Source organism: Zosterops lateralis (genome assembly GCF_965231275.1).
Source record: "Zosterops lateralis genome assembly, chromosome: 3".
NCBI classification, from domain to species: Eukaryota; Metazoa; Chordata; class Aves; order Passeriformes; family Zosteropidae; genus Zosterops; species Zosterops lateralis.
The window spans coordinates 59784193-59856281 of record NC_139764.1 but is presented as its reverse complement, the minus strand read 5'-3'; the positions used below and the strand labels follow the sequence as shown (position 1 = coordinate 59856281).

Below are 72089 nucleotides of genomic sequence, written 5' to 3'. Positions count from 1 at the left end.
CTAGGGAGTAAGAGACTGACATATTTGCAAGAGTCTCCCAGAGGATATAAATAGATGGGAAACCATAAAAAAAGAAAAAAAAGCTTACCAGGTTTTCCAGAGTGTTGGTAAAAATGCAATTCCAGCCAAGAGCAGAAGTTGGAAAAAGTGCAGGAAGATGAGCAGGAAGGCTGCAGAGCAACAGACTCTTGCTTTTTTCTACACTGGAGCTGGATGTCCAGTAAGGGCTGTGGGTCTCAGAGGAAAGAAGAAAGTAATGAGGTACTTTGAGAGGCAAAGTCTGAAGAAGTTCACCTGGTATAATCAGAAAGACAAATGACTGAAAAGACATCTTATGACAGAATACTTTAGGAGTGGAGCAGGACATGTGGAAAGTGTAAATGCCCTATAGCTGAGGTCAATACTGTAGAGATGGAGGAGTACTGGATCTTTCCTTTCCCTTCCCTTCCAAAGCACTACATAAAGTTTGTTAAAATAGCGGTTTGTTTATGGTTGATCAAGGGAATCATGAGCCAAGTTCTGACTGATTAGTCCTGTCAGATACCTGGCTCTGTATGTCAAGTGTTTGCACTGCCTCAACCCGCAGAAACATCCCAGCTGCATAGACTTTTGTGACAGAGCTATCCCAGCTGGAGATATCCTTGGTCCTGATGGAATAAAAGCATATAGGTGAGAAGGGTTAAAATGAATCTAATTACACTGAATTTACACTTACAGTTAGTCTGATAAGACTTGTACGGTTAAAAGAATCCAACTGACAAAGAGAAAATATTCTCACAGTTTTTTGGTTTTATTTTCCTTAAGTGATCACTAGCATGGACCTCTGTCAGGACATAGCTAACTGGAGCTGAAAGATATTACCACTTCTCAGTATCTGCTACCAAACAGGAACAGATGAGTGAGTGTTCTCTACTTCACTGCAGTACATGCAGGTAAGTCTTATCTGATAGTTAGCTGCAGAAGACCAAGTTTGCAGGGAAGCAGGTGAGTTGGGAAGCTGCAATCCATGCCACTAGATTTGTAGAACACTGGGGGTATCTTAAAATACTTCATCCATTTTAAAGAGAGTGTATCCCTGTGTCCTACACAGCAATTGCTGCGGAATACTTTCTAGCTTGTTCCTCTTTCAGCCTTGCCAGCAATAAATAACTTCAGACAGTAGCAGCAAAGATAGAAAAATAAAATTGTACCTAGTATGCCATATGTTGATTTGCATTTAGGATGCAAATCCTGCTTTCAATAACATCTGTGTGAAACAGCCCTGCTATCCAGCTGTCATCACAGTTTTCTCTTTGGAAAAGGGAAAATGTTTCTACATCTGAGTTCATTTGAGGTACACACCCCAGGGGGGGCCAGTCTAGCATTATGTTTCCTGAAAACTTGTGCCAATCATCAGTAAAACTTCAGATATATCAGTACAGCCTGTTACATAGAATGTCACTTCTCTAAATATTTGGTGCGTGCTTTCCATGAAAAAAACCCCAAAGTTTTGTCCCCTAAGGTATAGTAGCAATTCACATGCCCCCAACACAGACATACACCTTTAAATTAATATTTCCAGTTGCATAAACCTGGCCAGTGAGTTCTGTGGTTTCAGAGATGGGACAAAATTCTTAACTAAGTAAATTAACTGACAAAGACTGTGGAAAGTCATGAATTCTCCTGAGAATTACAGTATTACAGGAAGTATTGTTAGAATTACTGTAGTAGCCAGTGAGAAGTTGGGCTGGTCCCAGCATTTCAGGGTTTTTTTTCCATTGACATGCGTTGTTTCACATGTGTGTCATTTTAACACAGCCTTTTGAGAGAGATTCACCCATCATCATTAGCACAAGCATGCATCATGAAGAGCTCTAAAATCAGTTCTCCTTTCTGATGACTCATAGCAAAGCATTTCATGACTCTGATTCTCACACATTCACAAATTCAGAGGCCTCTAAATAATCTGGGCATTAAACATGTAGGAGATGTCCCTTGTTTCATGTTAGAGGTGTAGCAAATGGACTCAAACCTACTTTCAGAGTCAAAATGTACTTGATTAAGTTCAAACATCATACCAGTCACATGGAAATGTTCAGAAAGTGCTTCTACTCTCTAGGACTGGAACAATATTTTTAAGATACAGTCATTACATTGAACTCTTTTGATAAAACCATGCATGTTTTTTGTCTTTCTCTGTATGTTCGTTTTTAGGATAATTCAGAACAAAACAAACAAATAAACAAACAAAACCCAACCTCAAACACAAAGGATTGTTTGTTTCTAAGCTAAGCTCACCTCATGCCACAGTTACTCTTCAGATATCCATTTATTTTAAATGGAGCTATGCAAGGGGTAATATTTATTTGGTAACTGCAGGTCGAACAAAACTGTGTTAATGTGGTTTATGGGATGCATTAGTAGCACTACAGCACCTCAGAGACTTGTCATGAGTTAGAGCCATGTGGTATTTCAGGCTGCATCTTCAGTGCATGCAAAAACAACACCTCCTTTAAAGATGAGATGGTATAGAGATGAGGGACGCCAAACATGTACAAACATGTTCTGGACATAAGAGGAGATTGTGTCTCAGAGACTGAACATCTGATACCCATATGATTTTGAGGATACCTTCATATAAAAGGTTTCATGCCTTGCATATAAAAGAAATATTGAAACTGCTTATGTACTTTGGGTTCTGGTTTCTACAATCACTGGAGAGAAAAATCTTGGAATCCTTCTCTGTGCTCACAAGTTCTTGATTGTATTTAAGTCCCTTTGAAGACAGTAAGTATGTATAAAACACTTCTTCCTTTCCCAATATGAAGGTGTTGTGGTTTGAAAGCAAAACGAGTGAGAGGTTCCAAGTCAGAAATATAATTTAATAAGAAAAAAGGTAAAAAGGTAAAAATAAAATAAATGCAATAACACAAAGGACCACTGACAGAGTCAGAATACAACCTGAGCAGGATGGTGGAAGCAGTCCAGGTGAGGTGCTTTTCCTGAAGCAGTGATCCTGTAGAAAGGTCTGGGAGCTCTGATCCTCTGAGAATCCAGTGGATAAGTGCTGCTTGCACGGTCCCACATAGCAGCTTATATCCAGGTGAGAATGCTTGGCTCCTCCCCCTGGGCAGAGCATCTCACAATAGGATGATGAGTTGTGAAGTGGGTCCTTGATGTCCCATTAAACAGAGATAACTCCTGGAGAGAGTTACCTGTAACTCACGGGCCAGGTGTTGATGGGCCATTAGCAGAAGACACCCCAAAGGCCATTAGCAGAAGAGGTAGAGGCTTGGGAAAACACTAGCCCACCTGGTTTCAACAGTTCACGAAGATGGTGATCCATCCAGATTTGTGTGCATCCTACACTGCAACCCAGGACAGAAGGAGAAATCTTTACTCATGCTGCTATTCCTTATTTGCACTTCCAGACACTGTAGGTCTCAATTTGCATGGAATTTGTAATTACTTTTAAAATATATTTTTCCATTTAGAAATACCTTCAAAATGCCAAGGGGCTGCAAATTGTAGAGAAAACCATGTTGGCCTAGCAAAGTATTCCTGCTCCTGCTTGTATTTGTGATGATATGGTAATGGCAGGTTGGGTAAGGTCTGCAGCACTCCTGCCCCCTCTTTCTGGCACTGCTGAAGCTGTAAGGGAACTCCCCAGAATGCCTGTGTGCTGCACAGGGACACACAGGAACGTGCTGTCCCTACCCCCTTGCAGACTCAGCACACCCCCAATGTACACACACAGATGGTTCCAAGCTCAGCTGGTGTAAATCAGTGCTGCCCATCCGGCAGATTGTATGTACTTGCTGTAAATAGATGCTGCAAGTTATAGATCTGTGTCAGTGTAAAATCACATTTCTGCAATATTGGGACTGGGAACTTCAATCTGTAAAATGTAGGCAAGTAAAATGAAAGCTGAAGTCTCTTCACAGAATCATAGAATGGTTTTAGTTGGAAGAGACCTTAGCGACCATCCAGCTCCAACCCCCTTGACGTGTTTAAGGACACCTCTCACTGCATAAGGTTACTCAAAGTTCCATCCAACCTGGCCTTTAACACTTCCAGGGATGGAGTATCCACAGCTTCCCTGGGCAACCTGTTCCATCTCCTCACCACTCTCACAGGAAAGATTTTCTTCCTAATATCTGAGCTAAACTTACTCTTTTTTATTTTGAAGCCATTATTCTTTGTCCTATCACTACGTGCCCCTGTAAATTGTCCTTCAGCTCTCTTGTAGCTACTGAAAGGTTGCTGTAAATCTCCCCAAAGCCTTCTCTTCTCCAGGCTAAGCAATCCCAACTCTTTCAGTCTCTCTTCAAAGGAGACATGCTCATCTTCAGATCATCTTTATAGCCCTCCTCTGGACTTGCTCCAACAGGTCCATGTCCTTCTAGTGTTGTGAGCCCCAGAGATGGATGCAGTACTCCATGTGAGGTCCAAGGAGGGCAGAGTAGAGCAGGAAAATCACCTCCTTTGACACTTGTTTTGATGCAGCCCAGGATACAAGTGGCTTTCTGGGCTGCAAGCTCTTATTGCCAGCTCATGTTGAGCTTCTCATTAACCAACACCCCAAGTCCTTCTCCTCAGAGCTACTCTCAATCCATTCTATGCCCAGCCTGTATTTGGTATTGCCCTGGCCCACATTGAGGACCTTGCACTTGGCCTCATTCACTTGTTCCCCTTGACATACAAAATACAGTACTTTATTACATGTTTATTTTTAGTGCATGTACAATGGAACGTGAGAGACTTAATGTTGCCATGGGAACCATGACTCTGAATTCCTGACTTTTTTATATGATGTTTTATTTTAAAAAGAAAGTCTACAGAAAGATCATGGACAAAAAAAATTGGACAGAACTCAAGTCAGTGGTACTCATGGATGATTAGCATGAGGGGGAGAATAACAAACCTAAGATACTGCCAGTATAAAATAGTAAATATAATTAAAATTGGCTAAACATGATGAGGTTGAATACAACTAAATGGATCTGGCAACAGGATCCTATAGTGCTGTATATATTTGTTTCAAATTTTATATATCTGGCCCAAATTTTATTGAACTAGCACTTGAAAATGATAATTTTTCTACTAGTCTGTCACAAAACAAATAGCTATCAAAAGGAACAGAAAAAAATGATCTATACTCCTCTGTAGAGACTCAGACATACCTGTTGAACATGGTAAAAAGTTATTGTTTTAATATATATTAATTATCTTTAATTTTTTTCTATCTCATTTATCCTGAAGCCATTCCATTCTACCTGTCTTCATTACGCAGTCTACACTGTAGTCTGTAAAGAAAGTGTTATGACCACTGAACTATTTTATTAGTCTAGAAAGGTAAAGATACAGCAGTAGATAAGTTAATAGAGATAACAAACTTGCTGTTGCTCAATAAGGAATAGATTCTTCTTTCAGCTGCATATTCAGACTGCCTGGAGAGATGAGATTTCTTGGGTATCCGTGGACAAAGTACCAGAGACTTATAACTTATGTCAAATCTTTCCAAAGGAAAGGGCTTATACTGATGGAGAAGGTTCATTACTGTGCCTCTAATTTCCATCCAGCCATAATCCCTGCCTGAAATAACTCCATGAGAATTTTATGCCCTATTCACTTAACAGCAACATGAAGAAAGTCTGACCAGGATCTCAGAAGCGTATTTCCTCCAGGAGGAAATCCTGGATAACAGAATTGCTGCAAGAGGTTCTTCTCAGACCGCTGCCCTGAGAGCTGGTCAGTTACTCTCTTGATGATACCACCAGTTCCCTTTATCCTTGCACACATCAAAATAATTTGAAAAAATCACATGTCCACTTTGAAAATCTGAATGCAACCACACAATCTCTCAGGTTAGTTTCTATTGATTAAAAAAAATGTTGGTTAAAATCCTTTGAATTAGCCAGTATTAGAGAGCTCAGAGCATTCTAAAGGGTATTTTTTCCATGCACTGAGCCTCCTCCCTTGCATTCATCACCAGAGGTCTATCCTCTGCTACACTGTGGAGCCTAAGAGAAAATAGAACAAAACACTTCTTTGTACTCTCTCTCTTTAGCCCAGTCTCTGCCCTCTGTTCAGGGCTCATGTTTGTACACAGAAGTATACACATCATTCATAGTGGTAAAAGAAAATCTGGATGAGCCTGGTCCCTTGTGGATGTGGAGCCAGAGGGCATGATCAAGCATGCAGCTGTTGACTGATGGCTCCTTCGGGTACAATATGAAACTGAAGTAATTTTTTCTACTAGATTGTTTAGCTTATTGTTAGAAGAAAATTACTTGGGTTTTATTTGGGTAATGTGCCTGCTGGAGGGGGTTTACATAAAAGTTTTTGCATCTGAGAGCAGTGAGATGCATAATATTAGTGTGATCATGATGTCGTCTTATTAGTAAGACAACTTGTCCTTTTTTGTCAGTGAATTGCAAAGATCTGTCAAGACCCAGTTTAATCTACTCCCTGTAATAGGATTTGTCTGTAGCTTGAGGAAACAGAAGCTTGTAATGCATAGGGTTATTAAGAAGAGGATGTAAGCTATTTGAGACTCTTTAATAAAATATAATATCAGTATATTCAATGAATATGGAAAGAGGGATCTAAATATTTCTTGTTATAACCTTCAACTATCTTGGGAGAGGAGGACGATACCAATTAAAACGAGGGGGAAAACCCAATATCGCTCTGAATTCTAGCCTTCCTCAAAGTTAAATATTGATGTAAGCGAGAGTTCAATTCAAGAATGTCATTGTTCCTGCTGTAACCATTAAAGTAAATCCCTGCCCCATTCCAAGGCAAGGTTAATGTATTTAGGGAACCTTGTGAACAGCAGCTTTAGTTGGTTTCATATACACCCATGCGTGGCCCTTCTGCAAACAAGGCAGCTTTAAACAAGGGAAGATATTGCTGCCAGGAGTACAAAGTATTCTGCCCCATGAATTGCCTCACTTCCTCTGTAACAAGCTTTGAGACAGCTGAAAGTATTTGCAGTCCCAAACCTCACTCACCTCCCTCAGTGCCTTGACAGGAAACACGAAAGTCAAAAGCTTTAACTGCCTCTTTTTAGAGGGAATTTTGGTATCCAGAGTAAGCAATCAACACAAAGTGATTGTCTTTTTTTTTTTTTTTTTTTTTTTTTTTTTTTTTTTTTTTTGGATAGAGCCATTAGGAACAGGGTTGTGTTTTGCATGAACATTAATGTATGCTGTGGTGGGAACGGGCTGCTTTAACCTAAGATTTATAACCCTCCTTCACAAACACAGTTTCACCCATCACATGTACACATATCCCTGGAACTGGAGTTACTTATTTTAGTCATTAATATTTTTGCAGCACCTCTAGTACATCAAATTCACTGTTTAACTTGCTGATTAATATGACTTTGTCTGTGTTATATCTGGACAGGTTAAATATCTAGATTATCAGTCACTGCCAAAATGTCACTAAATCTATTGAAGGGAAATCACAAATAAACAATGTGGGACACTTCTACTCATTTGAAGTATTCCACAAGCATTCCTTGACTGTGGTCCTCCAAAAGTACTGTAATGCAAAATAGATGTCTTGAAAATAAATGTTCTGGTTCCCATAACTGGTTGTTTCTGAATAGAGGATCTAGATTCAGATCTTCAGTCTCAGCCTGACTCACAAGTTGCTCCAAAAAGCCATATACAAGTAGTCCTCAGCCTGTGGAAACAGCGAAGGGGAAGGTGAAAGGGGCAAGTTTCAGTTTGTTTGTTGGGACCGAGGCTGATTAGGGGTGGGTTTTGCCACCTGCAGAGCTTTGCAGGAATGGCAGAAGCATGAGAATAAGTATGACAAGACTTTTTGGTTTTAATCAAAAGATAATTGTTTCAGGTTTGTCATTATGAAATGAAAATTCTCTTTGGATAATGATAAAAGAATGAGATTAAACAAAAGGGGATTTTTCCCTAAGGAATTATCCTTAGTTTAATGACTAAGAATTTGTTATTAATTAACCTGAGTTAATCTGGGAAACAAGGAAGTTGAACTCCCTCTGTAAAGTTATTTGCTAAAGGAAATAAGCCTTGATATTATCCCAGACATACAGAAGGGAGAAGTAGCATAGGTCATTTTCTCATTAATTACATTTGAGACAAAATCATACAGTGAAAGCAACAGAGAGAAATTTAGTGCAGTCATGACTCAAATGTATTCCACTGAGGCTTTCCCCAGGTCAGGAGGAGTGAAGTGCACCTTCAAGGAGTCCAGGATCCACAAAGAATTTGTAAACTGGCTTGTGGAGAGACAGCAAATGGTTATTATTGTGGCTTCACCCATCCTCTGTCTTTTCCACATTGGGAATTGCTGCAGTGGTGAGACTGCTCTGGAGGCTTAAATTGGGCCTTACCAAATAGCAGCATGTCTCTGTACTCCTGAGCAAAGGGTCTCAGGTTACTCCTCTGAATCCTTCCTTCCAAAGCAGATATTACCTCTTTTTTATTGGAGAATGTGGAACATAAAATGTCTTTTTTATTGCTACTCTGTTTTGGGTCCCTAAGGTTTTGCTTATGATGAGCAACATGACATCCAAAACACTTCCTAACTTCCTGAAGAAATTTGAAGCCTGTAATTTTCAGTGACTTTTAACACAGCAGAGAATTGAGAGATTGAGAGCCCTGCTCACAGAGGGACTTGAGGAGCACAGATCATGGAGGCATCCAGCAAAGTACAGATCCATCCTTTACCTGAGCTAAAGCAGGAATTTGAAGGTGGTTTCAGTTCCTCAAATAAATGTGTTAACCACAGGCTATAGGGCAACCCAAGGAGCCCCTCAAGACTACGAGATCTATGGGCATTTTATTAGGCAAAATGCTCTCTGATTCACCATATTTCCATATCTGTGCACAAGAGAAAATTTTCAAAGAAGAGAGGAGAAGAGACCCAAACCCCTACAACCTAGTGAAAAATATGTTTATTGATAAATTAAGAGATCAACAGCCAAGCAATGAATGAGAGGTTCCTGTGCCTATTGATTATGGTGACTTACTGTGCTGTAAGGGAAGGAGATAGTAGTGAGAAATAGGTTCTTCTCTTGCTGCCAGGGGTGTGGTGTACATCCTGGTATTGCCAAGTGTAGTCATAGCTGCCAGTTCTCCATGCAGATCAAGACTGTACCCAGGCCTGTGCCTACCTTCCAGGTAAACACTCTGACGGTGCTAATGATGTAATCAAAGGGATCACTTGGTCTTTTCTTTGCTTTTTACTTGCATTAGATACAATTCCAGAAAAGAAACATTATTTGTAAAAGCCATAATCAGGAACGAGAAACATTTAACTTTTGGGTTCTGCTTAGTTTTATGGAAAACAAAAGAATTTTGCCAAAGACTTAAAGGGGATGCTTTGAGAGAATGTTAGTGATCTTAATGCCTAAACTTTGAAATAATTGGTATCCTTGGGCATCCTTAGTTGAACTAACATGGCAGCCTTAATCAATAGATTATAAGAGACATGAAGGTCTAAAACCTGATCATAAAAACAGATTAAAAAGCAGTGCTTTTTTCAAAAAAGCAAAATATCCATAATTAACTTAATTTCCCACTTAAAATCGGAAATACGTCTCCTCTCATCAACACTCAGACTGTTGAAAAAGCATAAGAAATGTGTTCCAGTAGTGTGAAGAAAAACAAGGGCTGACAGGAGAAGGCATGAGCAAGGCAGCAATGAAGTTCTGTCAGTGAGGCTAATTTTGGTTGCAAATTATTTTAATAAAAATACAAGAGAGAGACGGCTTCCAATATAATGGTGGAAAAATCACTCTAAATTTACTTTGTCTTACTAGAGCTAGAGACTGCTGGAAGATTTTTCAGACAAGTCTTATGCTTACCAAACCCTCAACAGCGGCATTGCAGCATAGTGAAGGGCACAATCCTATAGATTTCAAACCAAGTTAATAAGCAAAGGGCCTGCAAAATCAGGTGTCTTAATTTCAGAAGGGTAAAGTTTCTATTGACTTCACCTTTCTAAAGATTTCAGGACTAAATAAGAGTTTATGGTCTATGCAGCTGCAGGGGAAGCAATGTTTCATATGTATTTTTTAAGCTTACTTGAAACAGTAGACAAAATAGCCAGTATTCATGCAGACATACACACATGATTGGCACTCTGTTAGTGAGATATCACAGGCCATACATCAAGTGCAGTGGTAACAATTCTAATAATATTGAACATAACTGAGTGGAATTAACCCATGGGAAAAAAAAATACTACATTGCAATCTATTATTCTGTTGACTAATCTATCAAAGAAAGGAGCACTCGCGCCATTTGAAACTGCACTGGCCATTTTTCTTCCCATATAGGATCAATATACATATAAATAGCGAGGTTACAGTTAGAAAATGGGTTTTAGATAAGAGAGCTGAAGCTTGAGAGTTGGGTTGTTAATACAGCTAGTGCCAAGATTCCTTTAACCCACAGATACACTAAAAAACTGCATAGATCTGCAGAAAACAGTAAGAGGTAAGAAAATCTCTGTAAAAGATAAATTTTCTGTAATGTTGGATCCCTTTAGCAACTGAGCTTCATTTTGGGAGTGGTGCTTGTGGCTGGATAAGGAGCTATTTCCTGCAGGGTTTCTTCTTGAAAGCTTGAACTTTCCCTGTGGGAAATTTTTTGTACAGGCAGTAAATACTTTGCAGGCCATTGCACATTAGTTTGCCAGATTCTTCCCTCTTCTTAACCAACAGAGATAATATGAGGTATAAAGGTATCTATGGTATTTTGAGAAAATGAGTTGTAGACCTTTTCTCCCTCTACAGTGAATGTCAGGTACCTCTATTTGGATCTTCCTCAGACTGCTGCAGTTACAACATAGATTGTGTCCAGAGCAGGAAAACTGTGTATTGTTTTGTAGACTGAATTGGCCAACTGTTTTCTGTCTAAATTCTAGAAAAAAAATCTCTAAGAATTTACACTCAGTATAATAACCTGCACCATTTTTGGAAGACCATGCATAATAGTGGTGGACAAAAAGCAAGATTTACTTTCTCCCAGATTAAAGTCTGTAGTGCATCTCATACATGTCATGGTAAAGAAGCAGAGATCACATCAGTGATATGTGGTGTCAGGGACTGGTTGACAAAAAAGCACATGGTGTAGACCACAGAAAGCCAGTGTTGAAGTTTTAGTGCTAGGTCTTCAACATAGTCTAGAGGAATTTACAAAATGAAAATAAAAGCATTTGTTTCCAAATCCAGGTGCACAGATGGTCCATTTTGAGATGGACTGCAGGTTTACCAGCAGCCTGCTATGCAGCCATCCTCACCTTCATCCTGAAGAATTCAAAGAATGGTGAGAAAATTACACAATAGGATGTGACGGTCCATTAGCTTCCAGTAAAATTGTGTCACTCTCAGGTGAAGTCTGAACCTTGAAATGAGCATGTGGGGAAAGGGAAAATGAGCATGGGAATACAAGTTCTGCAGAGAAGACCTGACTTTTTAATGGACTAGAACAGAATGCATTGAGCTGACTAGTAAAGAATTCTTTGGACATGGCCATTAAACAAACATTGAATGACTCTATATTCTTTACATTAAATAGATACATATTCCCAGCAGTGAAAGGAGCACACTCATGTATGAACATCAGTCTCTTTAGTTTTAATAGACCAGACTTAGCACCTCTTACACCTGTTATGGAAAACGGGGTGTAGCTGAGGAGAAGTAAGGATCGAGCTAAGGATCCAATGGCACTTCTGCTAGAGATGAATAACTGTGCATAAAACCCTAAACATTTGTTTCTTCTGCAGACATTTATAGACAGAAAATATAGCACAGAAAATTCCTGTTATTTTTCATTAATTAAAGTTCTTGATTAACAAGCACTTATTTGCAATCCTGTAAATTTCTTTGCTTTTCATTTTTCAAAATAATAAGAAGAAAGCATGTGCTCTTTTGACAAATTTCATCCTAGGCAGTCAGGACACTTCACAAGTATTAATTAATCTAACACCCCATTTATTTATCAGGAAACTTTAAATGTACTCATGTCATAGGTGGTGTTGTACCATCAGAGTGGTTTGCATTGGTGACCTCAGCCAGTGTACCTGGGATTAATTATTCTGTTCCAAACAGGCCATGGCCAGGTTTGTTCTAATATATTTGCTCAACAAAGACAATATAAATTTGTATTACTAATTATTTAAAGACATACTAAGGGCAAGAAGCTTCCTTGTACATTGTTGGTTGCTCTTTTTTTTTTTTTTTTTTTTTTTTTTTATGAAATTGCTTTCAAGAAAATTAGGGTACAAATTATTTATCATTATATAAGATACCTTGTATTTTAACATGTAAGGGAAAAGTTTTATGAGTTTCTGAAGAGTTATGGTCAAATTAAGTACATCAGAATTTTTCCCAGTTTAGTTTCAAACAGTGATGTTGACTAATTCAATAGTCACTGCTTTAGACAATATCCTTTTATATTGGCTTCAACCAGAGCAGGATGGGATCTATTGCAGTATATCCTCTAGTGAGCAAACCAGCTGTTAACATGTACTTAAACCATGTTTCTTAAGAGTCTCTCTGAAGGGAGGTTGCTTTGAGAGGGTGCTTAAGGTTCAGTGTGTGCTCAGCTACTTTGGTGCACTTCAATATTTTAAAGAATTTAACAGGAACCCAGAAATCAGAACTTGGGTAAATAATTAATTATATTTGAGAAAAGACTCACTCATGTAACCCAGCGCAGGTCAGTAAAAAGTAAAAAAATATTTTTTTTTTTTAGGAACCAAGAAGTACCAAGCATAGTAAAATTTTATGTGATGGACAAAGAATAACCTTGAATCTAGACCATAAAACAAGCTTTTCAGATTCCTGTTACATGGAGCTATCTGGATAATGGATGGAGATAACTATGGAAGGTGAATGAGACTCAAATGTGAAAAACAAGAGCTCAAAATCTTGTCTTAGGAAAATTCTTGTGCAGACTGCATCCTGGTCTGTAAGATTCATGAAATTGTCTGCCTTTCTGTGTTTGTGTTAGAGATGGAAATAGTGTGGAGTCCTGTACATCTGCTCTGGAGCATCCATGACCTGTGCCATGCAGAGTGAGCCAGGCTCTGAATCAGAGGCTGCCTTAAGGTAGCTCTGGCAGGCTGGGAGTCTCCCACGAAATGCAGAATCTCCCACTGATTTAGAAAGGAGAAAACTGCCCTGGATCCTCTCCTGCCGCTGCATGTCTTTCCCTCTTAGCGGCAAACATACCTTAACAAGGCAAGTCAAATTCAACTTCATATCACAAAAAAATTGAAAAGAAAAAGATCAACAAAATTAACTGCTAGAATAAATGAAAGAGAAAGTTGAAAACCACCTATTGGAGAGATGGGGAGTACAAAGATAATTATTTGCTGAAGAAACAGGCCATTTTATAAAAGTGCTCTGATGCGTCTTTGAAACTCCATTTCACATAGAGAGAGCAATCTTGTCTCTCAGCTGGTATAAACTGTCAGGGATACATTGAAGCCAATTTCCTTCAGCTTCTGATCTGCTCCAGAGGTATCATCTACTGCTATCTGTACTGGTATCATCTAGTATCATCTATACTGGCATCGGGATGAAATGTACATGTCTGCATATAGCTTTGTGTCTGGAAAAGACAGAACTGTGCTTAGAAGAGAAAAACAGCAAGTCCAGAATAAAATGGATACCAGTGGCTGAAAAAAATCTGTGTACACAGTAATGCACTGGCTACTATTTAGTTTCTGGTTTTGTTTATTTAGTAAGTAGTGTCTTCAAACTGGATGTTAATTTTATTAGCTTCATTCATAGACTTTTCCTATGCAATACAAGAGCATATCTTCTTACTGAAAGTTGTTGTAATATACCTAATGTACTGCTACTGTTTCATGCACATGGGACACAAAACACAATGCCATCAGGGAAATGGCAGTCAACTGTTATCATTGCACTGGGTTTTGGCAGCAAAAATTGCTATACTTTTCCTCCTTTAGCAATCCAAAAATTTGCAACCAGTTAGTTAGAATGTGAAGGCTAAAGTGGCTGAGGCTTATTTTGAAACATTTTGCCAACTTTCTTATAGAGCTTCACAGACCTCAAAGAGGTTTTGAACAGCTTTTTTCTCTTATGGACAGTACTCACATGAGTATGTGTGTCTGTGTGTGTAATGTATGCATCCATGCCTATTCTCCCTAGGCAGTTTTACAAGACTTCCACCTGTGGATGTTCAGTGATGCCAGCCTGCAGAAATGCAGGCCTGGAGGTGTGGAGTCCAATGATACCAACCACATAACTGCTGCCTGAGATGAGAAATTCCAGTAATTTTCTCTGCTGTTATGGGAAATGTCATATGTAATTCCAGTTTTGACAGGAAATACCTGTAATTGGTATTTGGCTATTGGACACACCTTTTGCTGGAACAAGACACTGTCCCTCAGGCAGTGATTTGATGTTGGCAGCAGTGCTGCTGCCTCAGCTCCTGTGCCAACTCTCAAGTCTGCACAGCTCTGCATGGGAACCATATGGGAGATTGATGTATTAAAAGGAAAAATCCACCCCAGCATCAAAGCCCAGCTTTTTCATTTGGAATCTGTGCTGGATCTATGAATGGCTGAAGAAGTACTTGTACCAGCTTGCTGCTGGGAGAGTCAAGGGGTTGGGACCAAGCACCTGGAGAGGAAGAAGAGGCAGCCTCTTGAGGTGATTCAGCTAATGTAAACTTATCCACTGCCCAGCTCCAGCATAACAGTGTGAACTTGCACCGCTGCTGCTCTGATTCATGTTTGTGTTCAATCCATCAGATTTAAATGACTGCACAATGCACAAGACAAAGGAGAATTTAACCTTTTCTTATGGTCATAACCTGTGAAATACACCATTGGCACTGGAATGCTGGAGCTGCCCTCACACTGCCTCCAAGCATAGTCAAGGTGTGGATGTGCTTAATGCAAAGGTGTCACCGACACTGACTTGCCAATCTATTTGCCTAATGTATACACGACACCATATTTTTAACATTTCTGCCACTATTCAGTGTGTGTAGTGTGTTCTTGTACACATTTTGAAATGGCTGTGTCAGCTATGCATTAGTAGGCAGGCATTTTGATATAATATTTGAGAGACTTGTAAGCACACAAACTCTAAAATCTGGAATTATTTCACCTTGAATAGATTTGGCCTGAAGATGGGTAGAAATCTGAGCTGTACCAGTTGACCATAGCTTGGCTTTAGCTCCAAAGGTACTTGCAGTCACACTCATTCTGGCACTAAGCAACCACTGTTGCTGCACCTGTGATACAAGAGCAAGATGTGTATACGTGCTTCTTTAGTGTGATCTGACTCTTTAACAGGAAGGTTATAACTGGGAAGCAATTTTCACTAGGAAAATGGTGTTGAAAGTTTGATTCTTAAACTCCCGTCTTCTGAAAAAGAAGTTAATCATATTCTGATATCAGAATAACTGTGTTATTCCTTTGTATTTTATTTCAGGAAGTCCACAGTAGTGCTGTGGAAGTGGAAGAGTATTATTTTACATAGCATGAAGATTTAATTTCGAGATGTATGCTGACAGCCTATGTTACTCCTTCTGTCACCACAGAACGTAGTAATTAAGTTTGAAAAATCTCAAATACCCTTTTAACTTGATCTTTAGAGCAGATGAAAATACTTTTACAGTTGGAAATCCACTTTCTTTGCTTGTGCAGAGATAGTAGAGGGCTGCCTGTCTTACAGCTTTGTCCTAGTACTCCTAATGGCTCTAAAGTGGATATTTAATTTTTTCATTAACACAGGCTTAAACAATGAAGTCCATACACATTTTTTATTCCAGCAGGGTTATCTCTAAAGATTTTTCCCCCTGAATAAGAATGATTAAATATGTCAAGAATAAGATCTATAGTTTTTTAGTGACGAAAATGCGCTCAATATTGTTAAGTGTGTTTCTCTCTCAGGCATTTAAAATGTTTTATATACTAGTGTCTGCAGACTAACTCAAAAAGCTCCACATTTTGTTGTGCAAAACTCTTTCATATTTTCTCTAAGATCATAGCAATAACCACAATTTCAGGATAGGATTAGTAAACCTTTGTTAACGAGTGACCCTTTCTTTCTAATTTCTTTTCTTTTCCAGGTCCTACAATGATGCAGAAATTCCTTTTTTGTAATTGTGAAATTAAACTATTGCAAAGGCAAGGAAATACAAGCTGAAATGTACAACCCATTGAATCACCAAAAGGAAACCTCCTATGGAAATGCAGCTCAGAAATTATAAACCTATTGGTTTATCTCATGTGAAGTTCACTTATCAAAGGATATCCAACACTGTGCTAAGTAATATGCTTGAAAAAAAGATCCCTAAAACACTGAAATGTCCTTGTTACCATCTTTTAGGTTGTAGGGAAGATGTCCATCACAGCTCTGAGGCAGCTCTGGAGCAGGTTTTCCTTGGCTCCTGAGACAAAGATTGTGGTACCCAGGACTGCAGAAGTATGTGGGATCTGCCATTCTGCCTGATCCTTCTCCCCCATCAATGATCCCCAGCTCAGCTTGGTGTTCCACTGCCCCAGATTCTGCCTTCAGGTGACCAAGAGAGGTCAGAAGGGCAGATGCAGTGAAGATCTGAGTACCTCAGCCTCAGGATGCAGAGAACACAAAGGCAGATCCACTTTGGACCTGACTTCTGAGTTGGATCTGCTTTGAGCAGGAGACTGGACAAGATGACCCCCAAATGCCCCTTTCCAACCTAGGTCGTTTATGTTTTTGTGTTTTTAGTAAAAAATTCCCCAAAAAACCAATCCAATACCCATTCCTCCCCACCCCCAAAAAAACCCAACCTACTTTGTAGTGAGATTAATTTGAAAAGCATTTAGCACCTCTTTCTATTTATTGAATGCTCTTAAACATTTAAAAGAAATTTCAGAGCATTTTTACCGTTCAGTCCTTCAGCCTTGAATTGATGGTGAATATTTCTCTTCTGGTTTGTCCTCTGACAATATTCCTATTGTATTGTATTGGAAATCAGCTCCTGATGTCAGAATAAAATAAAATATTGTAAAACCATAACAAATATATATATCCTTAAGCAAGACCACAGTGCTCCTTAGTCACCTTTGTAATTTTAAAGCCTTTTTTTCTTTCTGTTATGCCATTAGCCAAATATATGTGATGGAGAAAAAACACACGGAACTGCCGCAATCCAAGAATTAATTGTTTCAATGAACTAGCACTAACATTAAAGAGGTGATTCCCCTGTAACAGAGATACAGCAAGTACTCAGTAGAAGATATATATAATGGCAACAAGTGTGTGACAAATAATCAAAGAAATGGAATTGTTTGCAAAGTAATCGTACATTTAATGAGATAAATCCAGTTCAGAAACAAAAGGAATTGTTCTGATTTGTCCTTTGAATTGTAGTTTAATAATAGAGACAAAAATGGCTGAACAAAGGAAGCAACCTATCAGTCAAATTGTGATACCTTCACTTTCAAAAAGCATTTTGTTTCACAAATAGCTCTATTAATTTGGTATAACAGATAGGACAGTATCATAGTTCAGTCATGCAGCCTTGAGATTGTAGGAGAGGACCTGAGGCAAGATTGTCTTTAGTATCACAATTTTTTTCAATTGATAAATTGGAAAGAAACACTGCCTGCTCTCAACAGAAACACTGAGGAGAGCAGGATGTTACATTTTATTGTGTATCCTGCCTTTTAGTCATCTCAATACTACTTTTAAAAACTTGCAGTGTTTTCTGCAGGCTTTGTGTGAACAGAAAATAGTCACAGACATTCTCTTGCTTGCTGAAAATTTATATCAAGCACTTCTACAATATAGTCTAGACAGGAAATTGCCAAGTCCTTCAGCGGAAAATTGATTAGGTAATTCATTGCATCGGTCATCCCAGACACTCCATCTTTGAAAATTTGTTTTCTGTGTCTGATAAAGGCAAGATCTAGAGATCTTCTTATTAAATGAGTCATCGTAGGCTGGGCATTTTAGACATGTTTTCTTAGGACAGTGATTCTTCTCTGTGGCTAAGCCAATTGAAGGAAAACATTAAACTTGCCTGATGCTTATCTGTAGGGCGCTAAGAATAAGCTTCCTAAAGGGAACTTTTAGAATTCTGTTTCTCTTCAGCTCTCAGTCAATGGCTTTTGTTTGTGTCTAAAATGTTTGCACTCCCTCAAGAGAATGCTTTCAGTAGAATCTGAGTCTCCCCGAGGTATTTTCATTTCACAGCTATCTATTGATTTTCATTTAAGTGTGTAGATCGCAGCATACACTTTGGCTGTGTGCTGCAGCTCAGAAAAATTCTTGCTTACATGACACATTCTGTTTCTGATGTATTAATTGTTGCCTGTTAATCACAATTACCTGACTTTAAGCATTTGCAATTAGCATGTGACATAGTTGAACCTAAAAATGTGCTCCACAGATTCCAGCCAACAGAAAATAAAAAAGTAAAAGAGTAAAGAAATGCAGTAATTTATACCAAATTAAGAGCAGGAAATTTTCAGAGGGCAGGGAAGAATGAGCAGAAAATAAACTAAATTATTGTGAATACATGACATGTCAAAAAAGGAAAACAACTAATTAAATGATCTTTAAAAAGTAGTAAAGAAATACAATAAAAGATATAATAATGTGTTGGTGGGGAGGTTAAAGATTTTTTTAAAAAATTATATACAAAAAGGACTTCTCTGCTTTTTTCATCTGTGTCGTTTTACAGTCTTGATTTGGACAGAAAATGAGCAAAAGAAGTGCTGAAAGAAGTAAGAAAATACCTTTCAAAAAACTGAAGGGTGTCCAAGCAAGGGAAAGGGAAGAAAACCTGAAAACTGTCAAATTAAACATAGTGACACAGATCACAGGCCGCCAATTTATGTTTTAGGGACAATTTGCTGAATGCATAAAACTAAAAGAAAACTCTTCCTCAAAGCCCTGCGGCATGGGGATCCTGCCTTGGAGTCATTAAGGTCAATTGACATATCAATGAGAGGAAGAGTTACAGCAGAAAATCCAAAGCGACTCTTGACTCTTGCACGTTTCCTCAGCTGGGAAGATCTAAGGAATTCATGCTCCAGAAGTCACCTTTACTAGGACGAGTCTGAAGATCTCTTTTAAACTGAACTGTCTGTGGAAGAGGTTGTAAAACAAATTGTGGTGGTTTAACCCCAGCTGGCAAGTCAGTACTACACTTTCCCCCAGGGAGCAAACTGCCAGGACCATATGGTATTTACCCAGGAGATCTAAAGGAAATTGAGGATGAAATATAGCTGGACTACTATCTTCCTGAAAACTGCCTCTATACAAAAGATACAGAAGATGGCGACTCTGACAATAACTTTTTGTAATCATTTCAGTCAGGGATTTTGAGTCTGCAGACCAGATATTCTCAAAGGAGTAATAAGTAATTTTGCTGAAAACACTAAATTGTGTGGAGCCATAGAATCCCTTGAAGGCATAAAGACCCTGACAGGGTTTAGGAAGCATTTGGACAACGCCTTCAGAAAGATGGTATGACTCTTGGAGTGTTCTGTGCAAGGCCAGGAGTTGGATTCCATGACCCTGATGGGTCCCTTCCAACTCAGAGTATTTTATGATTCTATCATTCTATGGTTTTAATTTCTGGGAAGTAACACACAATGTGGGAAAAATAATCCTAACTTATCTGCAGGGTCATAAACTCTATACTTCTGGCTGCAACTCAACAAAAAACAGTCTTGGATATGTAGCATAATTCTGTGAAAATGTCAGTTTTATGTTCAGTAAAAGTCAAAGGAGCAAGTATTTTAGGTATTACAATTTTTAGGAATTACACTTGTTCTTCAGCATATGATCCCTTTCGTAAAACACATGCTAAAAGTATCTTTGTTTTTTTGTTTTCATTTGTTTTGATAAACATATTGCCTCCATTTCCAAGTTGCTTGTTTTGATATGTCCTTGGGCCTCCACAGCAGGAGCAATGCTACCAATAAAAGAGCAGAAAATGATTACAACACAAATAGAGAACAAAACAGCATGTCACATTATGTCCAGTTTTAAAATACCATGTTACATTTCTGGTCTTCCCTCCAATCTCTCATGCCCATAAGGGACAAGGCAGAGCTAGGAAAAGGTTCAAGGAAGGACAATAGCAGTGATCAGAGATTGAATAGCTTCCATAAGTGGAGCAACAAAATTGTTTAGGAATGTTCAGTCCAGGAGAAGCAACTTAATTTTGTACAATCATCATGGCCTGAACAAGAGAGTCAATAATATTATTTTTCTGCTACAAAAGCAAGTGAGAGTTCAAGTGATATTTTTGAAAGATAGGTTGAAAATTAACAAAATTAGTTATACTGAAGAACTCTTTCCCACAGGAAATTTCAATATTAAAATTGTACAGCTGCTCAGAAAGCTAATTAACAGAAGAAAAATTCACCAGATAATACACAAATAAAGATAATATCTCTCCTTTAGGATTTTGCTGAACCACTAACCACTGGAGATTGCAAAAGTATTGTGGAGAAGTGTTGGCATATTCTGGCTTTGTTTTTACACCATTACCAAGATATCTGTATTTGGTCACTGACAGAAGTGTTACACTTCTGGATGGACTTTTGATCTTATGCTGTAAGCTATAGTTACAGCCTCTCATTTGCTTGGAAATGTCTCATATAAAAATATAAGGGCTATCAAGGTTAATTTCTGATGTCTCTTGTGGCTGTTTATGTGTGCAGACTCCAGTCAGAATCTACCTTCTGTTTGTCTTAGGCTTAAATGTGGCTAGGTTTTAGGAAGGAAGTGGAATGGTTACTACTACTATTTGGTCACCCAAGAATAGAAACTACTTCATCAGATCTTGAGGAAAAAAGAAAAAAAAAATGTTGGTCTGTAATGAATTTCTAAAAAATGATTTGTAATAAATGCACATAACAATGTGCCTCTGAGGAAGTTGTGTGTGAAATTCTGTGTAATCAGGATAGTGAAAAGATAAAATACTCCAAAATATCCTAAAGGAATCATTTGAGTCAGAGTGAAAAATAAAATGAAGTGAAATTTTTTAAAGCTTTTCTGTAGTTGCCTTATTTTTCAACATACAGCAAAATTAGGTCTCCTTTAATTCTTAATAACTGTAAATATTGCACAGTTATGAATTCCAACAGAAAATTGATTTATCTGTGCAACCCTGTTGCCAAATTAGACTTTTTAATTGGAAAGAGGGTCTCATGTCTTCAGCGTGGCTTCCACAATTTTTGATGAAGGTAGTAGGAATAAAATATTCCTTTATAGTTTGCACTTTGCTGATGAGTGTTTGACCTTCATGAAAACCCTCACTTTTTAAGGTTAAAATGCATGCAAGCTTTTATCTTCTGCTGGTTGCCGAAGACCTTAGAGGAATTAATTAAATGCTTTCTTGGTTTCTAGAATCAACATTCAAACAAACAAAAAGCTTAACATAAATGGAAACTTTGCTAGGAGCCACAAATTCCTAAGAATCAAATAGTTGGAGTCTGATGTCACTTTTTTTCCTTTGGAGACAATCATTTTTTTAAAAAATACCCTTTGCATTGACCAGTGGGTAGGGACCTATACATGCAGTTTAAAATCATGACATTTTAGGCAGAATGAATATCTGAATGAATAGAATATCTGGGCAGGAAACAGAAAGACAAGGTTTCTTTCTCAATCTTGGGCAAATCACAGGCCAGTCTCTCACTCGCCTGTTCCTCTCTTTTTATTTGTCTGCCAGTTTTGTATTTATGCCAGCACATGTATCTTACTGGTAATGTAACTCCTTCTCTGCACTTGGAAATTTCCTGATAATTATCAGGATGCAGTAGCTCTAAATTAATGTAATAATCAATATCAATTGGCTGGACCTCACTAGTTCAGAAACATTTTACCTAGCTATGAGACACAAGCTCAGAGTTCTGTGGCTTTGTTAGCCATTTTAACATCAAAAAGTTTTGAATATTTCATTGTAGTTTAAGCATAGTTTGTGGCTGTAAAGATCAGTGTGATAACAGGGAGAAAATTTTCCTTTCTATTTGTTGGATTTTCAAGTTGCTTATAAAGATGAAGAATTCTATAGAAATTTATTTGCACTGGCAACAAGATAAGAGAGAAGATCCTGCTACTGACCAAAGTGTATGAGACCTTACTTGCCAATCTAACAGTCGTTCTCTGTTGGTATGATTGGATTATTTCATTGGATTATTTCCCAGATGGGCATTAATGTGTTTGTAGGGCACATTCAGTTAAAGGGTCAATGTTTATTAAAGCTGCAAATATTGCATTTGCTTCAAGAATGTAATTAAAACAGCAGATTGCTCTCTGTTTTGCCTTTCTTGTAGTAGGCTGCATCATAAAACAGCCCTGGATGATTTTGTCAACTGTTTTCGTCAAGAGCTTTAAAGGAGAATATAGTACAGGCTTCTTATATGAAACGAAATGTAATAGTGTTTTTCCATAAGGCTAAGGTTTTCAAAGATTATGATTTATACTGTAGTCAGGGAAACTCCATATTTTATCAAAGACCTCTGTCTTGGTTTATGGATTTGTTGTACCTATCTCCCTCCAGAGCTTTCTGTTTCAGCTATTTAATTTGGGAGAGAAATCTTCAATAAAATAAATATAACTTAAGTCTATTATTTCTAAATAGATGATGCTGTACATATCCATTCTTGCATAAAAGCAAGATTCTGACCATATTGTGATTGAATCATATCTTTAAATGTGGTCAATATTAGTAATTCTCATTTACAACTTCCTCTCCCTACGACAGCAATGATATCTGTCTTCAGGAACATATAAAATTATTTTTTGTTAACCAATTTTGTTTTATCCAATTTTAATCTGTGCTTTATCTTATACATTCTAGGATTATTTCAGTTCAATGGTAAATGAAACTGTGAGTTTTATATATAATATATTATGTATTAGAAATTATCGACTGATATAAAGAAATTTTTTATCAGTAGTTTTAATAACATTAAGCAGTAAAATACAGTGGTCCCAGGCATTAAAATGCTTCTTTCAGTGCTCCAAAACACTATTCTATCACATAAAGTAAGTATTCAAGAGCTTTGCTTCCTTTATTCTTCCTTTAAAATAAAGTCTCAGAACCACATCCCCAGGTTGAGTCCAGAAGAAATTGCAGACCTGAAAAATGAAGTCAGAAAGACTTCTTGTTTTCCAAAGTAACCTTTTGACCATATGTCATTAAGAAGCTGGATCTCTTCTAAGACCTCTTCCAATTATACTGGCTTAGTGCTATTCCAGGAGCTTACCACGTCCAATCACCCTAAAAGAATGCTAATCAGGCCTTAGGCTAAAATGCTGCATTGAAGGAAAAGCTGAACAGCAAGTAAGGTGTTGCATTTGCTTCAGTTGAGGGTCTTGTCAAATAAACACATTTGCAATTTCTGGAGTTAAAATAGAAGTGTCATTTAAAATCAAGGTTATCCTTCTGTTCCCCGGGTCATAAACAGGTTAGGCCTGCAAGGTCTTGGACTGTAGCCCTGAGATATAATTGAGGTGTTGGATCTTTAAGTTAAGCCTGGATGGAAAACAGCAGGGATAATGCTTTGCATTAGACATTTATTTAAGAAGTGTCCTTCAGAGCTGCTCATATTGTCCATCCTAGAAGTATAAGACGTCTTTAGGACTTCTGATCCAGCCCTTCTCACTTTGCGATCTGTGGGCTTAACAACTCTCAAAACTCCTGCAGTTTGTATCCTCTTGTCCTGTTTGGTGTTGCTCCAGGGCTCTGAAAACAGTTGTGTTTGTACTCCAGACCCAGCTGATAAAATATACTCTAGCCTGGAGCACACTGTATGGCTGCCTTATGGCAAGGCCAATAATAAGACTTCCATGACGTTGATTTTTAAAATTTTTATTTGGTTGGCAAACCGATTTTGAGAGCACAATGCTTAACTGATTTGAATTGATATTTTGGGGCCTGATGGTCTCACGTTTCATACACAGAGTCACTGTGACACGCAAACTATCAAGCTCAGATTTGGTTTACTCACAGTAAGTAAAGCATATATATTTTATTTGGTTGTACCTTGTTTTGCATGACTTCCATTTCTAGAGTATTGTGGTTGGCCCCACAACAGCAAGCTGTGTGGCTGATACAATTAGGAAGACTATGGGAGGACTTTTTTTCCCTTTTTTTTTTTTTTTTTTTTTTTTTTTTTTTTTTTTTTTTTAAATTTAAATGACCACCCATGTTAGCCAGCCCGTGAGTTTAGATACCTGTTTGTGGATTACCATGTAAAAGCAGCACATTGAACCCAGCACCATCAATTTAGGACAGGAAGCTGCCTGCTTATATTTCCCTTGCCCTGGCTGCTATATCAGGCCAAGAGCAGCCTGCAGAGGTTTAAGGAAGTTTAAGGTTTCTCTCCTAAAAGGTGTTGAAAACATACAGAAGTGAGTTGATTGTGATGTGCAAGTTAGAGAGGCAGAGACAAAGAGCACAAGTGGAAAATGAGGATCTATTCAAGAACAGGCAGACACCACACTGGGCCTTAACTGTGAGGGGAAAGCCTTTTTCTGGGTACAAGGGGAAACAGTGACACAGTAAGGCTCTGACTGCGAGTCCTAAGGGACTGAGGGTGAGACTGAAGAAAGGGGAAATGTGTTTATAAATCATCTGTTTCTGATCTGTTTCACTATGTTCCTTTGGAAGTTGTTTGCAAGTTTGTTGATCCACTTTGATTTTAGCTTGTTTTACATGGGCTTACATTTAAAATGTGACCCATTTCAGATTCCTCTCAGACCATTCGTAGCAAAACTTTCTCCTGAAGTGTGATTAGCAAGTCTGTACCAATGAGATTAGTGTTGTCTAATAAAACTGATAACGTACCCTATGTTCCCATCTGACGTCTCAGCTGGCAAGGCATTCCTCTCTCTAGCCGTCACTCCTAGGATTAATTAACAGCTGATTAAATCTCAGGAAAGCCCTTGTATCCTATGGATCAGGTGGCAGCCATGCTCTGTGCAAGAAGGTGTGGGAGTGGGTATTTTCTGCTGATAGAGGGTTAGGCCTTTGCAACTGTGCAAGTTGTCAGCAGTAGTAGCACCAGAGATGCAAGCCACAGATGGCAAAAGGGGGATGCAGCTGTCTGCAGGAGGCTTAATATCCCTGAAGCAGCTGCACTGGGAATTTGCTAGATGTAGCATGGCTTATGTATGCTGAGTGCTCTCCTTAATCCTTCTGCCTTCACCCAATATTTGTTCATTACATTATTATTGCACATTATTTTCATTGCTAGAGTGCTAACAATATGGTCACCTGTTGACTTAGCTCTACATCCCTTGTTCTCTGGGCTCCTGGCCTAAGGAAGGCTACATTCAGCATTCATTGCTAATTATTACTTTTCTTGGGTTTTTTGTTTTGTTTTCGCTTTGTTTCCCACCCTGAGTAGGAACATTTTTATGGCTGTCAAGAGCCTTGTTTAGGAAGAGTAGATAGCATTGTAGATGGTAGCCCATGACACAAGAGCACTAATTATTGAACACAGTTCCTTTTGTATTGATCATCAAAGCAAAAAGATCAGGGCAAAAGATAACCTTGATGAAATCCTTAAATTTTAGCTATGATTTAAATTATGTTCAATTTCACACATAGTGAAATTAAGATTAATCTTATACCTTTCAGTTTAATTTGTTATTTTTAATTTAATTTAATAAATCCTTGGTTTCTTACAATTCTTTGTGCCATCATTAGGACTTTATCTTAGCATATGGTAAAACTCCTTTTAATGTAGGAGCAAAACCTTTGCTTTGAAACATCCATGCAGAATTTGGATCAGTAGTCATGTTGCATCCAAAGGCAGCATCCTCATCATGTTACATCCTGATCTCTTGCTGACCCATTACATACTCTCTGGAGGGAATTGGATCTTGCTTCAACACATTGCTGATTTTGGGGGAATTGTCTAAATAGGTCCCATTGTGAGTGTGAAGGAGCTCACAACGATACTTTATTTTATATGCTGGTACAATTTGCCATTTTACACGTTGAGTCACCTGAGGAGCAACAGGGGTACAGTACAATCAATGATTTCTCAGTGTTAGCTTTCCCAACTCCCACCTCACTGGTGTTTGCTACCAGACAAGTAAATCAATCTAAGCCATTTGCAGACAGGGATTTCTGTGGAGATATTAGCTTTGTTTCTGGCACAAAGTGCGAAAGAGCCTCTGTGGTGGTGATTGTGAAACATTTTTTACCCATTTTAAGAATTTTTCTTTCCACTGGTTTTGGGGCTGCAAGGCACTAACTGCCTAGAAGCAGCATACCTCTGAATCATTGCTGTAGGAGAGATCAAGAAGAGGAATAAATAAAGACACACAGAGAAAAAAGAATTTGTTTATAATACTACCTATTTAACATGTTTTCAAATTCCTTTGGGTAACAGAAAACAATAAACACAGAGATAATTCCACACAAATGAGGATGATTTTGTTTTAAATGTTTTGAATTCATAAGAGGTTTAGGGAAGTGAAAGAAAGGAAAACTGTTCACACAGAGAATTTATTGACTTATATTAATTGAAATACTTTGAATTACTGCTTGTGCAAAACTGTAGGAAATGTTTATGGACTATATTAAATCATACATTAAATGAATTCTCACACTTCACCTTCCCCTTCTCTCCTTCTGAGTTTTTTAATTTCTATGATGATTTTCCTTTTTACTTCTTCTCCAACTTTTGCCAGTTTTCAGTTTTCCTCTTCCAGTCCCTCACCACATTTTCCCGTCATCTCCCCTTTTGCTTTTTGTGTTGCATTTATTCTGCCTTTAATTCCTCTCCCATGTGCTGCACCCCTTTATATATAATTATTTAGCTATTTAATTTTATATTTCTATCTTGTAAGAAGAAAAACCTGAGAAAGACAGCTTTCAGTTAAGTATTTATGCTGCAAAATGGGCGGCTTGCTGTGCTATATACCTTCATGTAATCCTGACACAAACTGATTCAGGAGATAAAATAAAGGATGAATAAGAGAAAAAAAAAAAAGGAATGTTGACTGTCAGGATCACCATGATGGCATGGTACAATAACAAGCATTAACCTAGAGATTCCTTAGGATTCCCTTTTGGTTTCATCTCTGCTCTGAGAATACATTTCAAAACTGTAAAATTAAGATCTTGGAACTCCCACCCCTCTAAGAGGCAGTGTGAAGACAAATATATTAGACATCTGAGGGCTGACCACATAAAGGTAATGATTCTGGGGAAAAATGAAGGGCAGTTAACTTCAGTGTGTCAACAGCTTGATAAATACTTGTGCTGAGAACAAAAATATTAAATGGATTTTAAACTGGGTATTTTTATATTCATTGTAAGCAACTAAACAACACAATAAAATTTCCAACGTTTTATATCATATATGAACCCTTAGGACAATTAAATCTCACAATACTATAAAAATATTTTTAGAAATATTTCTTTTTCTACTTCATTTTAGAAGATGAATATTTTCTAAGGCCAATATATCATTCAGATAATTATTAATAATGCAGAAGAACTGGATAAATGATTTCTAGAAATCAGCTATCAATTTTTAAAATACAGTAGTTCTGAAAAGAAGTACAGAAAATTGTAACTTGACTTAATGAAGCATTTGCAGGGCATCTTATTTGTTCCATTTTTATACAATCACTTTTTTCTGAGTAACCATTTACTGTGACATGCATTTTATCCATGTTGTTCAGAATTCACAAAAAAATAAAGTGAGCAATCAAGGATGAAGAGTTAATGAAATAGTGTTACCCTCAAGATTTTTTTTCAGTAGCTGTTCTGACATCTCTGTAACATTTTAGTAGCATCAGCAGGAAAAATATTTATCTCACTGCTGGAAAAAAAGAGATGGAAAAGAAACTACAGTAATGAAGTAAAGCGGTGACCAAACTTTTGTGTAAAAGTAAATTAAGTATTGTTAATGGACTGCAGGGGTTAGAACATTGTTCCACTTAAGTAAATTTTTTTCTCCCACTGACTCAGTAGAGTGAGGTTTTCAGTCTAATTTCACATTTAAGATTTGAAAAGCCTTCATGAATAAATACTTCAAGTTTCTTATATAACTTAGCTGAGCTTATGTTTTAATTTTAGGGTAATCTGCATTACTTAATGCAGATTGACTTAAATCTGCATTACTACTGTCAGAAGTAGGAATACAATTTTTGGTGATCCCTACAAAATGGGAGAAGCATTTTGGGCAATGCTTGTGTTATTGCTGCTGAAAGAAATAAGGTTCCTTTATTCATCCTTCTACTGGCAGAAGAAATGAAGCAAAAGTGTTCGAAAATGCTTTATTACAGCACACAATATTTTCCATAGCATTTTCTTCATGTTCACTACTGTCAGTTTTTTGCTTTCAGAATTAATTTTGATAAAGCACTATCATATTACAATGCTTAATCCAGGAGTGCCCAAAATAATACATTAATATTTAGTCAATATTTTACTTTCCTAGCTTCGGTGATTCTAATGATTGGTAGTATAAATTTAGTGACAAAAATTCCAAGTAGTCATTACTTAGATGAATACAGATTCTTTTGGTTCATAATTTATGGTAACACAACCTTTCCAGGTTCTCTAAACATATCCTATAAATTCTATTTTAATGTCTAATATAGAAAGTTGCAAGTGTTTTACGTATCCTTTTAATAGAACTTTGCCACTGGAAAGTGTTCAGAAATAAGTTTGTATCTAAAAATATGCAATTGTGTGCTTTAGGAAATGAAATCCAGTGAGTTAGCCTTACATCATGAATGTTTTTCTTTATCATGTGCTGAACATAGTCTGTAGGGTGTGTATATGCATCTCTACCTTTCCAGGTTGGGAGGTTCACTTAATCTTGACCCCAGAAGACAGTTTCTCATCAAGATGTCTGGGCATGGCTTTAAAGCAAGGCTCATACATGTTCTGTGTCCCACAACAATGGCACACTTCAAAATTGCTGAGTGTTGGCCACAAAAAGTCTTGAACTATGCTTTCCCTCTTAATCTAGTGCCTTTTCTAAGAGACTTCTTGAGGTCTTGCACCTGGATGACTTTCACTTTTGTGCATTTACAGTTGTATTGACTTGTTAACCATAGCCCTTGCTGTTTCCCTGATGTTAACAGAAATTACATAAATTATTAAATAAGAACAATAACAGGACATATTTTATAAAGTGGGAAACATTTATCCTTGTAGGAAAGATCTTACATAAGAGGGAGCATGTTAAGTGGGGATTGATCGTCTTTGGCTGGAAAGGACTGGGCACTGAGTCCTTGAAAAGGCTAAAAGAAGAATGTACAACTAAAACAAATTTTGAATCACAGTGATGAGCTAGGGAATTCCTAAAACTGCCACAAAATAAATTGCTTATCTTGGTTTTCAAGCTTTCCCCAACAGCAAATGCACTGAGGCAATCCCAAGGTTTTCCAGAGTTAGAGACAAAACACATTAAATAAAAGTACAAGATTGGAAAAGAGATTTTAATCTCTTTTTTTTTTTTTTTTTTTTTTTTTTTTTTTTTTTTTTTTTTTTTTTTTTTTTTTTTTTCTGGGAGTTCCTAAGCAAAGTAACTGAAAAAAAGTTTTACAAAACTCTTTGGACAGCCTCTTTCTGTCCTCAGAGATTTATACAGGATAAACAGAACAAATACTGTTCCTACATGTTTGTTTATCTATGAAACTTCTCCAGACAAAAAGTAATGAAATCCTTTGATTATTATCATCCAAGTAATACTATCTTTCTGACTATGTTGTAGCAGTAATAATAAGCTTTCAACTCTTTCAAAGAACAATGTGTTTTTGGCATTCTACATAAAGATAAAAGGTTTCCTATTTGTTCCAGCACAAATTTTAATGCCATTCAAATTGTTGTGGATCTGAGTGCAGAATTTGACCCATTGCAGAAGGAAGTAATAAAATTCCGAGATACTAGTTATTTCCAGTTTTCTTGATAATGTTGTAGTAATGCAATTAATCTGTTTTCACTATTACATATGACAGGTGTACACTAGCAGACAAGGAAGGAACAGGGTGGCATAAAAGGCTTCCTAGAGCTCCTCTCTTTAGTTTAGTTGCATGTTTTTTATCATTCAGCATATCAGCCTTGAGAGACAACTGTTGCTTATGCAGGACAGAGGCATTAATGCTGAGAAACTACATAGCAAAAATAGCTCAGTTAGGCAGAAACTGCTGGACTCTTTGTCACCCAGTCTAACACTGATGTTCAAAGACTTTTCCATATGACGCAGTACAAGGTTGTGTGAAATTGTTCATAACAAAATGCACACTTCCTTCTCTGAAATAATTACTTTAATTATGTGTTATAACAGAGATTTAGTACAATAAAATAATATGTATTCATTAGAGCACTCTGATTATATTGCTTCTTGTCATAATGTTTTATCACTAATGTGAAATACATTGCAATGCTGATCTTTTTATTAAGCCAATATCTTTTAAAGTTAAAGATCTACCAAATTGTACAGGAAGTTAACTGTGTGTCTGTTTATTGAACTTGATTTACCCCATTTCGCTTTTAATAGAATCAGATAGAATACACAGATCAAAGAAATTTCCTTCCTAAGAGGGAAAGTGAACTGCATGTTAACTTTTTCATGCTACCATCAAGACTTCTAGTAACCCACCCCAAAGAATAGCTGCATTGCAGAGACATGAATCTTAGGAGTTAGACTTGCAGAAGAGCTGCAGTCACTGGCTATAGCTTATTTCAGAAAAAAATTCTCTTTTCCATGACTTTGAACTGTTTGAATGCCCCTTTTACTCTGACTGTATTCCTGTTTGAAGTCATGATAAAAGCAGATTTTCGAAGCTGTTCTAAACTGAGCTCTCTTTTTGCCTATTCATTTAAAAACAAATAGTAGAATTTGTCTTACATAAAAACCAAAATTCACTGATTTGTTCTGTTCACATGTTGAATTGCAGTCTGCCAATGAGGTGAAATAATATTTCATCTATTTTCAATTATAGGTCTAATAATAGAATTCTGTGATTCTGTGATCTCTCTCACTCACATCCTGTAAGCTAGTTTTGATAGCTTGGAGACTGAACAGTATCTAACCTTAAGAAGAATTCTGGTTAAATTGATGAAATCACTTGCAGTAGTAATTTCAGGATGTGCATGACATGTATGACTAAAACCACGTAGGATTGCTTACAATTATTTTCATGTTAAACTATCTCCAACATATTTCTTTTCAATATATTAGAGAGGCCTAATTTTGTAGTTTTTGGCTATGAATATTATTTTCCAGTTTGCTTAGAGATACATAATTTTCCAGTTAAAGACTTGAATCTGCAAACATTTAAGCATATGCTTAATTCTACTTAGTGACAAAATCTCATATATACTGACTACCAGGGTAAGAACATTTATAAGATTTGGTCTTTATTTGTCTTTCAGGAAATCTTTTACACTCCTCCAAATACTTCAAGCAGCCTTTTTATTGAGCAAACTATGCCTGCAAGGCTACAAAGGAAGCCCAAAATAAAAACAGAGATATCTGCACATTTCTCTAAGACAGACAGTTTTTTCCATTGAAGTTTTAAATGGAAGAGAGAAGGAAGAAGAAAAGTCATAGCAGCACCTGTTACACTGCCTGACAAACCCATCAACAGGGCAAAATGTGGTGTGAACATGGCCATCAACAGAGTTAACAAGAGAAATGAGCCTCTTACAGTCAGAGCAAGCAGTGGAGATCTGTAATTGGAATGGTTGTCGTTAGAAATACAAGAATAGACAATTTCTGTGGCTGCAAAAAAGGGCAAAGGGTAAGAAAGAAGAGCCTTGGTTAAGAGACATAAATTCACTAGGGTTTCAAGAAATGATGGCAGGTTGTCAGTAATAACTTCCTTTGTCTTTTCACCCCAGGTCAAGAAAGCAGTAAGTGCAAAGGTTGTTTTCAAGATACAAGCAAAAAAGTGAGTCCAGTTTAGCATACACCTAAATTCCCCAGGGTTTTTCATATTACCTTCAAGTGTGGGAAGAAATATTTGTGAAGTGTAACTGAAAATGATCACCCCTACAGAGACCAAGAAGTTCTCAAACTCAAGGGAGAGTCTGAATTTTGCCCAGGACCATTGATGCATTTGTGTGAGACAGTAAGTTATCACTACAAAGATGATGACAAAATGAACCAAAGAGCAAAGCTGGCTGAGTCTGGAAACAATTTTGAGAGTTCTGATAAATATACAAGGCAACAGAGTAACGAATGCAATTACAGACCAAGTTTTCTCAGTCACCGGTAGGTATGGAAAACTGTGTGACAGCAAGTTCCCACTAACAACCAGATACAAAATACATGTCATGATCAGTTCCACTACTTGGGTCACATTGACAACTATGCCACCTAGACTGGGAGACAGCTTTTTGCAGCAGGCATTTGCAATATCTTCGTACGTGTCTCTCACTCTTATCAGTTGCCCGTCTTCATTTTCTTCATACAAGCAAGCAATTAGAATTTTGCCTGTGTAACAGCATAATGCTGCAGCCAAGACAATAAGAAGTAGACCACTGTATCCACTGTGGAGAAGAGCATATGGCAATCCTAGGACAAATATTCCCTGAAGAAGAAAAAGAGAGAGAAAAGATAGCACAAAATGCCTCTGGCAAAATATTTATGAGAAGTTGCACCCCCAAACCCATCCTCCACTGAACATTGCTTTCACCTACCTGCATGGTGTAAGTACTGCTCCATTCTGCTAAGTAAGTAACAACCATGAGAAATGTGTTTATTTATGATAAATGAAATTACCAGCAAAAGTAACTAATTCTATCAACACACATGTAATGATAAGCTGGGAAAAAGAGAATGTGACTGAATGATAGAGTCAGCTTTCTAGTTAATATTTAACGCTGATGTGATTAGAAGCACATTTTAGAAGGTTCGTAGTTAGTTATTCAGTCAACATGCATATTAATGAAACAGGTTCAGTATCAGTAAAATTAAGCATCATCTGTACAAGTTTCACTCCAATTAAAAATAGCAGCGTAGATAGAGTCAGTAATGACAATTCTTTTAATTCTAAAAATTTTTAACAGACCTCTGGAGAGAAAATGGCATTAGAGTGCATCAGACTATGTTTGTGCTTCCTCTACAGCTTCTGTCCACTTCACACAGCCTTTGCTCTTGCTAAGTTCACTGATTTAGTGATTGGTCTAACTGCTGAGATTCTAGACTATGCAAACTTATTTAGATGTTTAAAAATACACGAAAAACATTTTTTCAATAAGCAATTTTTGAAAAGAACATAGTTTTACTTGTTTATTTTACTGGTAAAATAGAAAAGGAATTTTACTTTCACAGAACATTATGAACACTTCTTTGTCTTTTTCCTTCTTTCTTCTCTGTATTAAGGGACAAATTACAGTCCTGTGTGGTTTCATTTCCATCAGCACAAAACTAACAAAACCTTTGAAGAGTAGTTATTAATAAAAACATCCAATTTAAGAAAGACGCTTTTGTGACATTTCTCTTTTTATGTTACAAACCTGAAATTAGGAATTGCACATGAGTCAGACTGGTCAGGCATTTTTATTCATGACAACTGAAGAAAGGTAATGAGGAAACAAAGCACAGTTATGCAGAATTACAAGTAGTTCTGCAGAAATTTTTACTTCAATATTTCTTGCTGCACCCATGACATGATGAAATCTGAGTATTTTTTGCTCATGTTTTTTATTCTGGCCTGACAGAAGAAGATGATTTGGACCACACCCCTAGATTCTATTTCTGGCCAAACCTGAGCAACCCCATCTGCTCTGCAAAACCTATGAACTCTCGACAGAAACTGCTCCCCACAGAAGGGGTGACCTACTCTTCCCTCACTTCCTGAGTGGGTGGTGCTGATGACACTCAGGATCTGAAGCAGAAGAGGTGAGCTTAATGGTATAAATCTTAATCTTAGACTTTATCATCCACACTTGTGATCATGAGGCCATGTGGGGAACCAGAGTTTCAGGCATGCTTCTGCCTTTGATGTTTTCCATCAACCCCCTCAGGTTTTAATGCCTATCATTAGTAGTTGTGTGAATAGTTTCTGTGAAGATAGTCTAGGAGCCCATCTCTGATGGAGCTCATCAAGATCTCTGATGGAGCTCATCAAGAAGGCAGGTGCCTGTCTCAGCTTTGGAGGCCTTATACCTAGCATCCCACTTCTAAGTGATTCAAGTACTCCCAAGCCTGATCCATAAGGAGGGCTCTGAAGACAGGCATTTTTTAAAGCACTAAATAATCATTAATATATAAAAAGTATTCTTCTCCTCTTCTAGCCATGAAATTGCTGGGGTTTTTTGGCAGATTGTGGGGTGGGCATCAATCATGAAAGAAAGAGGGCCTTAAATTAGAGCAGTGTTTTTTTCTCTAAGCCAATGAGGAAAACAGACTATCTATTATATGAAAGAGCAACATTGCCTAATTCACCAGGCTTCACTCTTGAAGTGGGTATATTCAGTTTTCAGTTGAATTAGGGCTGGAAGAATTAAATATACATGTGGTATATTTCAGCTAGAAAGGTCTATGCCTTTATATGCTGAACAGAAGTACCTCCATTATTATTACCGAAGTTATAATAAAGTCATTTACCAGATATATTTTTTGGTTGTTTTCCATAACTTCATTTACAGTGTTGGGTTTTTATAAGTCACAGATGCCATTTCATTTAGCAGCTGGCACGTTCAACTACACAGATTGTGGTACTTAGTCACCCAAATCTCTCCATTCAATGTCTCCATTCTAATACAGGTCCCATCACCCAATTACCTTGCAGTGTAATTATCAATTCTTTTGTACAGGAACTTCTCATACCTGTTCAAAATTCTATCCTTTTTGGCATCAAGCAGTCTATTTTCTTTAAAAATATTAGATATCTGGCTGCAGGTATCACATATGTAACAGTAGCTCTTGATACGATGCCATTTTTAATCACAGCTTTCACTGACTGGAAAGTTAGATAGCTGCCTAAAGAACTGATTTTGGTTTCTTTCCTATGAAAACTATCCTTGGAGAACATTTATATAACAGACTGAGTTTAAAAGCATCACAAATAAACCAAGTCTAAGAAAAAAACCAAGAAGTTGAAGCCACAGAGTCATCTTCCATATTAACATAAGAACAATGATGTTATCTCAGCTCCTTGCAGTTTCTACCAAGCTTATCTCGTTTGTTCCATACTCACAGTGTTATTATTTTGCCGCCTAATCTGCAACTGGGCATTCAAACAGTATTTGTTGACCTTAAGGGTCACTGTATAATTAAGCTGCAGGTAAGTGTCAACACAGGCCTTATCCACACACTGGCTTCTCCCCTGCTGAATTCAGTCTGTTAAGGACAACCAGCCTCAGCCTAAACCAAAGCAGAAGACTTTGAAAGACATTATCACAGCTGCTTACAGCCCTTCCCACAGGTGCCTGCTTTTCTATGCTTAATTGTTAGTTTAATCAGAGCGTAACATAATTCTGACCTCTAACATCCCCTTGCTGTTGTTCATACTAAATAATTTAATTCAGTTCCTAATATAGACTACAGCATAATAGAGGCAGAGGTTTTTGGTTGTTTTTTTTTAATTTTGTGAGTTCAGACCTTATTAAACAAAAAAATACTTTTGCATATATATATATATATATATACATAAAATATATCAGTGGTTGTCTTTCCCAAAGTTTAGAGGTTAGAATTTCTAAATCGAACATTTCTACAGAAACTCTAAGTTTTTCTTTCAGCTGATGTCTTTGACATATTTTTTTCCAGAGTTTGTAAACTTAAGCTCTCAGTTACTAATGAAAACAAACATTGTGGACATAACTGGTTTTACAGCTTTTTGGATATAGAGCATGTTTAGTAAAAAGAAATGAGAGAACACTGAACATGCCAATACAGTAATTATGTCTGTAGTGAAAGGACAGTGCTTTTTCTGCCTTTCCAGAATTGTTTTTTCAATTTACAATAAAAAAATAGTGTTCCACAGATGCTATTACAAAATAGTAATAACAAAAATTCTACAAAAGAACCAAAACTGTAATTGATGGTCACAAGAACTCAAAGAACAAATGTAACTTTTTTAGACTTCAAAACTCATCTTGTATCTGCTCTCCTGTTCAATACCTTTCCAAAGCAATACTTTTCATTAGGACAATTTCCTGAACATTATCAAGTTTAAATAGTTTAGCAAAAAAAAAAAAATATATAGCTTTAATAAATTATTTTGCTGTCACTATAATATAACAGGTCAGGCATCAGTCTGTATTCTCTGGCTTTCAGCTGCTCGGCATCTATAGAGCATTTGTGGCTCTAAAGTGACTTTTATGTGGAAAATTCCTTCTCCATAAAGAAATCCTTTCATGAATGTTGCTGAAGGTGCGTCTTGTGCCCCTTGCATGAGAAATGAGTGCACAGAGAATGCAGATAGATCATGGCAATATTTCGCTGATTCCTTGTTAGTGGAAAAGGGACTCAGGTAATTCTTGCACCATTTGTCATTGCACACTTTGTCCAGCCTAGCCCCAGAATGTGCAGTCATGTGTTCTGTGTTCTCAAGTCCAAATTATGGCACAGACGGCCTTAGCTGTGAGACATTGGTTAAAAATAAGCAACAAAAGGAACTGTTCCCTAAATTGCCTCATAACTCTTAGTTTCAGCATTCCATCTGGGAAGTGTTCTAGTCTGAATGGTTTAATTTCCAGCTGTTCTAGAGCAAAGTCAAATGTGTTAGTTCTAAATATGCTCTTTTAAGGTGATCTCTTTATGGAATAAAGTATCACAGGGAAAAAAACACTCAGACATCTAGGGACAGAGGAGATGGAGTTTTTGAAACAATCCTCTGCTGTGGAGCTTCTTGAGTGGTTGTGTTATTTACCATCACTCCATCCACCCTGGATGGGAAGGGAGCTCAAACTTGCCCAGCAGGCTGTGCCTTCCCTTGTGTCCCACAGGTTTGCAAGACTTGGGTATTTTCACCCTAGACTGAGGATGAAGTGCACTGTTCTTTGTCAATCAGTGTGTCTGGGTGGAGGCCCTTGTCAAACACCCAGAGCAGACTTTAGCTGTAGGCAGCTGGGCCAATGCAGGAGAAATGACTGAAGGCTCAGCTGGTGACCAGCCTTTGAAGAAATAGCAAGAAGAATAGAAAAAAGGGTGTGAAAGAAATGGTCAGAATCAGCTAGCAGCTCTTTGTCTTGTCAGAATACCCCCAAGCAGAAACATCCAGGCATGACAGCTGTCACCAGGAATCACAAATCCACCTGCAATTGGTTTTGCAAAAAAACCAAAGAGAACAGTAATTCCAAATTACAACTGTACATGAAAAAACTTTCCTGATGGTTTGACTACAATATTTGAACTACACATGTGTGTTTCCCACACAAGCAAGGCTGGCTGCTTATTTAAAAATACCTGATATCTGGACCAGTGCTGAATGCAAAAAATGGACTTTGTCCTATTATTATAGCAGTATGACACTATATTGTATTTGATCATACTCCTTTACCTGAGGGCAAGCACCTCCCTAAGGAACAAAATGTGTTTAAAAAAATTGAAAAGTGAGCATGGACAGACACCCAGAGAAAAATATTAAAATTCCTTAATAATCAATTTTAAAGCTTTTAGACCCAAGTAAAATATTCTGTTTCATAGGTTGTTTTAACCTGAAATATGACATTTTGAAAAACAAAGCAAATTGAAAGGTAATTAAAAAGTAAAGAAGATCAGATCATGGTCAGAGTTGAGGCATGCCAAAAGACAATGAAATTAAATTGAGTAAAAAAAATGCTAAAAAAAATAAGACAGAGAAAATTATTTCATTTTAAGACTTAATAATATGAGAAAAAAAAAGAAAAAAGAAATAAAGAAATGAAGAAGAATTTGCCTGAAAATTAGTCCATTAAGTCAATTCTCCTATATGCAGAATACATGCTGATGTGCCAGACTGTCAAATTAGCTCTGATTGCCTTTCTCACCATTTGTAGTTACTCCACTGGAACGGTTCATTTGAGTCTGACTCTTTTCCCCAAGTATGCCTCTGATTCCATGCAGGAACATGGGTTAGACATAGAAACTGTACTGGAAAGTGTCCTACCTGAATCTTCTTAGAAGAGCTGGAAAATAAATTCAAGATCCCTGCTTCTCAGTACAATTCCACAAAATATTTAATCATGTTGTTTGTTATTTGAAATGAATAATTTTCCCAAACAGATGCAAGTCTTGGTTGCTGTGGTGTTTATGCAGAGAAGGAACTTTATTAGTAATAAATTAAAAAACATAGCAAATACCTTAATCTCATGCCATGATAAGAAAGTTACTTGCTTGTTGACCTCCATGGTCTTCTTGCCTTCTCAGCCATCACCATGATCATCAGTGACTTTGCATCTTCTTCCAAACCACTGTTGACTACATTGAATAATACTGGACCAGGTGCTGATTATTCCACCAGGTAACCTCCTAAAGACTACTAGAAACTCATACATACACATTGACAGTTACTTTTTTTGAACCTGTCACTTACACAGTTGTTAATCCATTTAAGAGGTACTTTGTGGTTGCACTAATTTTTAAATCAGCATGTTGTGTATTAATGTGTCAAAATTCCTTTTAAAAGTGTAAATATATTATTTATCTTTCACTACCAAAATTACAATGTCATAAAAGAATTATTTGAAGTGTGTTTAATAAGGACTGTAAGAACTCTTTCTCCAGAAACATAGTGATTGACACTAATTATATTAGTAGCTTTTTATTCTCTAACAATTAAAACCTGTAGTAACAATTACATTCTTTTTCTCAGCATTGTTGCCAGGTTTCACTAGTCAGGATTTCTATGGTTTTTAAAATATTGGGATGATATCCACAATGTCCTGAAAATTCCACATGTAGAAGCAATAAAGTAAGAATATTACCTGGTCAGATGTGTGTTTTGATATGTCTCCCAAGTGAGAACCTGCTGGGCATTCTGCCTTCAAAATTCTATTGAGATACATTTTAACATCCATTTTAAATGTAGTTATCTCACCATTAATTGTCTAAGTCTAAGCTTGGAAAAATTAGGCACATCAATTAAAAATTCACACCTATCTTAAGATAGGTAATTAGCAGAGCTGAGATGGATTTCCTTTCAGAGATGTCCATGCTGAAAATGAAGATGATATCCACAATCTCCTGAAAATTCCACGTGTAAAAGCAATAAAGTAAGAATATTACCTGGTCAGATGTGTGCTTTGTTGTGTCTCCCAAGTGAAAACCTGCTGGGCATTCTGCCTTCAAAATTCTATTGAGATATATTTTAACATCCATTTTAAATGTGGTTATCTCATCATTAATTATCTAAGTCTAAGCTTGGAAAAATTAGGCACATCAATTTGAAATTCACACCTATCTTAAGATAAGTAATTAGCAGAGCTGAGATGGATTTCCTTTCAGAGATGTCCATGCTGAAAATGAAGTGTGCACACACAGTGTAGAAACTGTAACTTCAATGTCTTATGCAAAATAGCATAATGCCTATCCTAAAAAATTACAAAATACCACACACTTCTCTTGTGCTGTGAGCATGTCCTCCTAGTTCTCTGCAGGAACTATTTAGGACCAGCTGCATCTGTTTTTCAGAATTAAGAAGAGTCTTAGAACCTCTGTACTATTGTAGGAAATCAGTGTTGGAAATATCAGTGAGAGATCTCAGAGAAGATGAAGGTGATCTTACATTAGAAAATCTACAAATTAATTTTTCCCATTCTTACATCCACTTATTCTGGTGTCTGTTGTCTCAGTGACTTGGCCAGGATCATTTGTGTGCACCAAGGGGGACAAGGGATGCTACCAGTCCAATAGGTCATTATGTCTCTAGGGTTCTTCTAGATAGTGATGAAAAACAGATTTTTTGGTATAGATTTATCTTTTATACTCTTCTGGAACAGATGCAGTTTTAGATATTTTGCCTTATTATTTTCTCTCCTCCCTCATAAATATTAGGCAAAATTCCTGACTTTTACCAGAAGTGTTGTTTGTCTGATAGCATGTTTTATAAATACTATGTTCTACTTGGTTCCCTTAACACTTATCCATAGGTGAGTTTTTCTACCTCTCCTTTTAGATGAAATCAGTTATTTGTTGCTCCCTAGTAGTTAATGCATACCTTCCCTTTTAACTTTGTTCTGCTATTATTGCTGGTATTTTCAGACAAGCATACATAGTCACTTCCATTTATACTTAATTTTTGCCAAGATTACTCTCTCTCTTTCAAATTTTTACACTAAACCTAGCCTCTTTTTTTCCTATTCCTAAAAATTGTTTTATTGTTGTCTAAATTACTGGGCAATGCGTCATTTCCTCTCTTTGTTACTGTTCATAACATATAATTATTACTCTCACCTTTTATTTCTCCCTTTTGCTATACATATATTTTTAAAAAAAAATTTAATTGACACATCTACTTCACTCCTGAAATAGGATGGTATACTATTGGTATACTATTTCTTAATTAAAAGGTGTGGCTTCTAGACATCTCATAAATTCTTGTTAAACAACTTTAAAGTTTCTTTCCCAATGGGCTGTCTGTATTTATTCTTCCTAATCAATTATCTCTCATCATTTTCTCCAGTTTTGAAAAATTCACTTTTGAAGTACCAAGTAGATGCATTACTGTCCTCTGTTTTCCCATAATTAATGTAATTAGATCCTCCAATTTGTTCCTCTTTATCCAATTTAATGAGGCCCAAAAGAGAATTATCTTATGCTAGGTTCAATACCTTTTGTGTTAGATAATTATCATCTATAATCCTTAGAAACTTCAATGATGTTTTACTACATAATGCATACAATGTCTACCATAGGTCTTTAAAACTGAAGTCACCAAGAACAGTACAATTTTTCTTTCCAGACAATAGCTCTAATACAGATAATCATCTCTCTAACATAGAGTGCCACCCTCATTTCTTTTGCCTATTCTTTTTAGGTAAACATACTTTATGTAATTATTTTTAAATTCTAGCTGCAGAGATCATCCCAGCATCCATTTGCAGTATCAGTTATATCCTACTACTTCTCAGCAGTAAGAATTTCCATTTCCCTCATTGGCTACCCAAACTCTTGGCACTGCTCTACAGATGTCAGGTAAAGAATTCATCTGCTTTCCCTCTCGCTTCACAGTTTGCTCACAGCTCAGCTGAGTTCGAAGTCAAAAATACTATGAGCTGTTCTGCAGAAAACTTCAAATATTGTCTATGGCCTGCCTGACCTTAACAACAGATCCATCTCCTCTAATGTCAGTGAAAAATCTTCCTTTAACTTCAGGGATAGTTGAATAAGACCTCAGAAATCTTGTTTTACCTGATTTTTCTTATTCTTATTCTCTGTCAGTGCCAGCCTATTTCAGCTGCAGAGAGGACAGTGACTGAGGTGTTTATTTTGTGATTAATGCATTCAATTGCCTTATATACTGACAGAAACTTTAGAAGTGCTTACCTGTCAATCCTTCAGGTACCATAAGTAGATAATCAGGCAGATATAGACTGCTCAGGAGATACTGTGATAAGGTAAGCAGGTAAAGAAGCTGCATGGTCTGCACAGCAAAATGCATGTGTTCATTTGACTGACAGAAGCCACTGATTTTTTTCTTTTTTTAGTGGACATATAAATCTTAAAAAACTCCTAAATATAAGTGAACGGAGGAAAGAAAATATCTGCGAAAGTATGGGAAGAAAATTTGCTGCTATTAAATGTGACAGCTGCTCCCACAGGCTTTGCTATTGGTTTAAATATTTGTTCCAAAACCAAAGTATGCTTGATGCTTAATTCCTCATGGTTTGATGGAAAATGTTAGTTTGCATAAATCCAGAGCTCCCTGCAAGGATGAATTGAATCACACAAAGAAAATCTCCCAAGCAAATTACCTTTCAAGAAAACATTATTTTGCCTGGTCCCAAAGGAGAAAGAAGGCTTTCATTAAAAGAATGAGGGTTCTTATTATGTGTTATGTATCAAAAAGGAAAAAGCGATGAAAAAAGTAAGGCAGTTAAAACTAAAACAAACATTATTCTGAAAGTCAGTTGTGGTGAGCAACATGGACTCCCTGGCTGCTTACTCATTTCTCTCATTACAGACCAGTATTTCACCTAAAGGCAGGCAAGTGATCCAAGCATCCAGTACAGGAACATGCAAGTGAGTTCCATGAACGTATGGCCAAAAGAGCTTGAGGGGAACAGAGACGGGCTATGGGAGACTACGAGCAAAGCAAAGCAGTGGGGAGTCACATAACTTTATTTGAGTGTTCACTGACACAACAAAAGGAAGAATTAAAGTGCACAGAAAGTTCAAACTCAGGCAGTGAGAAAGCATTTGGCTCATTAGGAGTTTTCTTGAATGTTGCCTGGATGGGACAAGCCGCAGTTCCCATTGCTTTTAACAAGCAATGCTGAAGAGGAAATGGAAAAAAGCAACATCATACTACAAAGAACTTTGCATTGGAAAAAACCTTTTTCACCTCTGAGAGCTCAAAAGGAAGCCAGGTTACATCTACTAGAAGCTGAGTTACATTTTCTGAACACCAGCATAGGATTTGCTGTGAATAAAAGGTGGCTGAATCCTCCCACGGCTGGTATTATCCTGCTCGTTCCTCAGCACAGACCTAACTACCAAATTTAGGTGGATTCTTACTCAAGCTATAATGACCTCTAGAGTTCAGTATATAAAGGGGAAACATGTCTTAGAGCGCAGCTTGGGTGGAATATAAGTTACCAGTCTGGATGAAAGACAGAAATAGGGGTATAGGATTACATTTGGTCACCAGGAATCAATAAAATGATACAGATTATCATACTGTATTCCTCTGGAATATGTGAGAAAAAACCACTGATTTACCACTAGTCTGGGTATAGTAAACAAATTTCTACTGCTTTTCCTCTCTTAACCTCACTTCCACTTCAGTGGCACCCCTGAAGGCTTCTACCTATAGGATGAAAGAAACAGCAACTGATTTTACTGCCTGATAATTCATCATGCACACATACAGACAAAGTTGAAGTTGCAAATGAATCCACATAATGGAGACGTCTCTGTCCTACAATAATTCCTAATGTTTAACAAAGTAGGATAATTCCCCTAATTTCAAGTAGATTAGACAAGCATTCCCAAACATGCATAATTAATAACGAAATATAAAAATAAAGGTCAGAAAAGAAATACGAGTGGGTTTTATGGCATGCTGTGAGTAATCATCATAAAAGCAAAGTTAGGTAAAATCTCATTTATATAAAAACAAAAGAAAATAATATGGTTATAGATTGTAAAACTAGACATATGACATATAAAATACACATTGAAAACAACTTTTTAATGTCTCTAGATGTAAAATACTTGAAGTATCACTACTTGCAGAGGTATTTCTCATTCTGTTGTACAGACTTTGATGGAGGTCCTTGACCTCTACTGATCCATGAAAAAAAGCACTGCAGTTACAAAACAACTAATATTCCTTTTTTGTGTTTTCTGTTTTGTTTGATTTTCCCTTCTCTTTTTTTTTTTTTTAATTTTTTTTTAATTATTATTTTCTTAGTCTGCAGTTGCATAAGAAAGACAAAACCTGAGGGTAAAAACTGGGCACCTTGAATATTTTTGACCCTTGACGGGGACCTCAGGTTTATTCTTAACTTTTACACACAAAAGCTGTCTGTATGGAATGAAATAAAAACATTCCTTTCATTATTAAAACAAAGCTAGCTAAGCATATGCTGTTAAATTTTGTATACAAAAAAAGAGGTTTTTTGGGGTTTTTTTCTTAACCTGAGTCATTCTGATAGTGCACAGAAAACTTCTCAGCTCTGTTGCATCTCTACTTTTTTATATTTTGGTGCTGAGATCTGTAGTGATTTCATATTTGATAAATTGATTTCAAGGTTACATTTAGTTTCAGTTCCTTTCTCCTAAATAATATTAATTTCTTACATTCAAATTTTTAGCAAAATCAAAATTTATTGAGAAGGTGTAATTAATGAATTTTAGGTGAAAACTCAATGGTTATAATTGAAGTTACTAAAGTGACTGCTTTCTTTACTGTCTTTGATACCCAAGGAAATCATCACTCCTTAGCATCTATGACTCGGGCTAATCTCACCCAGCTTCTGTCTAAAACAGAGGTTCAGTGAATGAGTGCACACAGTAGCAGATGAGACACATATGACAAATCTGCCTTGCTTTCATGCACTCTTACTAGGAACAGGATTCCTAACTTTTTTTTCCTAAACATAGCAAAAAGTTAAGCTAATCACAGAATCACAGATTATCTGAGTTAGAAGGGATCTGGTAACTCCAGAAAGGATGGATAGAAATAAGGATCACCAGGTGTCTACTTGTTCCCACAGTGTAGGGCACTTGTTTAGGTTTGGGAATCTCCATCAGAGATGCCTGTGTCTCTGTGTCATCTGCAGAGTCAGGCGAATTCTTTTACAAAGGCCATGAGATGCTGGGGTGTCCTGGAAGAGCAAAGGAAGAGCAATAAGCTGGATAATTTGGTAACATGACTGCACCAGGGGAGGCAAGAAGAGGGCAAAAAAGTGCCATTAGGTAAAGTGCAGAACATTGAAACATAAGACTGTGAACTATATGGGGTAGAAACAAGGGGTAGAAGAATATGATGGGCAAGAGGCTGTGAGGAAAAACGCTGGATATGAAAAATACCTAACTCTAAGCATAAGACAGGAATAAGGAGAAAGATAGAGTCTGGAAAGTATGCATTATGCAGCTTTCTGATTAGGAAAGGAAACCTTTGGGGGTGGAATGGCAGCTCCTCACATTTTAGGACATAATAAAGAGTCTCTGAGATCCCATCCTAGGAGCAGAGGGAGGCCTACAGTTTTGTACAGGTATTTTATTTTTAGCCTGAGATGACAACAACAACAAATATAAAAGGAAGAGCTCTGACTCTCTATCTGAGCGTAGTTGGTTTTCCAGCCAAAATGAAAGAAAATAGCAGGCAAGTAAAGGCAACAAGGGCACGAGTAGAGAACTCATTTTAAACTCCAGGTTCCAATTAAATCTTAGAAGATTTTCAAGATCCTCACGGTGACTGAGAAGATGTCATCTGGAGTTGCAGAAATCATGCAGACAATGAGACAAGAGAACAGGTTCAAAATGTAGTGAGATAGAATAAATTTCAGTGCCAACTTCTAGAGTGACAGTAAAATGAGAGCAATAGCATATATTGTAACAGAAAAAAATTAGATAACTTCTTATAAACAAAAGAAACAAATTTCTTACAAAAATAAGATATATTGAGTCTATATTGCATGTAATTCTTATTCTCAATCCACATTTTTTCAAGCTTCAGTAGAACTACTTATAATTTCTGAAATATCCAGATTTAGTCTGAAATAATGAAATTAGAATGGTTTAAAGCTGAAAAGAAAAAGTTCTTTGCTTACCAGGGAGGAACTAGCCTGAATCAAGCATGATTCTGGAGGGGAAAACAGCAACAAAAACCATAATGAATTGAAATATCCATGTAAAGTAAAGAAAAAAGCTTGAAATCACCATTGCTACTGATAACATAAAACAACAAAAAATGTTTGTTATAGAGACTACAAAATATGATCTACTGGTGCTGTTATTTGTGTCAGTTCAGGAAATAGACTGAGAGAAACTGAAATGGATAGCAGTCTGTGTGTATGAGCTGAAGTGAATGTTTCCTCACTTTGACTCATATGTTTACATTTTGAGAAGTAAATATTAAATTTCACTTTTTTGGTTAGCTATTTAGTAACACAGCATCCTACATATGGCAAAACTAGTGGCACTGGCCAAGAACACAGAGAAACATTGCCTTCCAAGAAACATGGTGTATGTGGGGAGAAGAGGAAGAAGACACACAAATAGAAGACAATTTCTTTTATTAAGCTTTGGGGGTAAAATGTTTTAAACAGCTTACTGTGATGAAAATAGGTTACAATATATCATATTCAATACTGTGTATAATCTGTGTTTAGGACTTTTTATTTTCTCAAATAGCTCCATTTGCTCATTCAGACAGAGCTTGTACCATTTCAGTGAATCTACTGCTGTCAGGAATTATATACACTGAAGTAAACTGTAGATTAGCCATCTATGGATTGTTTCGAAGAAGATTTATCATGTGGAAAGTCTGCTAAAGAAACATCACTATTTCTGACTCTACCAGCACATTATAATAATTCAGATGTCCTTTACTTTTGGCATTAAATTCTCATATGCACTTGCAAGTGCTGAGCGTGTCAACTTTTATTCCTTGATGAACCCTAGGGCTCACTCTTTTACTTCATTAAAAAAAAAAATAATTCCCTGCTGCAAATTTGCTAATGGAAGTGAAGGAAGTTTAGAACAAAATAGGAAAGGAATACCATATGACAAAATATTTTACTTTTTGCTGCCTGTCACTCTATTCTTGCTATCTTGGGAGGAATACTATCCTGGGAGTAGGTGTATGACTCAATATGGTTTATTTAAGCAAATTTGTTGAGGTTGCATACATCATAAGTTTAAGAATAGGGGCAGAAAGACCATTTCTAAGAAGAATGTTTTCCAGTGGTGATAGCTGGTCAATGGCATATGCTATAGAGAGGAACAAGTATATAGGTTATCTCAGCCATAAAAAGCTGGTGAGTAATTATAATAGGTAATTTAGATTTTGTTTTGAAAGTTAACTGTCAAATGTAACATCACAACAATGAACTAGCCAAATATAACAGATACAGAAATTCAAAGCTGCCTAATAACAGCATATTTAAATACCATGTGACCTGCCATGAATTTTAAAAAGAGAAGGAGAAATTACACCATCTGTTTTAATTCAGCTTGTTGAAAATGCTTGCAGGGATTGATGACGCCAAAAAGTAGTATGGTAGATTAATTTGATTTTAGTATGGTAGCAAAGTACATCAGCTATTCCCTTCACCTGAGGGAGCCAGAGATCCTTGTTCTGCAACAACTCATGGCACATTGGGTTCTCCCACGGAATAAAGGGATCCTTGCTTTCAAGCTGCTAACCGTTACTCAATCCTTTGTTTTTGGTAACATTTATTGTTTCAAAGGGTATAATTTTCATAATGCCACTATCCATTTATCTTTGATATCATATTTCTGTCATTTTCTTTCTTGGCCATCTGGATTTTTAAGATGGAATGCCCATTTTTATGGCTGAATATTCTAAAGGTACTCTTATCACATTCCTCTGCTGATTTATCTTGTGCTGTTTCTACAATGAGTCTCAATAGCTAGGAGAATCAATTCCTTATAGAGAAAAGAGAGGAAACTGAATCAAATGTCAAGCTGATTTATCACAGGCTACATTTAAACAATCATTAGTTTGTAAAGAGTTTCTATAAAATAGGAAACATTTTGAGACTCACTTTTAAAATCATTTTCGTTGTTAGAGCACCTGGAAGTCCTTGAATGTAATCCCATCATGTAAAGCACGAACACCAAAGATTACATCATGTAATCCCAACAAAGCAAAAAAAGATGGTCTCTTCTCCAAAGTATTTAAAATGCAGGGGTAAGATAACAAGAAACAAATTGTATTAGGGTGACTTTATGATGTCTGTTGTGTTTATGCTGGATATTAAATTCTACACCTTTAAGACTGGCTCTGAGAATGAAGGGTGGGAGAAGCAGTGCGGGGTTTGTTTGCAGAAACTGCTCTCACTCCTCTGCATTCCCTCTCACAGACTGTGTTGTCTGGAGCATGGACAGTGGGAAAAAACTCTGTTTTTAGTTAGATTTTAGCTAGCTGAGGCAGAGAAGTTCCCCAGACTGTGGCTTTTCTTTTTCTTGGAACTGCTCAGCCTGCTCTGGACTGAAAACCCAGCAGAGCACTGAGAGCTCACACCTGTGTCCCACCAGGGCTGGGATGTGGCATTTTCCAGTGCAGGAGGGACTGATAAGGGACTGAGTGAACCAAGCTACACCCCACTACAAGGACTTTCTGAATTTGCCATCTCTTCAGAACAGCAAGAGCTTTTATTGTTTAATAGTATTCATTTTTTATGCTTGTGAATACTTTGCTTGTTAAACAAACAGGTTTTTTTCCACTTTTCTCCAAGGCAATCTTTTCCTGAACCAGTTGTAGGAGGGGGCACTTGAATCTGCTTTCTAGAGGGACCTCTTTGGAAGTTTCCTCCCAAATTTGCCCTAAACCAGGACACAAATACAGGCAGAGTGGGGAGCCAAGGAAACCTTGAGTCAATACTAGATACTGTGAGTCAAGAGAGCAAATGGTTGTTTCAATAAAGCTTATAACTGTGCAATTTTCATCAAAAGGGCATTTCTAAGAGTATCAGAGGAATATCTTCACATAAGTTCAGATGAATGCTTGTTAAGTATTTACCAAATTGAAAACGATAATTCTAACTGGAAGAAGAGAGATCAAAGGCAATAGATGCAGGAAAACATGGTAGTTTATTCTAGAAAAGAGGAGCAGCTCACATTTGATTTGATGGTTGAAGAGTTTCTTGCAAGAGCTGTTGGTCTCAAGAGTTAATGGAACTGCATCAGCTTTCCAGGTGGGTACACATGGAGTGAGCTTGGAAAGGTTAGGGAAAGGTGTGTTACTGTGACCCAGATGGGGAATTATAAGTGTTCAGATCAGTTTTAGCTTTGTGGATTGGTAACCCAGACTATGTGCTAGTGTGGTTTTACAGTAAAAATAAGCAGGACATGGATGTAGTCTGAGTGTGAAGAGGTAGAAAGACACCTGAAAGAGGATGCCAGATGATAGGCCTGCATGGTAGCAAGGACAAGGACTTATACAGGCAGTGAAAGAATTCTGATATGGGGAGACACTGGATAGAAGACAAGGAGCTCTGTTCTGCTGCTTGACTGCTGAAAAGACAGACCAGAATTTTATGTATGCAGCAATGGGATCAAAATAAGATGTGAACTTGAACTGGCCCAGGAAAATACACTCTGTTTCAGTCTCACACTCCTACAAACGGGAAGGACAGATGTAGAGTCTATCAGCTGTGTCTGTAGAGCTCCAAGAGCCTGAGCCTGGTTCAAGCAATGACCTCAGGGAGGAAGGCATGAGGCAGACAGGAGAGACTGCTAGCATGAGCTGTGTGTCCCATTAGAGACAGCAGCACAGAGAAGAAGAAGCTAGTTGTGACCCTATGTATTAGTCTCCATGTAAGACTTTTCCTTATAAAAAATTGTTTGAGTGAAAAGTAAAAAGAATGGTGTAGTGCGTGTGTGTATGTGTGTATGCATGTGAGTGTGCTTCTAAGTTATCTGTGCACCAATGCAAAGCTCTTTTTTAGGCATTAACACCACCACAGCAGGCAATCTCCAGGGTGCTCTGAAGGTTTCCTAATGATGAAATGAAAACAGAAAAAAGAGTCTTGGGAGCAGGAGGCACAATGTTCAGGTTTCTGAAGTACTTACATGTAGCATTTATTTCATATGTTTTGCAGTAGAAATGGAAATGAACACACTCTTTTTGCAAATATATGTAAATGTGTATATAAATAATACCATGTCACTTGACAGACTGTCTATTAAGCACTAGCAACACCACTGATGGTGGTAGTTGGCCTTTGAATAATGGCAGGATTTAAAGCTCTTGGATGGAGAAGTACTTAAGCTGACTGAGATGTAAAATAGTTCAAATACTGGCAGACTCCTGCAGTGCATCCATCCAAGAAATTCTGTCAGTGTTGGAGGCAGGCCTGTGCACTGCATCTTGAAGGTACAGGAGTAAGGTGTTGAACCCAAAGATGGGTCCTTATGGCTCCTTTTAATCTCAGGATCTCCTGTTATTCTATGACTCTATGTCCTCACTAGGGACATCTGTTGGCAAGCTGAATTTGGCAGCATGCTAAAACAACTTGTACATTCCAATTGATGCAAAAGTTCATGTTACTACTTGTTGGAAAGTACCACTGTAAGAAGAGTTGAGCTGGTCTCTTCCAGTTTACTTGCCACACTACTGGTTACTTGCTAGTTCTTTTTGCCTTTTACATGCACACAATTTGTATTAACAACTGCTTCATGTAGCAGGACTCACATCTATAAAATAGCTGTTCTAAAAGATTAAGAGCAACAGATTTTCCAGATAGAAAAGTTTTCAAATTTATATGAAAACTGAACAACAGTCAACGAGAAGTCCTTACTTACAAGAAATAGCCACTTGCAAATTCTCCAGCACTTTCTTTACCAGACTGAGACAAACAACATCAATCCCAGGATAAGTACACTGTGCATTGAAGTGAGTTAACTGCGGTTAGGAGTAAACTGAAGATAATATGGTGGCTTTGAAATTTAGATGCTGAAATATACAGATCTCAAAAGTACAAAGCAAGAAGAGTTTCTGCTAAAGTTGTTGGAAATGATAGATAATTGTCGCTGCTAAAAATCAAGTGTCAAATAATCCTTTCTTGAAATGTAAGGTTATAATTTGAGGTTCAGAACAGAATTATTCATTATTCATTTCTTTAAACCTAGCAGTGCTTCTGGCTACTGTTATCAAAATAATGAAACTTTAGACAGATATGTCTGTAAAACTCAGGTAAAAATCAGTTAAAGATATAAAATAAGGCATTGGTTATGAATAAATATTTTAAAATATATCTATCTTACACTCAATGGAATCAAGATATTCAGACTTAAGGCTGAGGCTGCATATTAAATTCCACGGGTTTTTTGACTATTATACTTATGTTTCTCTCACCTCATATGAGATAAAAGTCGCATATGCTAATTAGCTTAAAATAGATCAATATAATAAATTATATAATGAAGTATATCAGTCATAGTCAAAATACTGAGACTATTAGAATCATTTATGAAGGAGATACAGAGAGAGACACCTCCTGTAACTGTCTTGTGACTCATCTGTTAAATGCAATTTTGAACACGCGATGAAGATAAGCATGATCTAAGAACTGCTTTAACTTCTAAAGGTATTTTAATATGTAATTTTAACACCTAATAGGCTTTAAGAATTGCAAAACTTTGTTATGTTGCTTGTGCAATTGATGTATTTTTTTCTGGGCTTCGAGAGCTAGTATGGTGCTTTCTGAACCAGTAGTCTATATGTTGGGACTACCTGTACGTCCAAGGAAAAATGTTGTGGACTAGTTATGTTACAGCACAGTTTCTACTTGATGGAAAATCTGATATGGAAGGGCTTAGGAAAACTGATCTGATACTCCTAACATTTCCATAATGCCTGCAGTAGACTATGCTGATGTAAATCCAGTCAACACTCCCTCCCTCACACTTGATCATTGCCCAAATAGTGAAACAAATTACATAAAAGTCAAAACTGACAAAACAGCAACTTATATCTCGTGAGAATTATCCAAATATTTATTCCTGGAACAATTTTTGATGAGCCACCTCTCTATGTTTAGGAGTTCTGTCTTCATAACATTTTTTAGTGTTTGCAGCTGACCAAGGAAAAAGTAGATTGATTAAGTGTATGGTCTAATGATATTTATGGGAATGGCAGTTAGTTAACTCAAAACCAGTCTGCTGCACTTGTGCTTATATGTCAAATAAAGAGATTTCTCTGAATTAGATGTTATTTCTTTGTTGCAGGATAACACATTTTTGATAAAGAGCTTTTGTGATAAGAAATAGAGTTGGGAATAGAGAAGATATATATCCTGAATGCAGCCTTCTCTGCACTGTATGAATATGTTCACAAAAGAAGCCTACCACAGGGTCTGAGCTGAAATAAATGCTATAAAAAGTAGTGATGGAATCTTTTTTTCCCCTCAAGAGAAAATCAGAAGGGAAAACCAGGGCACAAATATTAGTTATGGAGTCTTCTCCCCTAAAATATATCTTTTATCAATTGCATTGCATAATGGTGACATTCTATCATAGAAAAAACAGATCTGAATTTAGATGGCTCTCACCAGGCTTTTTTGGGGTCTGTAATTCTGACTATAAAGGTTTGTGGTTGCAAGCCTTGGAAAAATAAATTTTCCAGTATTGCCGGTGCATTTCAGCTAAAATCATATTCACTATTTGAAATTTTTGTGTTCATCACAATAGTCCTACTACCTTGAAATTTTACTTTGTGCTATCATTTTTTGACATTTCATTTGGAAACTTGAATTACTTTCTGGTCATAGTTTAGATATCAGCATTGGGCATCTCCCTTCAATTCTCAGTAGCACATCTTGATATGAAATGCAGAAGTTGGTTGCTCTCAGATGTCTATAATTTAGTTCAGGCTACGACTTCAGCTTCAATGCATATGCCTTCAGCTTCAATATGTAATGTATAATTCAAGGAAGTTACTGCTTTGTGCTTGAGAAAAGATTGACCCTTGTTCTCATGTTGGAAAATAAATACTTAAGATCAAGTGCTGCAGTTAAAATCCAAGTGGTTATTTATCCAAACATGACTAAATTATTTATGGTTCAGGATGAGAGGATTTATATCATTATACATCTAATGATCTGCTTTCTAAGCACACGAGCATGTACAGATTTATATTTAGAAAATGGTTAAATTTTGTGTCAATAAAGCTTAATGAGAGGGGTGTTTAGATGTTTGCCTTTCTATCTTTATAGGCATGTCTGCTAATTCTGTTCCTCAGCATCAGTGTGTTTTACAATTAAGTATTTAGGAGTTGCAGTTACCTAAGAAATAAACTACATAAGAACCAAGTACAGAAAATATGGTTATAAAGGCATGCAGTAAAAAATATATGGGTATTCAGGTTCTAAAATTATGATTATTGTAGTCTTTAGTCTTCTCTAAACTAATGTATAATACACAGAATATAAATATAATGAGAATAGTTATGATTTCTGCTGCAATAATAGGTAATTTATTATTGACACATTGAAAAATAATGATTAATAATGCTAATTTAAGTATTGTTCTTCCTGGAAGCACTCACAGTAGCCAGGCAGCCCATTTTGTTTCTCTGATCATGAAACAAGAAAATTTTGCCTGCTGCAGGTATTTCTAGTCTTTGTACAACCTAATTTGTTGCAAAAGGAAGGATATGAATGTTGGCAACATTAAGTATCAGATGCACTGAATCAAAGAGAACATTCAGTATGATTTCACAGTATCACTGTAGTTGGAAAAGACCTCTAAGATCAACAAGTCCAACCTTTGACCAATCATCACCTTCCCACCAATACCGTGACACCAAGTGCCACATGCAGTTGTTTCTTGAACACCTTCAGGGATGGTGATTCCATCCGCTCCCTGGGCAGTCTGTTCTAATGTTTATCAATCCTTTCAGTGAAGAAATAGTCCCTAATGTTCAACCTGAATGTGCTCTGGCATAGTTTGAGGCTTTGTACTCTGTTCTGTCACTTGCTGCTTGGGTAGCCCGACCCAGTTACAACTGACTTTCAGGTAGTTGTAGAAAGTCACAAGGTCTTCTCTGAGTCTCCTTTTCTCCAGGCTAAACACCCCCAGCTCCCTCAGCTGCTCCTCACAGGACTTGTACTCCAGGACCCTTCTCCAGCTCTGTTGCCCTTCTCTGGACATGTTCCAGCACCTTGATGTCTGTCTCATAGTAAGGGGCCCAAAACTGAACACAGGATTTGAGGTGTGGCTCCTCTGTGTCAAGTACAGAGGGACAATCACTGGTCTGGTCCTGCTGGCCACGCTATTGCTTATACAGCCCAGAAGGCCCATTGGCCTTCTTGTCCACCTGGGCACAGCTGGCTCATGTTCAGCTGCTGTTGACCAGCACAGCTTGGTCCTTTTCTGCTGAGCTGCTTTCCAGCCAGATTTGATACATCATATTTTACCAAACATTCAGAGGAAATTTGTGTAATTTTATTAGCCTGTATTTTAAAAATTGTTCAGGCATCATAGTACTGAAAGTCTCTTGAAGCTTTCTGGTAAAGTGCTCCTGGTAAACACTTTTTTCAGTCTTAGGTCCTCCTGGAACCTAAGTAGAGATCAACTCACAATGGTATAAATTACAGTTATAAATCACATAGATATCAATTATAGGGGAGATTAACATTATTTCATTTCTTTCCATTATTTCATTTCTTTCTATTATTTTACTTCTCTTTCTCTGTGGTTTTTTCTTTATTCTTTTGTGCCCCTTCACAACACAATATAATGAATGCCTTTTTCTTTTAGTTTGTCTTTCTCCATAGTGTTTGCACAAATCCAACTACATGTGACTGTCAAATAGTCTTTATCGTCCTTTGGTACTGCTATGAAATACTGTAACATTAGAATTTAACTACCTTCTTATTTGTGACTATTGCTTTGCTTATCTATCCAGCACCACTGTACAGGTCATTACAAATAATTTTGGCCTTTTACTGCTACATATGAACTAATGCAACTTGCATCACTCTGCCAGATGATGCTGTACATTTTCCCATTTGAATTAACTCAGCTTTATGGTCTCTGTCCTCACCCAGATTAACTGAACACAGGTTTTGATTTGCCTGTGCAGTGCTGGAATATGAAACATGTTTCCCTGGAAACTTAAATGTCTGAAGCAATCATTTACACATACAGTATCACCATCAAAAGTGAATATTTTTTCAGTTCAAGTTAAGAACAAAATAAAAATCTCTTTTTTTTTGTTTGAAAAGACTTATATTTAAAACACTGTGAGAAACCCCTTGTATTTAATTTCAAAGACTAAAGATTTAATCATTCCCATAATAAATCTGGATTGCAAAATATTTTCAGTTTTAGACTAATTATATTCACTGGAGTAACTCTTCAGAGTGCTTCAAAATTCTGCTGAAATGTTTACCTCTAATTGCCATGCAAAACACTTCTGCCCTTTCCTCTGGGTAGGGCAAAACAACTGTCAATTTATCAAAGATTGTCTTCACCAGTCAAGAACGTTTGGATTATTTTAATCATTCTATTCACAACTCTGACTTTCTTTTCAAAGCTATTCATAGAAATTTCTTCAAACTGTTATTTTCTACTGACAGATGCCCATTCAATATTCTAATATTCTCCCCTCTCTCTTCTCCTGCCTTTTTCCTTCCCTTTCTCTGCTTTGTTTCTAAACCAAATTACTTGCTCCCAATCCCAGGAATTGGGAGCTAGGAATAATATAAATATGTGTACATAGATTCCCAGATGTGGTGGCACATGCACACAGTTTAATAATGTGTCATTAGGGCACTTGGTTTTACTATCAATGAAACTGCAGTTTCCATGCTTTGGAGCCTTTTTCCAACCTTCATCTTGCCTTTGGAGGAAACCTCAATATAGCTGTAACCAACTGCTTTTTAATGCTAGTTCCTAAAATATTTTACCAAATGAGAGCCATAGTAGGCAACACTCACCAGGCTGAGAATTTTGACTAGGACCATAGTTACTGATTGGTTTGGATAATTTAGCTTGAATTTGTCCCAATTTTAAATAGGCAACTGCATATTTGATTGTGTTTTAAAATGTGTTATCAGTCTTTTTTCTGACTGAAAGCTATATTACTAATAATTAATAGTATTTTATACAGAACAATATTTAGGATTTTTTTTGGCATTTAGATGTATTTACAGAGGCATTATTATTTGTTTTTCAGAAAAGAAAACAATGGGTTAGAGAATGTGATTTGCCAAAAGGTCATACAGCAAATATTGACAAAACTGACTTCCAGAATGAAATCTTGGCTTTGGTGAAATCAAATGCAAAACTCACAGAGACAATGGGCTCTCATCCCAGACTCCTGTCCTGACTAGATGCTTCTGAGGGAGATTGAAGATAAAATGTGTTACTAGAATGCAGTTGGGGTATTTTAGAACTTCACACATTCACAGCTGAACACTTTCAGAATATGATATGCTACAGCTACAGTGCCCTGTTATTACACTGGCTCTCATGTGGTGGTGCTCATGTTTGAAAATATACCAGGGTTAGAAATATGTCTTTTTTCCCCTCCTTTGCAGAACTGAGGAATGAACTGGATATGTAAACAAATATCCATCGGCATAGCCAGACTTTTGTGATACTGGAAGGATTATCTTTCTATAATTGAAGTGGCATAAAAAAGTGTTTAAGCAAGAGTTAGTGGGACTAGATGTGTCTGTGGATGCTGCTTTCTTCTTACTATGTCAGACAGAAAGTTAGTGGTAATGATATAATTATGTAAGGAAATGAATCATGAAAAGTGAGAAAAAGATTCTGAAACATTTAATGCTAAATTTAAGGATTTGGAAAGATACTCAAATTCCACACAGAATGCTGGTACCAAATGCTTTCAAGTCTATTCAACCTATTTTCCTTAACACTGACAAGTATTATTACACTTCTTGTGCTTCGTGCTTCAATTTATTTCTAGTTTAACTTACATGTCAGTAAATTTATGTCTGACGTCAGTCTGGCTCTTACCATCCTCTTTTTATTAGATGTTTACCTCACATTTCTATCAAACATCTCTGTCACTGAATTCAAATATGCTTATTAAAGATAATGTTGGCCCTGCCAAAACAGGTGCAATCACCACCTTTTCAATTTTGCCTAATTGAAACACTTTTTAAACTTCAGATAACATATGTATAGTTTTTCCCTTTGGAACTCTGGTTTATCAGAGTGCTAATCTTATGCAGAAAGATTCAAATATGTGAGTAATAAATTCACAGAAACCTTTTAGAATAAGCAAAATGATGGTACAGCTAAGTAAAATAGAGCAGGCTAAGTGATGACAAGGCTTTTCAAATGATGAGTGGAATAAATGTGGAAATAAAAGGTTACCTGAATGGCATTTGTTACATTCCATCCTGCTTCCCAGCTGGTGATCAATTTGACCTGGGCATGTGGCAAGGGAGCTGGGGACTTGTATTCTGGATCCTGGTGACAAATATCAAGCTCAAATTTCAGGGGTCCATCTGCTTCCTCTCTGTTCTCGCTGTGAGCTCTGTTCAGATCATCGCTTTTAGCAAAATTCACGTGCTCTTCATCGGTGTCTAGGCAGCTGTCCCACCTCACCAGTCCCGAAAAGAGAGATGGTGCTTCCCCAAAGCATTTGAAAAGAGATGAAAAAGTCTCCTTCAGGTGAGCCATCCTCAATACCAAGTAAAAAAGTAAAATCTTTTGTTACATGTCTTTATTTTTTCAGCAGTTGTATGTTGTCAATCATTTTGGTAGGTTAGCCTTGATAGTGTAGCTGTGATTAATGGAGTTTGTTGTCTTTGGTTCATTTATTTGTGCCTGTTTCAAATGGCAGCTAAAGAAATATCTCCAGGGTCTTCAGCATACTGCCCAGAGTAACATGCAGCAAGATTTAATAGTCTGCAAGCTTCAATTTACAATTCAAATTGTTTTTCCTTTTACCTATGGCATCTATGTAGATCAGTCATTCATGAAGCATCTACAGGTGGCTGCAAGAATCTTTTCCCAGAAATTATGCATGTTTCTAATACAAATAAATAGCTCTGCCAAAAGGAAAAAAAATATCCTTCATTAAAAACTAGAGCTGATGGACTGACTGCAAAGAAAATGCATGTAAACAAGTTTGCTTTTCCAGATGTGGGAATTTTCTGCTGTGCTTTAGTGTCTACAGAGGTCAGTAGAACTTTAAAAATGTTCTTAATAGAGCTTAAGTAGCATGAAAAAGAAAAGTAGCTTGTTTGTAGCTATTTAATTGTTACCAGCAACAAGACCTAGAGATATGTTGACACATTTACTTTACGGATGTGAATGATGTATTACGATTATTCACACTGTAAAATCCTAAAAATAGTATTTACAAAACTATCCTCTTCCTACTTGGCATGGCCAATGGAGTTTGTAAAGACAGGTAAACAGAGAGAGAATTGAGTTACATCATTATACCCACGTTCTTTAGTTATTTGCTATACCTGCCCTACATCCCCCTTCTCTCTTTCTTTCTACAGAGCACTGGATTTTAACAGCTAAGCCTTTCTACATTAACAGCTGAATAACTGGTACAATGCTGCTGATCACACTGAAAAAAGTGTTCAGTTATAAAAGGTTGGCATGGAGACCTTGTAGCATGTGAGGGCAGTGACAGTCCTTGCTCACCCTAGCATTTCCTTCCTGTTAGAAGAAATTTTATGATTGTCAAAACAATTTTGGAAGTTTATAATTCTGAACAAGAATTCTAAACTATATGACTTTTCTGCCATATTGTATGTATTTATGAACTGCAGTCTCATTAGCAGCTCTCAGAACTTGACCATTTCCAAAATGAATCATGCAGGCCTTGTTGTCTCCTTTTTCTTATGTGCTCAGGATTAAATAAACATCGACACAACCTTTACTGTTCTGTCTCTTACAATCAGACACTGAAATGTCTCTTATTCTCATTAGAAAACTAATATTCTGAAGTTCTCCACAGTTTAATCACCTGTATTAAAAAATAAAAATATTTCAGAGGCACTACCAGTCTGGAATTATGTTCCTATTCCTACCTTGTTCAAGCCTCATCACTGATTCTTTCATGTGCCAAGTCCATGGATTTATTGCTCAATGCTCTAGAGTATTCTTTTGCACATTGTGAAATCTGCTGATTTCTGACCAGAACGGAACAAAAAAATGTCCCTTGCTTGTTAAAATATCCATTTACTGGTAATTCTAAAGACTAAAGTGAAAGTTGCTAGTCATGTCACAAACATATCGTGGTCCTCTGGAGTAACCTGGAAGGCACTTGAAAATACAAAAGTGATTTTTACAGCAAATTTTGACCTTGGTTTAGTTCTCTTTAATGGAAACCATTCCACTAGCAAGCTTCAGGAAGATTTTTGAGAGGAATGTTCTGTGATAGGTGTAGATAACTGCTCAGATTAATCAAACTTGGCAACAGTATCTATAAAGTGAAAAAAAATAATGTTAGAAGTCACATGGTTAATTTTCCTGATATAAAGAGAATGGTCTCAGATACACCCATGGAGTCCTGGGAAGTGCTAAACATTATTATGTATTTTCAGTTTGTTCTGAAGCATTACTTCTGTAGATGTTTACATTTCTGGAAATTACCATTTTGTTGTCATTGGCTTTATCTAATGTGACATTTCTATAATGTCATAGAACAGATAAATTAGCATTTTAAAAGTTTTTTTTTTCAATTAAATGCAGATAAGAACCATTTTAAGATCCTGAGGAATGGAACTCTATCAAATATAGAGGTTGATTACTACAAATAAAGTATTGCATAATAAATTGCATTGTTTAGCTGGTGTTTTTAGGATCTTTATTTTCTATTCTTTATTTTATTAAGATCTTTATTTTATTGAGATAGCAATGAGTGCTGTTTGGTGCGGGGTATTCATTTTTCCTTGTTTTATTTTTATTCTTTATTTTATTTAGGGTTTTTGTTTGTTTGTTTTTGCTTGTAGATTAGTTAGGATTTCATGCAGCTATCTAAATCAAGGGATGTGTAAGCAAGTTTAGAAACAGAGAGATATCTCTAGGTATAGAACCATTTCTTTTGATTGCACAGGCTTAGAGAGGAATTATCCAGTTTTATCCAAGGCCCTCTTACAGCACTGGAAGGAATCCCATTTTCAGATCTTTTATCTGCCAGATGCATCACATCCAGAAGTCAGAAAAATTAAATAATTGTTAAAATTATTTTCTCACGGTTACACCGAACTTCAAAAGTAATGTAAAATCTCTTTAACAAAAAATAGCTTAGGCTTAAATTCACTGCTTCCCTACTGACTACCAAAACAAAGGCAAGCAAGTCTAAAAGTTTCCAGAACTAGCTGAATTTTAATAATATGTATAAATATTTTATTAGATATCCCAAACTTGGTATACTGTTTGGATTACTTGTTTCAAAGAAATATCATTATTCATTTCTGACATACGGCATAGCACAGGAGAACCCCACTCATCACTGTACAGTATTTATTATTATCTATGTTTAATGCTGCTTAGAGATCCTAGGAGCCACCTTTGAATTAAGTGTCTTAAAATCAACAACTAGGAGACAGCTTTTTTATGAAAGGCACACAGTTTAACAAGTGAAGACAGACACAGCAGTCTGTGAGTCCATCCTTCTTCATCTGCTGGGCACCGGTTTTTCATCCTGCATTTCGTTCTCTGCAGCTTTGATTTTTCCAGCCAATAGGGTAAACTGTGCTCTTAGTTACATCACTGTACATTTACTGGTTCTTTCACTGACATAAATAATGAACAAAGGAAGATATATCAAACCCAGTTTTATTATTGTATTAAAAGCTGTTGACTGGATGACTGCAGTAAATTTCATATTTATTGTGCTACTTCCAAGCCTTCAGAAACAGGCAGAAAAGGCAACAAATGAGAACTGGACTCAGTTGAAGGGTTCTTTATTTTCCCATGCAGTAATTCTGCTAGGCTTTCTTTCTACAGATGTTCTTTATCCACACAAGTCAGTATTTTAAGTTTAATTAAATGTTTTGTCTGGTTCTAGGAAAAACTTCCTGATTTATGTTAGGCCCGTAAGTGTGGTTATCATTGTCCTTGGCCGATTCACCTATTTCTGTTTCAGTACCTAAACTGAGATTCAAATTTTCTTGGAAAGCATCAAACTGTCACTGTGAATCATAAGCTCAACAGGGCTGAATTTCAGTAACAGGAACAGCGCATGAATAGGCTTGGAAAAGACATCTTTCTTGGTCAGTAGAATTTCATAGTGCAGTAGCTTACGCCCAAGGAAATAAGGTCTCCAGAGCTGCCACTTGTTCTGGCCATGGTTGTATTCAAAATTTGTTTGACTGTAGAACCCTTAGTTACACCCATCAAGAAGAACATTTCAGAGCCATAATAAAATGTAGGCCAACAAAACAGTTTATTAGTCCCATATGTTTTTATCGTACATAGCAGTGCATTTATTTAATGTCTTTGTAAGCTCACTTTTGCTGTGGGACATGGGTTCAAGTATTGGGGCAGTCAGAATGCTGCTGCTTCGCACACCCTTTCACAACGGAGAAGAGTTCTCTCCACAAAAACTGGAAACTTAAAAGTCACAACTGTTAGTCCTGAGGGTAACTGGGTCAAACACAGCACTTCCAGGTATGTGAGATGTTTTATCTTGAATAATAAATAAATGGTCAGAGGATATACACTGCTATTACTTCCCATAATGAAATCAGTTTGGTACGAAAGGGCTTTTTCAGTCTTTCCATGTCAATGTGCACTAGGTCTATGTATAAACTTGGGTCTGAGGGCATGAAAATCTTAGGCAAAGCTAGACCTGTGGTGTATTCCCATGGAATTCCGAAGCTGTATTATGGAGCAATCAGGAATGCAGGGGCACTACTGAGTGCCTGTGTTACACAGTTTAGGTGCATCTTGACAATCCCAGAAGCTCAGCAGGGCCGCTTTTTGGTAAATAAATTCTTGAGGTGTATTAGTCCAGCTTTTGGTGATGCCTGAATTACTTTAAACTAAAAGAGAGATGACGGTGCAAAATGAAAAAGTATCTGAAACAAAAGATTGCTCCGTTTGACAAATATATCCAGAAAAATCCCCCCCACAGACTATCCATTCATCTTTCGAGTTGGGAAGGTTAACAATGGCTGACACAAGGAATTTTTTTGGAATAAGGATTTAATTTTTGGTACTATGGATTCCTAACATAAGTGTTTGCAACTTTTTTTTCACACTTTGAACTGATGCTTCTTTGAATGCTCAGGTTTCTTAGCAAAATTCATCTCCAGGTGTTTCTGTCACATATACATATTTGAAAAGCAGATGCAGAAAAGTCACAACACATGATGAAAGATAGCCTTAGTAATTGATTGCATGTGTTTGAAAAGGTTTCTTTGCATTCACTTACGTTTCTTTGTATGCTTTTGTAATGATTTTTTGTATTGTGGAGTGCTCTATGCATATTACCCTGGCAACTCTTTAAATAGTTATTCAAAATTATGTTCAAGCATGCAAATATACATAAGTATTTGAGTGTAAATGCATGTGGCACTTTAGAAGAACATGAAAGTTAATGTCCCTGCCCTATGAAGATAAACTGTAATCCAGAGAGAAAGAATTATTGTGATGTCAATTTAAAACAAAAGGGAAAGAATGGAGTGGTTTACACTGAACAGTTGAGTACTTGAAATTTTCTTGAAAGAATCTGATCACGAACCAGAATTTGTAGAGGACCATTCTTGTTAGAGAAAAAAAGGGCACTATTCAAAGCCCAAGAGACATGGAAGGAATTAAGCCCATAGAGGAGAAAAAAAACAGTAGGAATGAAGATTATAAGAAACATAGGTCTGCATGGTGTAAGAGAAGATAAGAGCATGCATAGAGACAGAAAGAAAACTGGAAAGATCAAATGTTCAAGGACAGGATGTCATACTATGAAGATTTTTTTACTTTACATAGAATATTTCCTAAGACATGCCACAAAACCTTCCTATGAAATCAGAATTGTGGATTCTTCTCTGAGTTTCTCAAAGTTCCTACATGCTAATATTCTTTCTATTTCTTGCATTAGAGGGAAAGAGAATCAGTTCTGGCAATTTTCACAGTTAAGAATATTCTGCTGGAAAAAGAAATGCAATTTGTGAGGATCAGAGAAAGTGCCGAGTAAAAAGACAGAAAGATACTTCATCACGAGTGGCTATTTAAACATATCCCAGGGATGGCCCTCAAGGAATATTTGTGCTACAAATCAAGCTCTCAAGAGATGCACGCGCTAGAAGTAGACATTGACCTTTATTCAGGCCATTTGTACATATATATCATGATGAAGTCCTTAAATGTCTAGAGATTTATATCTTCCCATTGGATAATTCACTGAAGAGAAATCACCATTATCCAGGAAAGGACTGGCACTATGGGATGGCTGATGATCTCCAGAAGAGACAAGGCAGTCTTATAGCTCATGGAGAAATGTATTTTCTCTCTGTCTGCAACACTTAAGTTACGGTTTGGTGAGTTGCATCATGGTTTTTACATAAATTAATATGGGTGGGATTCCTCTGAGCAGCAGAGAAGTTTTCTGAGCTACCAATTCAGGCCCCTTTCATATAATGAGTAGAATAAAATAGATGCTTCTAAAGAATTTTTTGTCTCAGTTAAAGTTGGCACCTGGAGCAGGCTCTATGCCATAGGTCAGTGATAGGAAATTGACCAGTTTCTCCCTCTGTATATAAGGGAAATCCTGAATTACTAGCTTAGAGTTCTGTACCTGTCTGCACTGTAGTCATGTGGAGGCAGGTGAAGCGAATTCCATACTGTGCATTTCCCGAATGATTATTTTAATTTGTAATTCCTACTGCAATATAGCCCATCTTACTGCTCTCAGCAGATACTGATTGAATTTGGCATTAGAATTTATCAATAATTTTGGCGGTTTTGCCAATAATCTGTGCCAATAATTTGTTCAGACTTGTAAATACATGTAAATTTAAATAATTAACCCTACTGCTAAATGTTATAGCAGGAAAAGATTCACTCATTTTCTAAAGCAATAAGCACAATATCTGAAACCTAATTTATTTGGAAGAAATTTGCTCTCATTGATTCAGGAAGTAGAATGCTTACATTTCTTAAATTGTCACCCTATCACCTTATGGAGAGTAGGAATTTTATGGTTCTTGAGTGCAAAGATGTGGACAAAAAAGTGATTCTGAATAACTGTCTGCTATGTGGAGACTATCCCTTGAGCACAAGATAAGATGGGGAAAATATGTGATTACGTGGTAAATTACTATTGTAATGGTGCATAAAAGAACTAAATTAAGAGTACAATAGCAAATCATAAATATCATTTACACCTCCTCAGCACTGCCTTTTCTGGTTCTCTTTTAAAACATACACTTTTGTGTAGAGAAGCACCTGTTTCACAGAACTGGGAAAGGATCTCAGGTTGTGGAAAATACCTAAGTGTCACACAGCACCGGTAGAAACTGTATCTATACAGTGATTCAATGGCATAATTCTTTTATTGGACTGATGAAATAATAAGAATTTAAACTTAAGTGACAATGGTAGATGGTATGTTAATTCAGTTTTGTTCTTGTTCTACTGAATTTAAATGATAGTTTTACAAGAATAAACATGTATTCATAGTCTAATTTTAGATGGTATGGTAAAAGAACTATCAGTCACAGCATATTGCCTTTTAATCCAGTAAGTCATATATTAATAGCACACACGACAACTAACAAATAGTCTGTCATGTTTGATAAAATTCCATGATGTAGGTAAGTAGACAGTGGATAGATACTAACATCCTCCTCCCCTTCCTTGTGAAATGAACTGTGAAGATGTGAAGATCAAGAGTTTACTACCTGGAAATGTAACATCAGATGAAGCAATCTGCCACTTAAGGGAGATGGATAGGAAAGCAATAAAGTACATCTACAAATAACAGGTGAGGTTGATGGCTACGATTCAAGTCGAAAAAGTTGTTGAGAAATAAAATTGCCATGACAATGAAGAGCAGCAGACATAAGCAATTCTTTACATAGCACATAAAATTACTATTTCCACTTCTTCAGAAATAACTGAGATGTAAAACATGAAAACCATGCTAGATATTTTTGTACATATGTTCCACGGCATAATAGATTTTTTTTACTTTGCTTTCAAGAAAGTAAATGTGTTTCCACCAGAGCTGCAATTTTTTGTGTTTATTTGTAGTCTCCCAGGTCCAACTGTATTGCTTCATCAGCAAGTTCTGCTCCCTCAGTGCTCATCTATAGTGTCTGTATTCAAGTATTCATTCTTTACAGGAGGAGTTTCTTCACTTATTTTATGTATTCATTATAGGTATTGTCTTCAAAGACCCCTATAGGGGAAAATACTGGTGTAACTTATATGCATGCCATTATTGTAATTTATCTGTGCATTTCATTTAGTTTTATCCATAAAATCATTATTTTTAGGAGCAGTTGAAATTACAGAGATGATTATTTAGTGTTGTGATGTTTGCAGTCATTTGGAAACCAAATATTTTGCTCTCATTCTTGATGAGATACATTTTAGACTTCGAAGGATGATTTGGGACTTTCCTCACACTCTCATACATTTTGTTTTCTTTTTAATACAAAGTTCAAATGTGTGGATAAATAGTGAAATAGCATAGGCTCACAACACAGACATCCATCAAAAAAAAAAAAAAATAGAAAGAACTGCAAAACAAATTTTTGTTCTTTGCTGTGACAGGTAAAGAGATGCTCTGTGGTGCTTAACTTGCTTGTATTATGCAACTGAAATTAAATATCAGCACTTGTCCAGATTAGAATAAGCAGTATGGAGTAATCAAATGAAAGTGATAGAAACTTTTATAGGTGGTTAAATGACAATAAGCAGAGAAAACAAAAGAAGCAGAAAACAGATGAACAGAAGCTCTGCTGTTTCTGACTATAAAACTGCTGTGCTCTATTCCCTAGGTTAGAAATGTGTTGAGCCTCATAGACAGTTTATCTCTACTTTTCCCCTTTAGCAATGATCTTTCTTCAAGAACTCAATTAAGAAACAAGGCATTTTATTCCTTTGTATCTCATCTTTTTGTCTTTTAATGATTTTTTTAAACCACTGTTGTTTTGCAAAGTGACAGTGTCCAATTCCAAGAAGCATTTCTGATTAAAAATAAATACCAAATGTGTTTTCATTCAAGTCTCTGTACTTGAAGAATAACCATATAAAATCTTCATGATATTTTCACATTTTGTGCAGCTGCTGGTAAGGGAACATGAGAGAGGAAATACTTTATTCATAATAGGATCATATAGTAATTAAAACTGAAATTAACATATATAAAACTAAGTTTTGGAATAACTTTAAAGTTGCCAGGGAAGAGGAATGTCAATCCATTCCATTTCTACCAGTGTGATGCCAATGCCAGTAAGAGATGTCCAGCATCTGGAGAGGGATCAGGTCAGCATGAGAGCACCTGAAAAGCATCACAAAGGAATTTCAGCTGCTCCAGCTGGTAAGTCAGCTTCATGAGGGACTCAAATGCCTCTATGCAAAGCCATGTAATATGGAGCATAAAGAAGAGGAGTTAGAGTTGTGCACACATCTGCAGAGCAATGATCTTACTGGCATTGTGGAGACACCAAAAAGGAGTGGCTGGTGGGAAATGTGAAGCCTTGGCCACAGAGACCATGAAATGGTGGAATTCAAGGTCCTTGGGGCAGTGTAGATGGCACACAGCAAGCTCACTACCCTGGACTTCAGGAGGGCAGACTTTGGCCTCTTCAGAGATTTGCCAAGTAGAGTGTCACAGGATAAAACCCTTGAGGGAGGAGGGGCCCAATAAAGCTGATTAATCTTCAAGGATCACCTTGTCCAACTTGGAATCAATTCATCCCAAGAAAGTGAAAGCCAGGAAAAAACACCAGGAGGCCTGAATGGATGAACAAGAAGGTCCTGGACAAAAACAAACACAAAAAGGAAGCCTACAGAGAGTGTAAGCAAGGTGATCTGGACAGAGAAATTGTCCAATGGCCAGGGATTTGGTTAGGAAGGGTAAAGTTCTGATAGAAATAAATCCAGTCAGGGACATTCAGGTCAGCAAGAAAAGCTTCTGTAATGTTGGTGATAAAAGGAAGACTAGACAAAATGCCGGCTTCTGCTTCTCTTGTGCAGTGGCTGATTTGAGCCTTTGTCTCTACAGGATCATTGAAGATCCTGTTAATCTTTTTCACATTCTCTGACACCACTCATCCTGTTAGCAAGGCACAGGACACAGTGCCATCACACCCCCTGCAGGCAAGGACACCATCTCCTCCTGCTCTGTTCCGGGGAGAGGCACCAGGTGCCACCTGAAGCCCCAGACCTGGATGGCCACATCTGCCCTTCAGCGCTCTGAGCCAAGGCCATAGTACCACTAGTTGCTTGAACTGATGACAGGGTCTGTGTCTTGTGGCACACGCCCAAGCTTGTCTACCAGATCCATGCTGTTTTAAGCAGCTTTCCAGTACCCTTCCATAACTCTTCTGCACAAAACAATTTTCCCTTAGCTACTACTTGATGCTCCCTAGGTGTGGTAGGTCGTTTGATATCTCTAGCCAGTGGGTGCTTGACACTCCATAACCAGGAGTCAGTTGCAGACAAAAGCTCTAAGCATCTTTTGAGCAGGAAAGACTAGCAGATACTTCTATAAACTGAGTTTGCTAGGTGCAAAAGCCTCTAGTACTCACACTTTTCCAGCAGCAGGAGGAGGCACCTCAAAATTCTTAGACAAATTCCTGGAAGTCCTCCAACCAACCCAGGCAAGAAAAGAAGCCCAGAAATAGATGTGCAAAGTGTTATGGCTGTTAGCTGCCTCTGCTGCACCCCAGGCAAAAAGAGGTAAAGTTTAAATAAATTAGTGTTACTTATAGTTCTGTCATATCTATTTCTGGAGTAAGAGTGAGTCTTCTGCTTTATACTTTACTGGTATATATACTATAAGACATCCAAAAATGTAAATAACTTTACCTGAAAGGAGTTTTATTTAAAGCTAATCAGCACAAAGAAGTTTTGTACCTTCTACATGAGAAGAATGCCTGAACATTCTGCTTTTCTTAACATTGTTATGCAAGTTGTGCAAAAGGAAATGTTGAGAAACTTCTCTCCTACATTAAACAACTAAGATGCTTTCTCTTAAGCAGACCATTATTAATTGTTTTCAGAACTATTTCAGAGGATTGATTCATGCATAAAAATGCATTTAGTCAAGGATTTCAGGTTTCAGCAACTCTGCTTAGAAAAGCTTTATAATTTTCTTCTTGAAGAAAGATCTTTAATTACATTGGAGGAATAGAGTGGGATTTATGCATATATTCTAATTATGTACTAGTAAAACTGAAAAGCTCTTCGTTAAAACCATGTGGAGAAAAATCAGACACATGCCAGCACTTCATTACAGAGAATTTAAGAGGAATTGTGTGGTGGCTTATTATCAGTATTACATAAATAGAAGGGTACTCTACATATTGCATATGTCGACACAGTCTTTTAGATTAAAAAATAGGCTGATTTTGAGAAAATAGTAGAAGATGCAAATTAACTCAGTTAATTAAACCAAACCAATTTATTCTACATTAGCACCTTACTACCTGTTTAGTAGACCAAGCATAATAATAAACATATTATTTCTAAGTTATATCTTTATATACATATCTCCATGTACAAACATATATGGAAAATATAAGATTAAAGATCAGGGTTCACTCAACCTCAACCTAATTAGATCTAAATAATCATTAAATAATATGATTAGATCATATAATTTTTCATAAGAATTACATGCTTCTAGCATGATCAGAATATACAGCATGCTTCCTGTTTAAAAAAGAGCCTTTATGATGAAGGGTTTTCTCATGTTGTAAACAAGAACAGCTGGTGCACAGGCTGTGTTACAACACACTGGAATAGCAATACAGTAGATTTATTGTTACTTCTAAAATTGTGTATAAAGAAGTCATTCATATTTTAAATACAGAATTACTAAATACTTCTTGCCAAATCGCAGACCCTCATGAACAATTCCCTTTGAGTCACAAGCACATGACTTTTCACTTCTGAGGGTCAGTACATAAGATAATAAAATAATTAAGACTCATGAAGGGGTTGGTATGCACAAAAATCCAGCTGCTGACTCCAGTTCCATAGAAAGGAGCTGAGTAAACTATGAATCTCAGCAGGATAAAGAGGGGATATCAGTAAAAGTTAGAAATGTGTCTGTGAGTCTTTGCTGAAGCTCACATTTGGCCAGCTTCTGCAGTTCTTTCTTTGTTACTGAGATCCCTTATATTATACACCTTGCCATGAAAAAAGGATATTGCTGTATATTCTAAGCAAACCAGCTCATTAAACATAAAGAGAGTAGACATAGTGGTTTGATTATGGGGAAGATTTTTTCTGGCTGCGTGTGTAAAATACCTAGCTCATTATGTTTTAAGTAAAAAAAGCAATCTAAATTATGCATAACACAGATATCATTGCATGATTAAACAACATAAATAATTTTAGAATATTTAAAATATCTCATTTTTACCTCTATCAGTATGTATTTTTAATGAAAAGTATTATTGATTCTTTTAAAGGTAACTTTAAAGTAGGACACATATGAATGAGAAACTTCCGCTATCATCAGTTCTAGTATTGCCCTATTATGGACAAATTTCTCATGTAATTTGTTTCTTACACTGATCAAATTTGATTTTAAGCTTCTAAGGTTTCTTGTCTAAATTACTCTTAAGAGAAGAACCACAGAATTATAGAATGGTTGAGGTTGGAATGGACCTATGGAATTCATCTGGTTCAAACCCCTCTGGTCAGGCAGATTCACTTAGGGCTGTTAGGCCAGGATCATGTCCAGATGTCTTCTGAATAAAAGGATGGAGACTCTACATCTGCCTGGGCAACCTGTGCCAATGCCTGGTCATTCACAGAGTAAAAAAGTGTTTCCTGACGTATTCAAAGAACCTTTTGTGTTTCAGTTTGTGCCCATCGCCTCTGGTCCTGCCATTGAGCACTACTGAAAAGGGCCAGAACCGATTGGACCCTCCCTTCAGGTGCTTACATTTATTAGTAAGAGCTCATTTCACCCTTCTCTTCTCTAGGTTAAGCAGTCCCAGGTTTGGGAGGAGAGGAGAGGAGAGGAGAGGAGAGGAGAGGAGAGGAGAGGGAGAGGGAGAGGGAGAGGGAGAGGGAGAGGGAGAGGGAGAGGGAGAGGGAGAGGGAGAGGGAGAGGGAGAGGGAGAGGGAGAGGGAGAGGGAGAGGGAAAAATTAAGGACTCCGTGATACCCTTACAAATTAGCACTTTTCCCAACCAGAGATTGCGAGCTGCAAGTGAGAGAAAAAGGGTTGAAAAGCATTGAGTTTATTTGGAATATTGGGTTTCACAAAATGTTCCATGTAAGCCAGGAGAATGGGAAAAAATTAGCTATTGATATGGCTGTTTTGCCTGGCAGATACTCTCAATTTCTCAGTTTTGTAATAATAATTCTTGGCATATACAGGAAATCTGTAATAAAAAGTTATTAAAGTAAATTGCTGTTGATTTAAGGTAATACATCCACAACAGAGTGTAACTATCACTATTTTCTGTATCATGACTTTTCACAATAAACTATCCAAAGGACTAAGTCTTGAATGCTGAGAATACAACCCAACTTTTATTTCCTAAGCAGACACCAGGAAAATATTTACTTTTACTAAAAGCAGTTGTGTTGGTATAGCTCGTACAATGTCTGCTTGCTTTAGAGTCAATTTTGGCCTTCTGAGAGGGATTGCAAAGCAAAATTTCTTCCCCTCTCTATCAATCTCTGTGTGTTCTGCTCTCACTATTCACCTCTTTGCAAGCCCTGTGCACCTGTAGCACTCATTATGAACAGACCTGGCTAAAGGTCTTCAGAGAGAGCTAGGGGTTAGCCATGAGATGTGTCCAGAGATATTTCTAACTTCACACAATGCTGTGTATATTGCATCTTGACACAAAGGTACAGTTCATTGTATCTTGGTACAGAAATAAAGTTCAGTTGCTCATTTCCTTAAATCTAGTGTTTCAATAGTACACTTACATATTATTTAAATTCTATCCTTACAAGTAAAAGGGCTAGGAACTTTTCTTTTAAAAGAAGGATCAATATGCCCTTTACAGTACTATATCTAAAGAAAACTGGATCATGGTAAACAAATCCTAGAATGATTTAATTAATTCAACACATATAAACAATATGAAAGTTACTTAAAAAGTAATATTCTTATATATAACTGGTTTGTGATTGTTCATTTTTTTTTCCACTGAGTTTTTCTAATTTCACAAAATTAGAAAATGAGTTGATTTTCTTTTTTCTCAAAAAATTATATGAGCTGACTCTACACAGGCTAATGTAGAGCTGTATTTCTATCCCAGAGTAGAAAAAAAAACTGACTACTGATTTTTGCTTAAAATACCAGCCCACAAGCATGGTCTGGGCTAACAGACACCTATCATTGATCTGCACAGAAATCTGAACCCCCTGTTTAGACACAGCCTGTCCCCACACAGCCAACACCCTGTTTCTGGCCCTTTTTTCGCCATTTGCAATGGAGCTGTCTTCTGTCTTGGGAATCTGTATTTCTTCAACCCATTCCTTTCTTTGTCAAGTTAGGAGAGTTTCTTGGCATGTTGTGTAAGAGTGCCAGAGCATCCCAATAAGCAGTCAAAAGAAAGTGTAGAGGAGCAAGGGACCAAATTCCTCAGGCCTTCAGCCACCACAAGTAATTCACTGTCTAAGCAACAGCCAGAAATCCTCTTTCCAGCACTGTTGCTCTGCTAATACCCATTAATTGAGCTTTCAGGCAGGTAAATGTTCCCAATCCAATGAGACCCTGAGAGACAGTGAGGCACCACTGCTGCATCTTGAGTTGCCGTGTCTTTTTCCAAATCACATGACTAGACTGGTATGTGAAGTGACTGGTTCTTCTCAGGAAACAAGTTTAGTAAAAAGATTCCGTTCTGTGCTTATGTAGAGAGGTACTATAAAACAAAATGTCTGAAGGGGGAAAGAGAACATAAACCTGTTCTTGATGCACTGATGCCTCACAGCCCATCTCTCCGTCTGTCCTTTCTCTTTGTAGTCCCTGCAACAAAAGAGGTCTTTCACAGCTTTCTGCACATCCTAGTTGTTTTTAGTCTAGAAGTAGAGACCTCAGAGAAGTTGATAAAAGAATAAAAGGTGGGGTAGGGAGTATGTCCTGACTCTAGGCTCCAGGTTCAGGGTGGTATCAGGGGAGCAAGGGAAGATTGGGAAATAAGTGGGAAACAGCCTGCAGACAGATTTTTGTACTTGTTGCATGTGTGGGCAGCCACCCACCATGCCTTATGTTATGCACTGAACAAAATGACGTTTTTCTTTCAGCTCTCACAGGACCTGGGGTTTTCTAAAAGGACTGGGCATACACAACAGCAGGATGCTACATATGGATGTGAGAGGGCCTTTGAGCTTGGTGCTATGAAACTTCTTTTACAAGTGAGAGTAAAGCAGACAGTTACCATTTGGGTTACAAGAAATGTTCTTTTCCTACTCTAGCCAGCCAAGCCAATTTTCTGCTTGTAATAAGGAGAAGAAATAAAGAAATCTAGTGCCTTCAGGAAACAAATGATAAAAAATAGGAGGAAGGATAAGAATCCCCGAGTTACCAAATCACCAAATCATAAAATATGCCAAGTTAGAAGGGACCTATCAGGATCATCAACTCCTGGTCCCACACAGGACACCCTAAGAGTCCCCCCATGTACCTGAGAGCATTG

General features: G+C 37.0%; 1 protein-coding gene across 1 annotated transcript; it reads right to left on the bottom strand.

Annotated features, from left to right (window-relative positions):
• Nucleotides 1-31393: 31393 nt before the first annotated feature.
• Nucleotides 31394-56958, bottom strand: LOC310907412 (vesicular inhibitory amino acid transporter-like; the record flags this gene model as incomplete). The annotated part of the gene is made up of 2 exons (XM_083857629.1): nt 31394-32545; nt 56650-56958. 2 exons carry the CDS (start codon nt 56956-56958, stop codon nt 31394-31396), a joined length of 1461 nt encoding a protein of 486 aa, XP_083713755.1.
• Nucleotides 56959-72089: the final 15131 nt, after the last annotated feature.